This window comes from Abrus precatorius, unplaced genomic scaffold (assembly GCF_003935025.1).
Source record: "Abrus precatorius isolate BTA unplaced genomic scaffold, Abrus_2018 Scaffold10, whole genome shotgun sequence".
Lineage (NCBI taxonomy): Eukaryota > Viridiplantae > Streptophyta > Magnoliopsida > Fabales > Fabaceae > Abrus > Abrus precatorius.
Genome location: NW_020874292.1, coordinates 9,155,744 through 9,225,815, shown reverse-complemented (window position 1 = coordinate 9,225,815; position 70,072 = coordinate 9,155,744). Strand labels below are relative to the sequence as shown.

Here is a 70,072-nt window from a genome sequence, read left to right as displayed (position 1 = left end):
GTGGCAAACATTAAGCCTCCTGTAATCTCTAATGGACTTGATTCAATATTGTGGAATTTAACAAATAATGGTATATTTTTTTCTAAAATCTGCCTATTTGTTGTTATCTATTTCTGCTGGTTACCAAAATTTGTTTAATGTTATTTGGAAATCAGAAGATCTGCCCAAAATTAGACTTTTTCTATGAAAACTTGCTCACTATAAACTTCTTACCAATTTGGAAAGTTGTCATTGAGGTATGTCTTCTTCTTCACTCTCTGTGCTAGAGGTAATGAGGATGAGGAATCTGTCATGTATGTGGTAAGAGATTGCTTTTATGCTAAAGATGTTTGAAAATTTTTTGTCTTTATGATCAACGGGTTGATTTTTTTAGTAGAGGAATCTATTACTAGATAGTACTTAATCTGTCTAATAAAAAGTTTAGTCCGTTCTATAAGTGAGAAAGTTTATTTGGCATTATTATTTGGCACTTGTAGAAAGAAAGGAATAACTTTATTTTTAATAGTTATTCTATCCAGCCACAGATTCTTATTCAAACATTTTTGCTGATTTTTAGGCTTTTGTTGGCAACCAGAGTAACCTAGCTGGTACCTTTTTAAGCAGGTCACTCATCAACCTAGAGTAAAATGGTCTCCTCCCCTACTCATCAATGGAAGCTTAATGTTGATAGTGCTGTTTCCAAGATTAATAGAGCTGCTGCTTGTGGAGACGTAATAAGAGATGATAAAAAAAAAAAAGGTTCACAAAATTACTACCAAACAAGTGATCAACTTGTTATTTAGAGTTAGTTTTAGTTTAACCTATAATTTTAAGTTCAAATATCAGTAAATATAATTATTTTAAATATTTAGAAGAATCTCATTTTTAATAATTTATTAAATTTAAATTAAATATAACAACGACATATATTATCAATTACCGTAAGAAAGTTTAGGCTTTAGGTCTTACAGCAGCATCACCATCATATTTGTTCTTTTCTCCAAAAATAAATTTTCATTTTAATTATTTTCAAAAATTAACAAAAGAATAAGTTGATAATTTTTATATAATTATGTAGAATTAGACATTGCATAATAACAAAAAAACTTTCTAGCAGTCTAAACTTTCATACGTCCATTTAGAGTGTACAATTATGACTTATTTGAGCAAAAGTAATTTTATAAAACAAAATTTAAAAGGTGTGCCTAATCATAAAAAAAATAATTAATATTATTATGATAAAATAGTTTAATATTAATAATTTCTGTTTCTGTATAGTTGATTTCAGATTTTGGAATTTCGTTTTCATCGATTGATTAATTAATTGTATTTTATAACATTTGGATTGATGTTTATAAAAAATATTACAATATTTAATAATACATAAATTCAAAATAATTTTTTAATTTAAAAATATAAGACCTTAATTATATCATCACTGCACACACAGACTCTCGCACGAGGTACGGATTATATCTTATATGAATTGCACATATGTCTCTATGTCTCATATAAAATACACGAACATATAACATAATATTCAACCATAAATACTAAGTAACGTCTTAAACTTCGTTTAGGAATTATAGATAAGAAGTCAAGATAATAAAATCATTTTTGAAAGTGGCTTGTAGTAAAATTTTTAGGAAGATCAATTGTATATATGAATTGAATTAATGAAATTTTAACATGTATTATTAATTTTATTTAGAGTTATAATGAGTTAGAGTATCTTTTGTATTCTAAATTTATCTTTAATAAAATATTGATGTTTAATAAAATAATAATAATAATAATAATAAAATTTTCAAAAATGGTATCAATACTGTAATTAATCATATTTTTAATTGTGTACTCTTTTTTACCAGTACATGGCTAGAATCCATTCTCTAGATAGCCTCATGATATTTATCGCAACCAAAACGAGTGAGGAATTTGAAAAGAATTTGGCCGTAAAATAAAAGAGAAAGAAAAGAATTTACAAACTAAACATAGAGAATAAAGTAACTTCAGTTTTTTAATTATGCGCCATATAATTGTACTTCTCCATTCAAGAAAACTTCTTAAATAAGGAGAGTTTGCTATAAAAAATTTCATGTGTTAATTATGTTAAAACTTAAAAAATTTAAAAAACTATCCGTCCTAAAAGACACTATGGATTATTCTGAGCATTTTTAATAGTCATTCCTTAAGAATCGCTTATTTACTATACGCTTTTCCAAAATAAAATAAAATCATGTCAATCATTGGCCATACAACTTGAAAGAACCATGAATCTAAATTTTTGGACGAATCTACTGTATACTTTGTTGACAATATCAAAAGCTAGGGAATTAGATACAACTTTTGAAAGTTGAGAATAAAGAACAGCATACACATATCTATTTGCCTACACATATATATCCCAGGCACCTACCCATTTCAATCTTGTGTTTGTGCCATTACCTGTGAGTTTACCCAACAGAGAGAGCAATGTCAACATACCCCAATGATCATCTTGACTTCAACAAGAAGGTTGTTTATGAGAAAGAAGAGATTGAGGGACCCCACCTCCACCACCTCCACCACCTCTTTCACAAGCATCACCACCCAGAGACTCGTGAAAGTGTTAAAGTTGTAGAGTATGAGCAAATACCTGAGAGTCATGTTGGTGAAGTTGTCTACCAAGAGGAGGTGGATGTTGAAACCAATCAATACTACCCAAGGAACAGGCCAGGGTGCCCTTGAATTGCATAAATGGAACATCTACAAGGGCTGGACTTGTTATCATGTGCCTATTTTGCTAGCCTCGCTATCTATTAATCTATCAAATAACCATGCACGTACTGTGCTTGTATTAAATAAGTTCCAGCTTGGCTAGCCATTATGTTATAAATCATATATCATTTACTACTAAAACTACGTTAATATATATAATGCGTGTGTATAAAATAGCATGTTGTACATTATTGTTTATTCAAACTTTGAGTTTATTAAAAATCACCATATGTATGGCTTTAATTATGAGTATTATAGAATACAATTATTTTTAATGATATGGTGATCGATTATCAGATGAAATTTTTGTATCTCAATTAAATTATATTACTTTACCTGTTGTGTGGCGCAGAGGATCTTGATCCTCGTGGATCCTACAAATTAAATATAATAGAAATTCAAGTAGTGTCACCTAAACTCTTCTCCCCGCATGAAATTGCAATGAATTTTCAAAACTTGAAGTTTGGAAACTTGCAAATATTTAGTAGTCCTACTAGTTAAAAACACATCTCAATGAAAACTAGAAACAGATTTCTAAAAACTTGTCATTCAAATTTTGAATAACATCCTGAATGCAAGAGTATTAGAGTATTATAAAAGTTAAATTTGAGATTAAGAATTTGAATGAAAGTTATTTCTTCCCATGATAACTAAAGATAAGAACAATCCTAAAGACGTACAAATCGAATCGACATAATTAAAGGTAGACTTAAACAAAATAATTGATGTAGAAGTGACTTTAGTTACCTTAAAAAGCAGCCTTGCCACATATATACCCATCAATATCAAAATTTCATATCTACGGAGACAAATGAGAGCGATAGAGGGTGGAGAGAACAAAGGTGAATGAGGGGAACCGCACAGTGATAGGGACTCAGGACTAAGAAACAGGGTTAGCAATGAGGTGAGTTGTTTCCAAATTATTTGAGGATAATTCGTTAAATGGTGGATTAAGGTTATTTATTTAGTTAATTAAATAAATTTAAATTTAATTTTAATTATTTAAATAAAATAAATTCAAATTTTGTAAGCTTAACATTAATAATTTGTAAATAGTTTATATATATTTTTATTATATTTACTTAAAATTTATAACTTTGATTCTTATAATCTTTTATGCACACATAATTTACTTAATTTTAATTTTTAAGAGTTATAATGTAAATAAATTATCACAATTTTTTAAAAATAAATATACCATTTTCACAATAAAAACTTTATTTTTGACTTTAGAACATGTTCTTATGATAAAATTATATCTTATTACTATTGTATTTTACTTTTTATCGTAAAAATATATTAAATACTAAATTTTAAAATATTTTTTTGAATAAATAAATTAACGAGTTAAGTTTAAATTTAAAAAAAAAATTCATAACTCAAGCTTAAACTCTTCATACTCAATTAAACTTGACTTATTTATTCTTTATTAAGGACCAGAAGAATAGCCCATCTTGTACTTCTAATTCATCTAATTATAAATTCCAAACCTTTTATTTCTACAAATTTGTTACAAAATTGAAGTTTGACACACCATATCAAATTAAAATTTAATTCACATAATTTAGTTTTACCACTAATTATTCAATTTCGTATGTCTCATTTTCTTCAATCTATTCTTATATAGTAAAATCAAATATTCATTTTTTAATAACGAGTACATCTCTTACTATTCTATTCTTCTTTACATGTTTGAGAATCTAAATATATTTCCATTCTATATTTTTTAAATCTATATTGTAAAATGTTGTCTCAATTTGAAAATACTTATATATGAGAAATTTATTAGTATATATTAAAAAAAAAAAATCTGGTCCTCCCTTGTTGGAATATATATGACAAGGCAATATGAAGCAATATAAATATAAATATATATATATATATATATATATATATATACACACACACAATAAATAAAAATAACTTAGCTATTTTTAAACCTTAAATTTAAATTTTAATGTACATATCAACCTTGATAATGTATTTCGAATATATCATTTCTATTATAAATATCATGTTCTAAGTAACAATACGTGAATAATATGGTGATGATAGTCAATGGAATTATCATTTTTTTTTATAATTGCATCATGTAAGAGAATAAGATATTTCATTAATTTTCATAATAACACACGGTTTAAGTAATAAAGGTCTCTATGCCTCATGTAAAATACATAAATATGCAACATAGTATTGAACTATAAAATGTTAAGTGACGTCTTAAACTTTGTCTGGGAATCATAGATGTGAACTCAACTTCATGAACTCTTTGTAAAGGTATCAATCGTACGCGGAGTCATATTTTTGGTGGTGAAATCTGGCGTTCATGACTACATTTCCTGACGCGTAGCTAGAATTTTATACTCTAGAAGGCTTTATGATATTTGTTTTTTCATGTAAGAAGGCATCGTGTAATTATCCAATATGCACGACGAATTTGAAAAGAATTTGTAAACTGAACTTTAGAGAATAAAGTAATTATATTGAGTTATGCACATATTCTCAAGTTTTAATTGTGTTAAAAACTTAAAAATATATTTATCACTAAAAATTCTTAATATATCAATTATTATTTTGTGCATTTTTAATAGTCGTTCCTCAAGAATCACCTCTTCATTATATTTTATTGGGAAAAACAACCATATAATATTTTGATTTGTCAAAATCAAAGTTGGGGAATTAGATTCAACTCTTATCTATTTGCCTATATATATGTATCTCACCTACCAATTTCAGTTGTGCTTGTGCCATTACCTGTGAGTTTATCCAACACAAAGAGCAATGTCGACATACCCTTACGACCCCAACATTTCAGAAGTTCGAAGGGAGAGTATTGAATACTCCAATGCTCAACTTGAGGAACCCCACCACCACCACCACCTTCACAAGCATCACCACCCAGAGACTCGTGAAAGGGTTGAAGTTGTAGAGTATGATCAAGCACCTGAGAATCGTTTTGGTGTTGTCTACAAAGAGGACATGGATGTTGAAACCAATCAATACTACACTCGAAGGAACAGGCCAGGGTGGCCTTGAATTGCATAAATTGGACTTGTTATCATGTGGCTATTTTGCTAGGCAGGCTACCTAGTATATTAATAACCAGTGTGCTTGTATTAAATAAATTCCTGCTTAGCTAACCATATATTATGTTATAAAATCAGATATCATTTGTTAATAAAACTATGTTGGTATATTTTTAGTGTGCATATGTGTGTGTAAAATAGCATGTGATAGTTTATTGTTTATTCCAACTTTACTTCTTGTGTGTAACTTAGGATCATATATATTCACCCTAACCGTTCACGGATAATTAATTACGCCATAATATAATATTATAATTATTAATAATAAAATAAAAAATAATTTTGTTAAACTTCTAGGCTTAAAAAAATACATAGTCTTTAAAAATATACTTTTTTAAAAAAGAAATTAGTCCTTATAATTTTTTTTTGGTTGAATTTAGTTTTATAATTTAATTTTATAAATAGAATCGTCAAGTGATAACTAAATAAATTGTGTTTTACGTTATATCAAGGTTCATTCAATGGTGAAGGTGACGAGCGAGGAGCATAAAGAAACTAAAGATGATCAAAGAGAAATAAAGAAAGATACTAGATGAAATATTATTCATTGATCGTAAAGGAAAAAATACAAAATTATATATAACCTTAAGAAAATAATAGAACAGAAAAAAAAAAAAAAACTAATGTACACAAGCTAACAGCTAAACAGATTTAAAACTAACAGCTAACAAATAAGAAACTAATTAACAACTTAAATAAAAATAAAAAATAATAAAAATACAATGGTATATTGTAATAGCCCCTCTCAAGTTGGACGACAAATGTTTTTGAGAGCCAACTTGCTTGTTTGATCTTCAAACTTATGTCTTGGGAGAGCTTTTGTAAATATATCTACTATTTGTTGATGTATCTTTACATGGATAAGTCTTATGAAACCGGATTTAACGTGTTCTCTAACAAAATGGACATCAATGTCGATGTGTTTTGATCTTTGATGAGAAATAGGGTTAGTTGACAAATATATGACTGAAATATTGTCAGATAACACCATTACCATTTGAGGTTGATTCTGGAAGAATCTAAGAAGCTATTTAAGCCATAATAATTCTAAAGTGATAGAAGCAATTGCTCTATACTCAGCTTCTACTGAAAATCTAGATATAGTAGCTTGCCATTCTAATTTTTATGTTAGAATGTCTGCATCTACATATTCACTCAGATTTAACTTAGATTGCGAAGAGAAAAAAATACCTTGCCCAGGAGTTGCCTTTAAGTATCTCAAAACATGATGGACAACTTGAAGGTGTGGTGTCCAGGGTTGGCTCATGAATTGACTCAGCTTATTTACTGCAAAACAAACATCAAGTCTAGATATGCTTATGTACATGAGTCTTTCGAGCAACCTTCTATAAGCAGAAGGGTCTTGAAGTGGGTCACCATCAGTTGGGTTGAAATGCTGATTTGGATCTATTGGAACAACAAGTTTTGCATTGCTGAAACCTGTGTCTTCTAAGAGTTGAAGAGTATACTTCCTCTGGCATAAGTGAATGCCTTGATTTGACTTAGCAATTTCCAATTCAAGGAAGTATTTGAGATCTCCTACAATGTAAAGTTTAAATAAATTTTGAAGTAGGGTTTGACACTTGTGCAAAGAATCTGTATTTGTCCTGTAGTATGATGTCATCTACATATACTAGCAGGTAAACTATGTTGTTTCCACTACCAAAACTGAAGAGAGAGTAATCACTTATGCACTAAATAAAGCCATGAGATTTCAAGGATGTAAAGAATCTCTTAAACCACTGTCTTGAGGCTTGCTTTAGACCATATAAGGACTTATTCAGCTTGCACACAAGATTACCTTGATCCTGTTGATTTATTTTGTAACCTTATGGTATCATCATATAAACCTTTTCACTCAGATATCCATTCAAGAAATCATTTTGGACATCCACTTGAATGAAAGACCATTTCTTAATGGCTATTAACGATAAAAAGACTCTAACAATAGTTATAGTGGCCACAGGTGAGAAAGTGTCTTTTGGCTAGAGTGCCATCAACATTGTATTTTACCTTATAGATCCATTTACAACTTATAACCTTTTTTCCTTTCGGTAATGGTACAATATCCCATGTGTTGTTGACATTCATAGCTTCTAATTTCGTTGCCATCACTTCTCTCCATTCAGGGAATCTAACAGCCTAATAGTAGTAAGTTGGCTTATAGACATTGCTGATTTGCATAGTGAAATCTTTGTGTTAAGTTGACAAGGTGTCATAGGAAATGAAGTTTTGTATGGAGTGTGAGGACTTGAGGTTGGGAATGGAGACTTGGTAATCATTAAGATATGATGAAAGGTTGGTTTGTCTGGATGATCTTCTTGTAGTATTATGTGTCTATGGAGTTGGATTCGAAGTGTGGGCAGTTTGCTCAGTTTCATCTGGAAACTGTGTAGAAGCATCTTGATTTACATTGAAGTTTTGCTCATGAATTTCCTGCTTAGTAGGGTGATCTGCTACTAGTTTAGGAATGGCAGTGTGGCTAAAAAAATCTTGATTCTGATTGAGGGTTGATGGAGATGTATTCTGTTGAAGGACAAAAGGCATGATTTCTTTGTGGAAGAAAACATTCCGAGAAACTATAATCTTTTTAGTTTCAAGGGTGTAAATTTTTTATCCTTTTACTTTTGGAGGATAACCAATGAACACAATGGCTTTTGCTTTTGGATTGAACTTATGCCTTTCATGCTTCTGTGTGTTGGCATAACATAAAGAACCAAAGACTTTGAAATTGTTGTAGTTAGGTTGTTTGTTATAAAGGAATTGATAAGGGTTGTGCTTCTATAGAACAGGTGTAGAGATTCTATTTATGATGTATGTAGCAGTCAAAATACAATTTCCCTAAAACTCTATTGGAACTTTAGACTGAAACATCATGAATCTTGCCACATTTAAAATATGTTGATGTTTCCTTTCAGCTCTTGAATTTTGTTCTGGTGTGTAGGGACATGAAAACTGATGCAATGTTCCTTCATTAACTAAAAAATTAGTTAATAAAAATTCCTTAGTATTATCACTTCTCAAACATTTTATAGATTTATCAAACTAAGTTTTAACAAGTTTGAAAAATTTTTATATACAAACAGAAGTTTGATCTTTGGATTCCAAAAGAAAAATCCATGTAAATATGTTGTGATCATCAACAAGAGTGAGAAAGAACCTCTAATTGTCATGAGTGGTAGTATGAAAAAGTCCCCAAATATCACAATGAACTAAGTCAAAACAATTATCAGACAAGTTGTTATTGCTATGAAAAGGAAGACATTTTTGTTTAGCTAAAGGACATATACAACAATCTTTGCATGAAAAATTACTAGGCAAGTGCAAACTCTTATTAGCATAAATCATTCTAAGTACATCATTAGATAAATGGCCGAATCTGTAGTGCCATTTGGTTACAATAGTAGTCGTATCATTATTATTACTAACAGTTGCAACAGTAGGATATCAAGAAGGCAAGAAAAAACTAGAAGACTTATTGGTTAGACTTTTAAGAATGTTGAGGCCATTTAGGATGCTACCTTTGCCAATCACCCTTGAATTTTGGTGATCCTGTATGGTAAAAGAAGAATGATAAAAAAAGAATCATCTTCCTAGTAAACTGAGTTAGGGAATTTACAAATATAAAATTTACTTTAAAGTCAAGTATAAACAAGACTTTGTAAAGAATGACATTGTTACTCAATTTAACAGTGTCAATGGCTTTTACTTCAACAACACTTCTAGTGGGAAAGTTGATAGACGATTGTTGAGTCGCTATCAAAACAATTAAGTTTTTTAAAGATTTTGTAGTATAGAGTCAAACCTAGGTTGATTCATGGAGACACATTCTCAGTCAGATTCAATTTTAGGTTTTCTTTTAAAAAATGCAAATAAGGATTTTGGTGTTTTGAAAATTGCAATTAATCAAATTAAATTACAAACAGAATTAAAGTGAGTAAAAAAAATAAATTAAAAAACATCAATTCACAGAATACTAATTGTGTGTAACTCTGACTATCACAGTATCTAAAGATTTAAATTCACATTTGAACAATCACCAAATTCAATTATTAATTCAATCGAACAACCTAATTAAATAGAGTTACGAATTAAATCAAATAATCATTTAGCCTAATTTGTATTAATTAGCAAATTAGAGCATTAATCGAGTCCTAATTTGAAATCTAACAACAAAAAAGTCAATAACGATCGCAATAAACAATTCTGAGATTAGAGAGAAAAAGAAAACAAACTCGGAGCAATTAGTACATAACTTAAGTCAGAATTACAATGTTTGGATTCTACAGATTGAACGAGAGGTTTAGTCTTCTATCAAAACGCTTAACCCACGCAAGAATGAGATAAGTACAAGAGAGTTCGAGAAAAAGTAAAAATAAGGATTCTTATTTCGGCCAAATCTCAAAAGCTCAAAGTGTCTAATCATCTCCTCTAATTCAAAACCTTATTAATCTATTTATAGGTTCTGATTAGGGTAAATTAAGTGGCCAAAATGTGGGCTTCAATAATATCTAAAAGCCCAAATACAATTATTAAATAACAAGGGTCTAAATGCAATCCCGCAACAATATTCAGCAAATCTATCTCAACTTAAAAAAATCATAAAAAATAAAAAAACAATTCCAAATCCAACGATCCATATATGCATTTTGAAGCCCTGGTGTGTAAAATCTAATGCAACTGAAATCAGGCAAAAATGATATCTATAAAAAAAAAGATGGTCAAAAGAGTAGTTAGAGGTCAAAATAATCGAAAATACAAAATTAAAGCATTTATTTGTAATAGGCTCAATTTATTCAAATAAGTAGAAAATGGTAAAAACTATAAAAATAAAGCATATAAAAGTGTTTATTAATCAACATAAAACATTAAATATAAACATAAAATATGTTACATCAAAGGTAAACAAATTAATTTTCTAAATTGCTATAGCAGACAAAATTATCTATAGAACATGTAATATGTGTAGTAGCCCCAAAGTCTACTATCCAGATTGAAGAATTTCCTTTGTTTGGATATGTAGTGAAGGCCAAGTTCTTGAAAAAAGAAAAACTCAACTCACCATTTTTTGGTGAGTTTCAAGAGTTATACTACTGTGATGTTCTAACAGGTGCTACCTGACTTTGAAGAAGGTTTAGGAGTTGATCATATTGAGCCTTTATCAACTAGATTAGGCTATCTCCTGTGTTGGAGTTGACCATATTACTTGTGTTGGAAGCATTTGAATCAGTGACTTGATTTACATTGGGAGTGGATTTCTTGTAACCCGTAGGGTATCCATGCTTCTTATAGCATTTATTTTTTGTATGGCCAAGCATTTTACAGTAACTGCATTTAGGTCTTTCCTTCTTGTTTGAACCAGATTGTTGAGACTTGGAGTTGGATGGAGGAACAGCAAAAGCAATTTGTGATGATTGCTGTGTGGGAATGTCAACTTCCTATCTTTTTTCTTCTTGAACCACAAGGAAAAAAAACTTGACTTATTGAAGGAATAAGATCCATTAGCAAGATCTGGCCACTAATCTAAGAATAGTTTTCATTGAGACCTATTAATACCATATCAAGGTTCCTTCAATGGTGAAGGTGATAAACAAGGAGTAGAAAGAAAGTAAAGATGATTAAGGAGAAATAGAGAAAGATACTGAATGAAATATTACTCATGGATCGTAAAGGAAAAAAATACAAAGCTATACATAACCTAAGGAAAATAACAAAACAAAAAAAAAACTAATGTACATAGGCTAACGACTAAACAGATTTAAAACTAACAAATAACAAATAAGAAACTAATTAACAGTTTAAATAAAAATAAAAAATAATAAAAAGACAATGGTATATTGTAATATGTCATGCTTGTTACGTGAGATACTAGCTTCAAATGTGGCAAAATATTTGACAAGTTAGTATTATCTTAGGTCAAAATACATTTTTTTAGTGTCATCTTTCTTTTAAGAATATTCGACGAGTTAATGTTATCTAAAATCAAAATATTATTTTTTAAAGAGAATTTTGAAGATGGTAGAAGAAGTTGAATTGTATGAGGTAGAAACACTTACTTTATTATTCCTTTGAACCTATATTTCTATTTTTCATCACCATTATGTATGAGGTAGAAATACTTACTCTAATCATGCTTAGTTTTACCTTTAATAATAAGAATATAAACTCTTTTCTCGTAACAATAAAAGTAAAAGAATTAAAAAATTGAAAACTTTGTACGTTAATTAATTCTAATTTTTTAATTTTTCATCATTACATCTAAGACTGAAGTATTTTACTACTTGACCTCAAATAACACTAGCTCGTTGAAAATTCTTAAGAGAAAGATAAGTGCAAGATGTTATCTAAATCAAGAATATTAACTTAAGAGATAATAATAAAGTTTATTTTCAAAAATTTAAAAATTTATGGGACTAAAAATAAAACAAAAATTTGATAAGAACTAATTATTTATTTAAGTTTTGTCACATTTGAAGTTATCATCTAATATGACATGATTGGTATAATGTAGAACATTATTTGCTTTGTCATCACTTAATGACTCTCAATTAATGATAAGAACTATTTAAAAATAATTTTTTGGTAAGATTAAATTCAACAAAAAAAATTTATAAGGACTAATTTTAGAAAAAGGATATATTTTTAGGGACTGTTTATTTATTTAAGCCAAATTCTTATGATAATGTTTAACTTGTTTTAAAGTTTGAAAACAATTAGCACATGTGGGTTATTACTAATAAAAAAAATATTAGCTATTTGGATAAAATAAATACAATATATAATTTCATTGAATTATTTTTCGTTCATGTTGATATTAACTAAAAAAAAGGAAGTTCTTTTGTTATAAACTTGATTTCAATTTTGAAAATCTCAACATGCTTAAACGATTGACCTTAACTTTTGTTAATGGTCATTGCAAAAGAAAAACAATTAAAAATTGTCTTCTTTGAAACTTAAAAGGTATCCTATTATTTGAAGGAATCAAAGATAATTTTGGTACAAATACTATTTGATTAGCATTATTTTGGAAACTAATCTTTGGTTAAAGGATATAAGCTCCTATATGAGTACTTATTAATATGGTTCCATTGCACATTCCAGAAGATTGATTTATGTTTCTTAATATCATAATAGGAACACCAATCTTCAACTTCAACTTATGATTTAGAAGACCAGATGATTTAATAGTATTGGAGATTTTTTTAGTATGAATATTATTAGGCCTGTCAAAATCAGGATCACTCTTATATGTGGAATCAAAACTGAGATATTTTTTTTTTTTTGGTTTTGATGGCATTAACAACAACATGTAATCATTTATCATGTTAACAATCTCATTACTTGGTGCTAGTATAGTACGATCCAAAAAAAATTGAAGGATGTATCATGTTTTTAAAAAAAAAATGGATATGTTGATTGCACAATAGAAGTAATTGAATCACCAGTTTCCTTTATAAGTAGATCATTTGAAAATTTTAAAATAATTAGCAACCTCTGAATCATAACATCCAATTTGAAATCTTATGTTTTTTGAGTTTTGACACTTCACAATATTGCGACATATAAGAACTAATACAAACATATATTATGTCTTGTCTCTTTCTTTTTGGGATTACTGGTAAAATTTGACTAAAATCTCCATTATATACACTAATTTTCTCCCAAATGACTTGTTTAGTATGTCATGATTAGAGAATCTTAAAATATTTATAAATTTTTATATATAGACTTAAGAATATTTACGACACATTGCAACTTTGTCCCATATTATCAAATTTGATCTAATGATCAACTCTGCTAAGTAACTTCTCTGTTGATGTTGCACATGGAGTCCTCATTCGCATTGATGAGAATGACAAATTTTAAATGAGCAATTTTGGCTCCAAGTATTAATGAAGCAACAATTCTAACAATTCTACTCGATGCAACATGAGAACAATTTCTCCTTTAGATTGAATGGCTACAAATATGATTTTCCAAATAAAAGTGTTAGCAATACCACCATAACCATAAAGGAAAAAAAAACTCCTCCAACTTTTTTAGAAATAACTAATATAATTTTGTCATAAATACTTCTTTGTTCATATGTAAATTTAGACAATATATGAATTTATTCAATAGTCAATGCATCCCTATCTTAATTTATTTCATTAAGAATAAGTCTATTTTGTATTTTTAAAATAATTGTCATGTCCAGTTAGGGCATGGTTGTGAAGTTACCCAAACTCATATTATTACTTTATAGCAAGTTATCAATTTCCCTAAGTGTAAAATTCTTCACCTGTTCTTCTGTGAGGACTAAATCTACAACATTAAAATAGAAAAAATAAATTGAATGAAACTCTTGTTGCAAAAGTTCTTTATAATAGAAAAAAAATTAATGTCTTAAATTTAAAAATTAATAACAACTTTCACGCAAAGAGGTACTCTCTGTCTGTGTAGTATATCATCACTTAGATATAGTCAGGTTTTGTCCCAAAAAAATTTTGGAATGGTAAGCTCGTGTAATAACTGATAAGTCTATATTTTAGGGGTTTATATCTTTTATTTTTGTATGTTTGACCCTTATTTAATAAAGATATTGCACTGATTTATTTATTATTTGTTATAATTAAGCATAAAGAAGTTATCAGTGTGTTATTAATGTTTTTTTTTTTTTTTGCAGTTGAATAAAATTAGATAGAAAGTAAAGTTACATTCAACAAGAAACATAACCTTACTTCACAGCCAACTTGAGAGTGCTTTGTGACCATGCATAGTTGTGCTAGAAGGTATGCATGGTTGTGTTTAGCTTTTAGTGCAACTAATAATTAAGTGATTTTTAAGGGCCTATTAGAGTGAATATGAAATTGAATTGAGTTTCAAATTCAAAATTTGGATTTTGAATATTGAATTTGAATCTAAAATTTAAATTTGATAATAGAAAATTATATCTTTCTCTATTAATAAGCCATCTTTGTTAGAGATAAAACATGTTTTTAGGAGACCAAATCATGATCTTTTGTGAATTTTTTACTCTATATAAAGAGGCTTCATACACTTGAAAAAGACACATTTTCTTTCAGACTTTTTGCTTGGCCAACTTGTAATGACTTTGAGAGTCATTTAGGAGTAAAAATCATTGGTAAAGACATATAATATCTTTCCATGATCTGAGCAAGTGATTGAGTGCACATCTTGAAGACAAGAATTCTTCTCATCTCTTTCTCCTTAGGATTCGTTTAGTTTGTGTTTTCTTTTTAAATGACTAAGAGTTTCTTTACAATTTTTTCTTTTATTTATTTCATTATAAGTAGCTAAATTCCTAGTTAGGATTATGGTGGATCCTTTGCTCACCTTATGAGATTTTAATGTTTAATGACAATTACAATTTTCTTTTCTTGATTGATTTTTATCCTAGTAAGTTTACATTTGTGTGTTAAGAATTGACCACTCTTAATATATCATAATTGATTATTTTGTAGGTGATCATACTACATTTAGTTAATAGATCTATAAGATAAAATAAGATAAAAAATTAAGTGAATCAAACTTAATTTTTCTCTTTCAATCGTTATTAAATTACAAAAAAAAAACTCAAATTCTTTATGATTTCTTGTTCTTTTTGCCTTGCATGACCATTGGAGATAATAACTTAGTATCACACCCAAGTGGTCGCAACGGTACGATGAAAACGTGTTTAAGAAAAATATTTTTTAAGAATAAAAAATATTTTCTAAAAAATCAGAGGAGTTACTATAAAAGTTTATTTCAGAAAATCTTAGAAAAACTTTTAAAATAATATGATCTTTGAAATAAAAAAAATGAGTTCAACAGTCATTTACATATAAAAAAGGTATTAACACCTTATAACATCCATTTAAATAACGATTAACTTAAATTATTTGTGTAAATTTATTTTAATTTTAAAAAGTATTTATTTAACTCCTAAACAATAATTATTATTATTTTTTAAAGAAGATAAAATATTTATTGAAATGTTAATTGATATCTTAAAAAATTAAAAATTATTTTGAAAGTCATTTTAACTTGACGAGTCCAGTTCCCGCTCCTACTATCCCCAAATACAATAGAGAACTTAAAGTCACATAGTTTTATTATAAAAATTTTAAAGTTAGTTGATTAAAAATAAAATTTAGTAAAAGAAAGTTTATTTTAAAATTAAAATTATTTTTATAAGATTATAATGTTTAGGATACAAGATAACGCAGTTATACATGTATTCTACAAGAAACAATACGGAGAGTGAAGAAAGATCACACAACTATATTACAAATCTTTAAAAAATATTTTTATTTGTAAATAAAATATTTGAATGTATATTTAAATGATAATTCATGTTAAAAGAGAATTTTAAGATAGCGTAAGCCATACATAAATTTCTTATAATTTATTGTACAATCAAAGGTAATGTAAATCACATATTGATGTTGCAAGAATTTGTATAATAAAAATAAAGAAAGGATTAGCTATTTAATTTATCAAAATTAGAAATATAACTTAAGAAAAATTAAAATATGAAATTAATTTTATTTAATACAAGAAATAAATATATTTAAATTAATTAAAGAAAATAGTTATTTAATAAAAAGATTAAAACTTCATTTGATAAATTTGTATTGTATAAGACTTAAGGTAATGTTGGTACACGAATGTCTTAATGATATAAAGTGTATAAAGTAGAGCGTTATACAATAATATTATAAATTGTTGCATTAATATGATGAAAATATTCTAAATAATAGATTTTAATAAAAAAAATATAATTGATTAATTTTAGAAATCAAATAAAATTTTTAATATATTGATAGTGTATAAAACCTAAGGTATCATTTGTAACGTCCCGAATTTTGTAATATTAATTATTGATAATTATATAAATCTAAATGTATATTCACGTGTGTATTTTTAGATATATGTTGTGAATATGTATATATATGTAGATGGGTGTATGCATGACTGGTTGGACTGAAATAGGCTATGTGTCTAAGTGCAGAGCGTGATACTGGGCTGTTCTCGCTATAGCGAGAGGGCCCTGGGAGGAAGGATCAGACTTGTCGCCTTTTCGCTACGGCAAGAGACGTCTCGCTGTAGCAAGAAAGCGACAGTTTATGGTGCATTTCTAGGTGTAGTCTTGCTGTAGTGAGAGGATCTCGCTGTAGCCTAAAGGATTTAATTGCCTTCGAAATTCCTTTGATCCTCTCGTTCCTAAAGCCCTATTCCACTGATTAATTGCCTTCAAAGTCGTTTGAGAGCTTGATTGAAGGTTGAATCCATGTGGGGAACGCTTGAAGGTGAGTTTTAATGGTTAACGTTCCGTTTCTCATCCCTATTTCTTTATTTCTTGGTTTCTTGGAGTTCTTCCATGTGTTTAAGGCCAAAATCCATGAGGGAGAACATTTCTTGGTGGATTTAGTGTGTAGGTCTTCAATTCAAGGTAAGGGGAGACTCTACCCTATCTCAATGTATTGTAATTCTTGTATATTTCAATGAAAATAATGCAATATAGCTGAAATAGAGAGTAGGTATTGTGTGTTTGATAGAAATTGGTATGCAATGTGATGTGTGCTGGAATAGTTAGGCCCGTGAGGGTGATTGTGTGTGATAGAATGTCATTGATTGGTGGATTAATGATATTGTGAATGAATGAAGGTTATGTGCCATATATTGTGGATAAAATGTGGGCTATGTGTCGTGTAATATGAATTGAATATAGGTTGTGTGCCATGTGCAAGCATGAATATGCGTGTGTCAATGAAATGTATGTGAATGGGGTGTGTAGCGCCGTTGTAATGTGTTGTGGATGGTTCAGCGATACACTGGGGGTGTGGGAGATGAGGACAGTAGAAATACCTTGGGGAAGAGGGAGTGGTGGTGACACCGACTGTGGAACGGGTGCATCACAGGCCACACACTCTCTTCCTGACTAGACCTCTGACCACTATCCTTGCTGAGTGACTCGTGACTGCCCACGTGGTATCCGTGAGGCAGGGGTAACCGACGACCATTCATGGTGTAAATCTGTGATCACAGTGCTATAGTGAATGTGGCTGTTGTGCGTATGCACGAGTTTGTGTGTTGTGCTTGTGAATGTGAAATGTTGCTTGTGATTGTGTTTGTTTAATGTATTGGAAATATTCTAGTGGTGAGACTCTACGTTTATTGTGTGTTTTTGGGTAGTGTAGAGTACTCGCCCTTACATTTATTTTTCAGGTAATCAAGACGATCAGCACCTTATTCAGTGAAGGGATGGATGGATTGCTATAGGACTTAGTTTTTATTTTAAAAATTTGTTGTAACTAAACTAGTCTTGTAGCAGTCATTTGATATTAATTTGTAACACTTCTCTTATTTTGAAGTATTTTATGAAAATTGGTTATTTGAATTTGTGAAATTCTTATTAAATTGAAATTAAATTTAAGATGTTACATCATTAGTACACATAGGTTTTGACAATTTATAGCGCATAAAAATAGAATTGTTACACATTAGCATTATAAATTGTTACAATAATTAAATAATTTCAATTTAAATTGATCAATTAATAAGTTAGTATTTAGAAGAGGAACACATCTTGATTAATTATTAAAATAATTATCTAATTAATTAAAGACAACATATAATAAATTAATATTGTATAAGTCAAGGTAATATAAGTATATCAATATATAATACATGACAATAGAGAAATTATATGTTAACATTATAAATTAATGCAATTATCATTTATTCATTGATCATAAAATAAATTAAAAATATAGTTTATCCACATAACAAATAGAAACAAAACATGAGTATAAAATCAAATTACATTCTAAATTTATATAAAATAGCAAAGAAAAATAATGCTAAAAGAACAAACATCCAAAAATAATAATGAAATAGATACAAGTAAAAATCTAAGAATTATAAAACAATAAAAAAATTATTTTATTTTATTTATTTTCTATTTGATTTTGATTAAAAGAAACATATAATTTATAAGTGAAAATAGAAATTAAATAAAATATAAAAATAAATATTAATATTACAAAAATAAAATAAATAAAGTAAAGTAAATTTAAAAATATAAAAAGAAAAATAATAAAAGATGAGATAATTTCATTAAAATAAATTAAAGATAGCTAAATAAAATAATAAATAAAATTGGAAAGAAAAAGAAAATAAAACAATTTGAAATTTATTTATTATTAAAAAACTTTTGAACCTAAAATGTTTTGTTTTAAAAAATGAGCTATCTGAGCCTAAGACCTAAAATAAAAAAAAATTAATAATAATAAGAAGAAATCTATCTAATATATAATATAATAATGATAAAAAAAAAAGAAAAAAAAAGAGAAAGGCGCCGAAAGTAAAATTTGGAATTGAATGTCGAGGTACAGGTATTCAGGCCTCTCGATACGACTGTGGTCACTTCAATTCTTTATTTTAATAATAATAATAATATATTACTTAAAAAAAAGATATTAAAAAATATGAAATTTTATGAAGCAGTTCCGTTGGTAACTCTAGATTTATATTACTTAGTCTCTATTTAACTGTTCATTTTACAAGAGTTGACCAAGTTTCAGAATATAATTAGGGCAAAATGAGTTTCATATGCAAAGTAATTTATTTAGATATTGTAATAATATTGATTAAATTTTTATTTAAAATTAATCATAATATGTAATTATTTTAAATATTAATTTTGAAACTTATATATCTTAAAAAATTATACTGTAGATAATGATTCAAAATATATGTACAACTTTTAGTAATTATTATTTATATCAAATTTAGCTTTACTCTAAGTATAAATTTTAAATTTGTTCATTTTTATTGGTTCAGATTATGTACATAAAGAAAAAAAATTTTAAAATTATTTATATCTTTCACTTGTTTTAGACAAATTGTATTATATTGTATATTTGAATTATGAAATTATCTAAAATTAGTTAAGATGTTGCACCATTTGTAGCAATTATATTATCAAATTCAGCATTAGTATTTTGTGATTTATCAATGTTTTCCAATCTTACATTTGCTTATGAAGTTTTAATATCCTCAATTTTAATAAAAATAAAAGGGATAAAAACTCATTTTATGTCTATCATGTTACGGAGAAAAAATTTCAATATAAAAAATAATAACTTTTTGATACTTAATAGTTTACTAACTTTAACCATTATCTATAGACAGTAAAAAATTGAAATATGATAAAAGAAATACGAAAAGAATGACATTGCTATTCACAACCAAATTTGATTTTAGTAAGTTATTATAATTCTTTTGGTAAAAATATTTTCCAAGTTTAATTTTTATTTGTGGATGAATTAAAATAATTTACCTATTATCAAAATTGTTGATTTCAATTCAGTCAATAATAGTGCTATGACTTCCTCTAAACTCATTTGTTGACACATAAATTTTGCTAAGTGACAGTTATAATAATTTAGAAATTAAAATAGTAAGAGTATTCACATAAATTACTTATAGAAATATTAGGCAAAGTACTAGGCTCGTTATTTTAAAAAAGTTGTTGATCATCTTTTAATGCATAATGTTCTGCATATTATTATAAATGATTAAGTTCGTGTTAAAAATAGACATGTTAACGCATATATGCTTATTTATAACATGATACCTTCAGAAGATATATTGTATGCATTTTTTTTCCTATGATAGCATAATTATTTGCTGTTGAGTTGAGTTATACTATTATGTTTTGCGACATTTATGGTCTCACTAACATTATTCTTTGTTATTAAATGTTTTTTTGTCATTTCCTTTCTTTACTGTAAGAGAACCTCTATTCCTTCTTTTAGATAAGGACTCAACAGCATATATAAACATGAAGTGTGTAAAAATATAACTTGTAATAACACAATTTTCTCAGTTGAATCCCCGAGTCGCAGTTCTGTGCCATAGTTTATCAAATTATTCATGAAACCATTAATTAAATATCTATTATCTTGCTGACCAATGGTGTTTCCAGAGATGGATCATAAGTCATCCGCCATTCCCTTTTCGTTACTGTTAGCCGCACCCAACAACAAACAAACTGAAACAAGTCGCAGTGCTTCAGCCTTCACAGAAAAGGGGGCACGCACCAATAATCCTCTTGTACAACAACATAGATACTTTGTTTTACCAATAATCATTACAGGAACACGAACCCTCTTGGAAATGATGGAAACGGTTCCGATCCCTAACTATAATTTTTCTATTATACACCTTGGATATTATCTTTGTGGCGTTGTGGCAGTCAATACAAATTCTAAGGTTTTTTGATATCCTAATGGTAACCCCAGGTTGAGTTTTGATAAGACCAAACGCAATAGCCAGCTTCTCACTATGGTGAGATACAGAAATTACTTTATCTTCCTCCTCTGCATCTATTCTTGCCACTGCAGTGTCTGGTTCATACCCAGCTAACTTAATTCTCTTAATCATCTCTTCAGTTGCTCTATATATCTCTTCTGCGTGAGAATGCTCATCATCCTCAGAAAAGAACTCATGAACCACCCCTCCCAATTCAATCAAGCTACAACCAGGTGACTTCTTAATCCCCATTTCTCTCATCTTACACCTCACTCTCAAAGCATCCTTGTTTCTCCCCACCAAGGCATAAATGTTGGAAAGTAAAATGTAGTCTCCACTGTGAGCTGGCTCCAGTTGAATTATCCGTCTAAATGATTCTTCACCAACCACAACATTCTTATGTGCCCTACAAGAACCCAACAGTGTTCTCCAAATCACTACATTTGGCTCAATAGGCATGTTCTTAACAAACTGAAGCGCTTCATCGATCAACCCAGCTCGACCAAGAACATCAACCATACAACCATAGTGCGGCATCTCGGGTTCAATTCCAAAATCCCTGCTCATACTGAGGAAAAGAGCCCGTCCTTCCTCAACCAAACCCACATGACTACAAGCTGAAAGCGCAGCAACAAAAGTAACATCATTCGGTTCAACGTTCGCCTCCTTCATCAAACGAAAGAACTCCAGAGCCCTTGCTCCCCGTCCATTACTAGCAAGCCCGTGAATCATCGCAGTCCAAGAATACACATTTTTCATCGGCAATTTCTCAAACACCTCAACCGCACTCTCTATAGACCCACATTTAGCATAGAAATCAATAAGTGCAGTCCCAAGAGTAACAGTAAGCCTCAGCTTCTTCCTCTTCACAAAAAAATGAACCCATTTTCCCATTTCCACAGCTCCAAGAACCCCACAACAATAAAGCACGCTAACCAACGTAGCTTCAGTAGGATCCACCTTAGCCCTTTGCATCTCACTAAACAAACCAAGAGCCTCACTGCACCTATTCGCTTGACTATACCCAGATATCATAGCACTCCAAGCAACAACATCTCTACATTCCAATTCATCAAACAACACCTTAGCCTTATCAACTTGACCACACTTGGCAAACATGTCAATCATCGAAGTCATCAAAGTAAGGTTCCCTTTTAACCCATTAGCTTCAACATATTCCCCAATCCACTTTCCCAGCTCCAAATTGGCCAACCTACCACACGCCGTCAAAACCGTAACCAGAGTAACCTCGTCAAACCCCACGTCATCACGGTCAACACACGGTTCTCGCATCCTAACAAACAACTCAACAACCTCGTCCCAGTAACCGTTTTTGGCGTAACCAGCCATCATGGAGTTCCAAGCAAAGCGGTCTTTGACGGCGATTTGGTCAAAGACGCGGCGCGCGAGGTCGAGGGAGGAACAGGCGGCGTACATGTAGAGGAGGGTGTTAAGGACGAAAGGGGTGGAGAGGAAACCGCGCTTGACGGCGTGAGCGTGGAGCTGCTGGCCTTGGGAAAGCGAGGTTAGTTTGGAACAGGCTTTGAAGAGTGCGGAGAAGGTGAATGGGTCGGGGGGTACGAGGTTGTTGGACATGTGTTGGAAGAAGAGAAGGGCTTGGCGAGGGGAGTGGTGAAGAGTGAGGGCTCTGATGATGACGTTGTAAGCAGAGGAGTGTGGGTGAGGGGTGGAGTGGAAGATTGAGAGGGCGTAGTCGATGGCGTTGGGAATGATGATTGCGGCGGATTCCAGGAGGTTTTCGGTGATGGAGGGCTTTAGGATGAGGCCCGTTTTTATGAGGTGGGCGTGGATTTGTTTAAGGTCCTTTCGGCTCTTGCATTGTTCCAGAATCACTCTTTTCGGCTTTTCTCCCAACTGGGGAATGCTTGTTGTTTGGGAGGGAACCGCAGTTCCCCACGCCATCGCCGCTGCTCCCATTGCGTTTCCTCACTGCCTCTGTTTTCCCATTGTGTCCTGTGACGTAATGGGACTATATTACCGTCTCTGGGAATTTCATCTTACCCAAACTTTAATACGCCATCGTTGCTATCCATTTTTCCAGGGGATTCAAGGAACTTATTTTAGTTATTTAAATTAGTCTTTTGCTAACTTCTTCTTTAGAGCTCATTTTAAACATTTATAAAAATAATTTTAAATTATAAGGACTTATCATTTTAGTTTTTATTTTAAAATTTTAATTTTAATTTCTAAGTTTCTAAAATAATATATATTTTATTTTAAAAAATCACTTTATTAGGTTTCATTATTTTAAAGTTTCACCAAAATAGTTTTCAAATTAATCCACCATAAATACAAACTATCAGTCACATTAGCATCTAGAAAAGTCAACTATAGTTTCAGTAAAGAAAACATTAATATGAAATATTAAGTGGTAAGTGAAATGCACACATGGTCTTAATGTTGAGTCATGTAGCTAGAGGATCATCTCGGAACCCCGACATCTCTTTGGCAAATCGCGTCCTTTTTACCGGAGAACATCTTTGCTTTGGTGCAACTAAAAGGAGGGAAGGGAGGGTTTGGGCTGTTGCTGCATGGGGCAGGGACAAAGGCAAGGAAAAAGAAGACAGACAATTTTTATGCATGTAGAGGTTGGAGGAGTGAAGGCTTGAGTAGACGATACAAGAGTTTCTGAACAAGCAAATGAAGAAGGATGTTTGTGATGGCAATACTCACAAATACGTTGCTATAATATTGGGATGAATTTGAATGTTGTAACAGGCGAAGCCGGCGCGGGAAAGGAGAATGAAGAATCAGAATTAGTTAGTTATAGCAGTTGGACACGTGGCACCATATCCGAAAAAAGTGGAGTTAAGGAGAACCAATAAGCAGAGAAAGAAAAATGTGTATTTAACTAATTTTGTGTCATGAGAAGGGAGTTGGTTAAAGATTGATGTATCCTCTCTCTGCTATTCTTTCTTCCCTGCACTTTTCTTGAGGTTCAGATTCTATTTTGTATTTAGTTTGTTCTTGAATTGATAATTGACTGATTTCGTGTAATTGTTCATTGAGAATTCATTATCATTCAAGTTGTTCCTTGTAATTGTGTTGTTTCTATTCAAATACATAAATTCAGAATTCAATTGTTTCAGATGTTGAGTTGTTAACTTATTCGTTAAGGAGGCCAAGTGGAGGAAGAAGCAGAGGGGAATCAAGATTAGACTTAAAACACCCTTGTCATGTTACAAAATCATTGTTAAGGGTTGCCACATGAAACACCCTAGTCACCTTATACAAAATCATTAGCTGCAGGGTCATACACACTACTTACACAACATGTGTCAAGGGCCTGTCAGCTGTCCAGCCTATAAACCATGGTTACAGAAATTTCATAAATAAAATTTAAAGTTCAGATCCAGAAGAACATGGTTATAAATAATCAATAGGTATATTGTTACGGAACCAAATGAAGGTGATGTGCCAGAAGTATTTTTATGATGTCTAGACTTTTGCGCTCTTTCTCTTGCATTTCTTTCTGTTCTGGCTCTAGTTCATCTTCCTCCTCTCCTACCAAAACCAATCTTTTTAATGATCAGGAGAAACATCCTCATAAAATCACACCCAAATATAACCTCTTCAACGAAGAATATCGATTCAAAGAGATCAACCAGAGTATGGATGACTGGACCATCCCAGTCATTCCTCAAGATACATTATATGTTCCTGAAGATCAATCTAAAAAAAATAGTTCTGATTACATTATCAAGACTGTTGAGAATAATATCCTTTTAAGTAAAGGTATAGGAGAAGAATTTCATCTCCTATCTAAATTCTCTCTCAATGATCACAAAAGAAAATACAAATACCTTCACATAGGATGTGTTCAGGTAGCAATCAAACCTCTGATAGACATAGGCATCGATGTTGTTGTCTTAATATGTTTTAGAGATATCCGTCACAATAAGTTTGATGATTCTCTTATAAGAACAGTTGAAACTAGTCTCAATCAAGGTCCGATCTATTTTAATTGTTTTCCTAATAAGACGGTGAGTCTTATGGATGAACACATCCTAGACTCTTTGTTTCTCAACATTTGCTTTCATGGGCTAGATATGAAAGAGGGATCTATTCCCGCAACTCTTATTTATAGGATTCAGTATAAGGTCATGAACTCTTGTGCTTCTAGAGTCCTTGTTAAACCACAAAGAGGTGAGACTACTTTGTTTATCACTGATATGACGAAAGCCAACGTCTCTCTTCCTAGAATCATCAAGTGGGATGAGGTTACTCTCCCAGAAAAATGGGTTATGGATAAAGCCTCACCCAGTATTCCCCGACCTGCTCCTCAAATACAAGATATTTCGCAGGATAATTCTGGAAAGGTTGAAATAACCTTCGATAGGAGAAACTCTTTCTCCTCAAAGATTGATGCTTACAACAATCGATCTGATTTTGTTTCTGCTAGAAGATCTTTTTCTTCTAGATCCTATGTTAGATCTGATATCCCCAGGTCCATTAATCATGACCCTTCCATAAATCTTCAGGGTTTAGATACTTCTTCTAGGATTCCTAGAAATGTCTACCAGACCTCTGAAAAGGAAGAAGAAAACCAGAGTATCCAATCTCCAACTTACTCCTCCCTTAATGAGTCTTATGATGTTATTTCATAAATTCATTATAGATAAGGAAACCCTTAGGAAATATTTCTACTCTGAGGAATGGAAACCTCAAAGAGAGTGGTTCTTTCAGAAGTATAGGGGAAAAGACAGGTCTGATATTCAAGAGAAATTCTATCAATTTCTCAAAAAAGTAAAACAAAATATCCCTTTCTTTGAATGGTATCATGCTTATACCATTCATAATAATATTGATTATCCCTGGCAAGAAGATGTTATCAGCACTTCGTCTGCTAATGTCATATCCTGGCAGATCAAAGATGGACAAATAGTTCAGAGTGAACTATCACCTAGTACTCAATATCAGTTACCCAACCTGAAAGATAAAAGCGGTAATCATGTTACTGCTACTCCTTTCAAAACCAAAAATCCTGATGAGTCTATCACTCCCAACGATATCCAAGGCCTCATGGAATAGGCCAATTACACAAACAAATACCTTCAGGTTTTAGGAGAAAAAATCCCTGTTAATCCCGTTAAATCTAAAGTCGAAGATATAACTTCTTCTTCTTCCCAACCTCAATTAGAAAAACCTTTGTTCAAACTTTTTAAGATTAGCGCCAAAGCTAAACAGAAAATCTTTGAACTTAGACAGAAAGAAAAGACCAAAGCCATAGATGACAATCAGAATGAGCTACTCAGTAAGATTACTAATCTGCTCACTACTGTTCCTGATACTCCTCAAGCCTCTGAAGAGTCTAGCGCTAAACCAAGGACTAGATCTCTTGCCAAAACTGTTAATGTCATTTCTAAAGCTGAGTCAGAACAAAATTCCGAAACAGATTCCATTCTAGCCATCAATCCAGTAAATAACTAGAAAAACCCTTCCAAACTCTATTACAATAGAGCCACTACTCCTGATCTCATTCTTGAGGATAGACATGATTTTATCCAAAGTTTTAATTCTAATGATATTTATATTTGGAATATCGATGGATTATCTGAATATAATATCATTGACAAACTCCAAAATATATCTATTGTCGCTATGAGATATTTTACCAATCAAAATATGCCTGAAGACACAATTGTTTATATTCTAGTTGCAGGTTTCACTGGCCAACTCAAAGGGTGGTGGGATAATTATCTCACTAAGGCCGATAGAGAAAATATCCTCTCTGGAGTAAAAATTGACGACAAAGGTAAAACCATTGTCAGCGATAATGAACACCTCCCTGATGCTGTATATACCTTGTTATACACCATCTCCCAACACTTCCTTGGTGACCCTTCTTTATGGAGAGAAAGGTCGGGTGAGCTTCTTTCCAACCTGAGGTGTAAATCCTTAGAACATTTTAAGTGGTATAAAGATACCTTTATGTCTAGGGTCTTAACTAGAGAAGACTGTAACCAAGCCTATTGGAAAGAAAAATATCTGGATGGGCTTCCAAAATCTTTCGGAGATCTTATTAGGAGTAAACTCCGAAGTAATTCCCCTAGTGGAGAGATCAATTATGACAGTTATGACTATGGTCAACTTACTACCATTATCATCCATAATGCCATTAAAGTTTGTCAAAAGGATAAACTTCAGAAACAGCTTGCCAAAGAGAGAGCCTTGAATAAGAAGGATTTAGGATCCTTCTGCGAGCAATTTGGTCTTCCATCTTGCTCCACCAAAAAGAAGAAACAAGCTCCTAAGAAAGAGACTGTTGAAACCTACAAGAAGAAGCACAATAGAAAACCCCCTTCCAAGAAACAAGGGGAAAGTGTTATCCCCATCAATATTCCCAAAAAATCCAGAACAGGCGTAACCTGTTACAACTGTGGTAAATCCGGTCATATCAGTAAGTACTGTAGGTTGAAAAAGAAAATTAGCAGTCTCAACCTTGAGCCTTCTATAGAAGACTAGATCAACAATCTCCTTATTGAATCTTCAGAGGAAGATTCTGCCAAAGAATCTGACGAAAATGTCAACCAAATCCAAAACGATGATCAAATTTCTTCTTCTAATAGTGATGATACTCCAGAAGTCAATGTTTTGACAAAAGAACAAGATCTTCTTATTGAAGCAATAAGCTCCATTTCTGATCTTCAAGAAAGAAAAGAATTTTTAAATAAATTCAAAGAGGTTTTAGAATCTAGACCTAAACCCAAAGAGTATTTTATCATGAATAAATTTGATATTACAAATATTTTCAAAAGATTAGAAAAGAATTCTAATATTAAACCAACCACTATCCAGGATCTCCAGATTGAGATTAATAATCTCAAGAAAGAGATCAAGATATTAAAGAGCAACAACAAATTCACCAAGTTATTCTTTCCCAAATAGGTGATGAATCTGATATTGAGAAGGAAGAACCTCTGGAAAATAATGATTCTGTAAAGGTCGATTCTGGTAATCTAGAAGAAACCTTTATGTGTTTGATCAACAAGGTCAAAATTCAAAAATTTTACATTAATATTAGAATCATTATTGATTATTTTGTTCTTGATAATTTAGCCCTCTTTGATACAGGTGTTGATTCAAACTGTATTTTAGAAGGTTTAATCCCTACAAAATATTTTGAAAAAACTTCTGAAAAACTCAGCACTGCTAGTGGTTCGAAACTTAAAATTAATTATAAGCTTTCTAAAGCTGTGATTGAAAATCAAAGACTTAAGATTGAAACAAACTTTCTCCTTGTAAAAAATCTAAAAAATGAAGTTATTTTGGGAACACCTTTTATAAAAGCTCTCTTCCCGCTTCAAATTTTGAAAGATGGAATTTCTACTTACCATTTAGGGAAGCAAATAACTTTCAAATTTTCTAATAAACCATTTACTAAAAACATTAATTCCATTCAAAACAAAATCAATCAAATTAATTTTCTGAAAAAAGAAGTTTCTTTTGCCAACATTGAAAAATAATTACAAAATCCTTCACTTCAGAAGAAAATCCAATCTCTTTTAGATAACATCCAATCTTCCATATGTTCTGACTTGCCCAATGGATTCTGGAATAGGAAGAAACACATTGTTAGTCTTCCTTATGAGTCAGGTTTTAAGGATAGCCAAATACCCACCAAGGCTAGTTCTATCCAAATGAATGAAGAACTCCTCCATTATTGTCAGAAAGAGATCAAAGATCTCTTAGACAAAAACCTTATCAGAAAGAGTAAGAGTCCTTGGTCATGTTCTGCTTTTTATGTTAATAAACCCGCAGAAATAGAAAGAGGTACTCCTAGGTTAATTATCAACTATAAACCTCTTAACCAAGCTCTCCAGTGGATTAGACATCCTATCCCCAATAAGAAAGATCTTCTTAATAGATTAAACTCTGCTAAGATCTTTTCAAAATTTGATATGAAATCTGGTTTTTGGCATATCCAAGTTTGTGAAAGTGATAGGTACAAGACTATCTTCACTGTCCCCTTCGGGCATTACGAATGGAATGTTATGCCCTTTGGTCTAAAAAATGCCCCTTCTGAGTTTCAGAAGATCATGAATGACATTTTCAATCCTTATTCAAAATTTTTCATTGTCTATATCGATGATGTCTTAATCTTTTCTCATTCCATTGATCAACATTTTAAGCATATAAATGTTTTTATCAATGTTATCAAACAGAATGGACTTGCTGTTTCCAAGTCTAAAATAAATCTTTTTCAAACCAATATTAGATTCCTTGATCATAATATTTATCAAGGAACTATCATTCCTATCAGCAGATCCATTGAGTTTACTGATAAATTTCCTGATAGAATCCTAGATAAAACTCAGCTACAAAGGTTCTTAGGATGTCTCAATTATGTAGGTGACTTTATTCCACACCTTAACAATATTATTAAGCCTTTACATGATAGGCTTAAAAAGAATCCTCCTTCTTGGACTGATGTTCATACCAATGTCGTCAAAGAAATTAAAAATAGAGTTAGGAAGATAAATTGTCTTTATCTCCCTATTCCTCAAGCTTTCAAAATTGTTGAAACTGATGCCTCTGACATAGGTTATGGTGACATTCTCAAACAAAGAATCGAGTCGCATGAGCATATTATTGCATATACTTCAAAACATTAGAATTCTGCACAACAGAACTATTCAACTGTTAAAAAAGAAGTTTTAGCAATCGTTTTATGCATATCAAAATTTCAATCTGATTTACTAAATCAAAAATTTCTTATTAGAGTAGACTGCAAGTCTGCCAAGGAAATTTTACAAAAAGATGTTAAAAATCTTGCCTCAAAACAAATTTTTGCAAGATGGCAAGCAATTTTAAGTGTTTTTTATTTTGACATAGAATATCTCAAAGGCACTTTCAATTCCCTTCCTGATTATCTTACCCGTGAATATTTACAGGACAAATAAAATGCCTAGAAAGGCAATAACCCATCTAGGGGTGGAACATCACGAGGAGGAAGAGTAAGGCTTACCCTTACTTTAAACAAAACAAAATCACAATCTGCTTCGACAGGGTCAAAATCCAGTTCTTCTGGGTCATCTACCCCTATTGAGTCATCAACTCAAAAGGCAATCCAAATTGTTGAGTCATCAACTCAGCAGTCTGGAGCTCCAAAAGAATCTTCCAAAAAGATTGATTCTTCTGTAAAAACTACCAAACAAACCAAAGCAAATTATGCTCTGCCAATCAGCACACTCCTAGCTGTCCAACAAGGAAGCTTGAGTAGCTTACCAAAGAAATCATGGGCAGACATTGCCAATCCAGAAAAAACAGAAGGTACACTTAACCTCCATAAAGAGAAGCAAAAGCCTTCAAACCCAAACCATTATATGGCAAAAGGAAAATTTTCCTCAGTCATACAAATGGAACCTGAATTCTGGGATAAAAATTCCTACAAAGCTATTCCCAAAGTTTTCCCACCTGGATTCCATTTTAGACCTTATGCGGTAAACAAAACCAGACAATTTTATGAATTTATTTTAGTGGATTCAGACTCTGTTACCATTAAACACTACAAAGATCAAAAAGATCCTACCATCATAACTCACTCTACAATTCAGATCTTGAAAGTCTTAACTCCAAAGGCTTTTGGGAAAAATTTAAATGCTTATAAAAAGTTTTTCCAACCATTCGACCCAGTAGGATATAATTACTGGGATTATATTGATGTTTGGACAAGAAGCTTCTAGTTCCAGAACAAACTTAATCGACATTCTTGGTTAATTTATTTCAAGAAAAACCAGAGCTATGACTTTCCAAACTAATTTCTCCAATGGTGGGACTATTTTGGGCCAATCGAAGAAATCCTTCCTACACCTGTCAAAGAAGGATACAGAATTTATAGGGGCAGGTATCTGAAAGAATCAAGAATTCCGGAAGATCTTAAGTACTTCTCTGACTTTGCCTTGGCATGGGTATTCTCATGGCAGTATCGATACGGTAAAACAGAAAACGAAGAGACTCTCTCATTGCTTCACAGGTGTTCCTTCGTAAAATGGTGGAATCAATTCAATGCTGATCATGCTGGTCTAGCAGGTGTTGCTCAATACTTTGGCAAAAATCCAAAGTTATTGAATTTAGCAGATCTAGCAATATTCCAATTTCTAAACCAGAAATCTAAGATTGCAGCCTTTTTATCAAGCTGTGATTCGAAAGAGAAAATGAAGAAAAATTTGCAAGATGTTCTTCTTCTCTTACAAAGCCAAGAAGAAGGAGAATCCTCCACAAAACAAGATGCCAATATAGAAGACGAGTATCAAAATGAAGATGACTGCTTCAGGATTGACATCCAAGAACTTTAAAACCTGTACTGTAGAAAATAATTCCAGTCAGCAACCGGAACTGTAGAAATAGTACTCAAATTTTTCTTTAAAAGGAGTCCTCGACCATGTTGTGAGGTACTCTTTTCATTAAGCAACATGAGAAAGAGAAACTAGAGAGAAGTGCTCTAAGAATATTTCTTGTAAGCTTTTCTCCAAGTTCTTAATAAAAGTTTGCTGTTTCTTGTTATTTTTCTCTCTTCTCCCTTTTAGCCGGTTCTGTTCGGACTACCGTCGTCCGGCTTTCTTCTCTTCTCCCTCTACTAGATCTGTGCCGGTTCTACCGCCGTTCTAGTTTCTTATGTTTTAAACTTACTATTTTAAATTTCTGCACTTTACATTCTGCATTTCATTTAGTAGTCCTGCTACTGCCTACTTTCCTTTCAGTCTACTTTATTATCCTTTGATCCACTTCAGGTTATCTGGTATCATATATATATATATGGATAGGAGCTAATCATACCATGTGTAAATCTAAAAGAGGTAACTTTTTAACCATTAGATTATTTAATTTATACAGTTAGAATTTTGTGTAAGTATTTTAGACTTTGATAGACGATTATCGAGTCGCTATCAAAACAACTAAGTTTTCTAAAAATTTTTGTAGCATAGAGTCAAATCTAGGTCGATTCACAGAGACACATTCTCAGTCAAATTCAATTTTAGGTTTTCTTTTTAAAAAAATACAAATAAAATTTTTGGGGTTTTAAAAATTGTAATTAATCAAATTAAATTACGAACAAAATTAAAGTGAATGAAAAATGAATTAAGAAATATCAATCCACAGAATACCAATTGTGTGTAACTCTAACTATCACAGTATTTAAAGATTTAAATCTACGTTTGAACAATCACTCAATTCAATTATTAATTCAATCGAATAACCTAATTGAATAGAGCTATGAATTAAATCAAATAATCATTTAACCTAATTCATATTAATTATCAAATTAGAGCATCAATCGAGTCTTAATTTGAAATCTAACAACATAAAAGTTAATTACAATTGCAATAAATAATTCTGATATTAGAGAGAAAAAGAGAACAAACTCGAAACAATTAGCACAAAACTCAAGTCAGAATTACAGCGTTTTGATTCCACGGATTAAACGAGAGGTTAGTCTTCCATCGAAACGTTTAACCCATGCAAGAATGAGAAAAGAACGAGAGAATTTGAGAGAAAATAAAAATAAGAATTCTTATTTCAGCCAAGTCTCAAAAGCTCAAAGTGTCTAATCCTCTCTCCTAATTCAGAACTTTATTAGTCTGTTTATAGGTTCTGATTAGGGTAAATTAAGTGGCCAAAATGCGAGCCTCAATAATATCTAAAAGCTCAAATACAATTATTAAATAACAAGGGTCTAAATGCAATCCCGCAACAATATTCAGTAAATCTGCCTCAACTTCAAAAAATCATAAAAAATAAAAAAAATTTCAAATCCAGCGATCCATGTATGCATTTTAAAGCCCTGAATATGTAGAATTCAATACAACTGGAATCAATCAAAAATGATATCTGTAGAAAAAGTTATGGCCAAAAGAGTAGTCAAAAGTCAGAATACTAAAAATTTAAAATTAAAGCATTTATTTGTAATATGCTCAATTTATTCAAATAAGTAAAAAATGGTAAAAATTATAAAAATAAAGCATATATGAAAAGTATTTATTAATCAAAATAAAACATTAAATATAAATATAAAATATATTACATCAGACTTACACCTGGTATCAATAGATATATATATATATATATATATATATATATTTACTAAATAATTTTTTAAATAGCATTTTATTTTAAAATTGAGTCCCACAACACAAATCATTAGACTTTATTTTTCTTTGTGCCTTCTCTTTTTCATTATTTATAAAACTAAAGTTAAATAATTTATAAACTAATAATCTTTTCACATAGATATTGTTAAATTTTTAAGATAAATAATTAAAATATATATTATATAACTTTTTAAAAGTTAATAAACTTTATAAATTAAAAATAAATATATAACATAAAAAACAACTATTTGACATAATAAAAAAAATAGTGCCTAAAATACTTCCATTTAAGATTATTTATTTCCATTGAATGATTTTTCTAAAAACATTCTTGTTCAAAAATTACCTTATGCACGTTCATTATTTTTATACCTTATATTAAGGTATTTATATGATCTCCCTTCATTATTTTGAGTATTTATATACATGTTCTGTTGTGAGTTCATTTTAAGGATGACTTGTCCTGATCTCTTAATGAAGTTTTGGGTTACTAGTGAGAGTGACTAGTGAAAAATGAGCATGAGACTGAAGCAAATAGAGATGTCCGAAAAAGTGATGGAGAGAAAAAAGGTGGAAGGGATATTGGAAATGGTTGAGACAACACTAGAGGAGGTTTATTTTGGGTATTCATCATTCTCACACTACTGCGAGTGTCGGCGAGTAAATTGTAGTGTCAAGTCCTTATTAGCAACAATAAAAACTTGACTTTTATTTGATGCCTTATTTTGAATGATTGTACTTCTAGCTACTTTGAACAAATACCTTTTTATTTTATTGGTTAAACTTATGCCCACTCATTAAACTTATTTCATAGGATCTATTTGCATTTATTTTATGATATGATGATTTGTGTTTTGTCCTAAATATTAGGTTATGTTTTTATCAATTCCATACCACACAATATACGTCATGTTTAAATCATCATTTCTCTTTTATTACTAAATTAAATTTTCATACAAATGATGACTAAATAATTGAAGAAATTTTCATTTAAAAAAAAAAATTGACCCTTTCTATCAATTACTTAAACAAGTTTCACAAATAATCTCAAAAAAAAAAAATTAAAGTTGTGGAGTATGATTGAGAGAATTGGATCTTAGCACGTCATGTTCTTCTTTACTTGAAAAATCAGTCTCACCTTCACTTTTATTGGTTGCTCTTCTTTTTCTATTATTACATTCTCTTCAATTTTGTCTTCCTTGCACCTTTAAACCTCCTCTTATTTTTTTTATCTATTTTATCTCACATATCTTTAACAATATATTCAACCTTTCAAATTATTATTATATGACTTGACATAGGGGTTAGCTTCTTCCCCAGAACTTGTCATTCTACACTAGAATGTTAATTGAAATAAAAGGACCTCATAACAATTTTGTATATGTACACACACAAATAATGATCACACACACTCTTATTTCACACCTATATTGACTTTTTTTTATTAATCATCACTGTAGCCTTTAATTATTTTTTTTTTTCTCTCTTTGGTTCTTAAAGGAAAAAAAAAACACCGTCAAGGAAATCTTCAAAATATATTGACAAATAAATTGAAAGGATGGAACTCTATAGGCTCAATACAAAGATACACCATAAGAGTTTCAAAAAGAGGGAAAAATTAAGAAAGAAATCGATATGACCGAAAATTAAAATAACACAATTGGAATTGGTTGAACACTTTATTTTTGTGCTTTCCTTTTTAAATTTTTTTTCACTGTCATTTCTTTTCTTGTATTTTTTTTAGAAAAACTGATATCCTTTTTTTGTTTTCTAATTCTTTCAAAACAATTTTTTTCTTGTTTTGGGATGCTACTTTTTAATTGAATAAAATTATGGAATCATAATATAGATAAAACGGGAAAAAATAAGAAAAAAAATTACACAACAACAATAAAATAAAATAAAAATATTAATAAGGTAAAAATAATAATCAAGTTTGCATAGAGACAAACTCTAATTTTAAATTGATGTAAATATTTGAGAAAGAAAATCTTAAGATACAATAACAAATTTGAAACTTTATCTAATTTAGCTGTATGACAGGGTTGAAGCCATAAAACTTAGATTCGTTAATTATACATAACTAAGAACCTAAGTTATAAGAGATAAATTTCACAACGAAGAGATTTTTTTACAAGTTTGAGAAAGTTCTTAGAAAAAACTTGTAAAAAATTAATACAAAACTATTATTTCTTCTATGCCTTTAAATACAATGAGACTAGATATGTAGACATCGTTAGCTTAGAAAAAAAGTATTAATTAACTTTTCTAATTATCCTAAATAATATATTAAAAAATACAAATACAAAATCATAAAATATATTGAAATACCTTGATTAATCAAATCCTTAAAAAATTGACATACAAACAAGTTCATTTAAAATAGTTCATGCTCCCAGTTTCTCTTTTAATAAGTTCATCTTTTGTTAAGACGAAATTAAGAACATGGTTAGATTGAAATTTTATATGGAAATAATTTTCCATTTTCAAATTGTGTTGAACAAATCTATTTGAAGTTTCTTCAATTTTATTTTTTTACTCCTACTCTTTACTCTTGTAATAGATTAATTTTGAATTTACAAAGGATCTCTTAGTGAATTTGAATTGGCTTGTTCCAATCTATGTCTTACATCAATAGTGTTGGAACACGCAATATATTTGTTCCAATCCAAATTCTTCGGCAAGGTTCGTTTCAATGATAAATATGGAGCAGCATTTTACAACTTTAATTTCTATTTCAATTCTGTAATAACAGAATTTTATCAGAAAAGAATCTAATTTTTCAGTAAAGACATAGAATAAGAATTTTAAATAGAATTTGGATTCAATTATAGTAGATACCAATTGGTGGAAGATGCCAACAGTGACAGCCATTAAAGGTAACTAGTGGTAATTGTGATTGGAGGACAATGGTGATGATTGGGACTATAAGACACCAACAGTGGATGGATGATACCAACGACTACAAGCACAGTACGTTGATAAATTAAATTAAAAGTGTTTGACAAAATTAGTATTATTAAATTAGTTAATAATCATAAAACGATAGATAAAAGAATTATTAATCATAAAATTAAAATATGAAATGTGATAGTCATTTTTTCAAATAATTATAATTTATTATTTTAATAATAAATATTTGATTTTATTTTTATTTTTTAATATTTTATTAAATAAGTGAATGAAACAAATAAATTTATATTTTACGAAAAGCTAATTAAAATAATATTGAACAATGTTAATAAGTACTTATTTCAATAACCTTGTGAAAGCTAAAAAAATAACTTGAAATAATATTATACTGACTGATCTATTATATACACTGAATGGTATAATTTATAGATTTTAAAGCAAATAATTAAATATAATATAATTTATTTTTCTAAATACATTTAACAAATTAGGCTTTCTCGCAGCAATACGCTTCAGCAACTCGGGAAGAATTTCTAAATTGACATAGAATAACGTAATTAACTTCAATTTTTCAGTTATGCGTTCAAATAACTACCATTTATGAGGAAAAAAATTATAAAATTAATTAATATTACAATTTATTGCCGTCTTCGTCATTGTCTTCTTTTTCATATATTAGATTGATTTAGTTAAAAGTAGTTAGCAATTAAAAATAATAATTTATTTGATTAACTTTTGAATGTTATAAATCAAAAATAAAATAAAAATTTTAAAAGTATATTAAAATAAAAGATAAAATTAGAGGATTAAATAAAATAAAAAAATATTAGAAGAGTAAATTGAAATAAAAAAACTAAAGTTAAAATATTAAAGTGGTAATTAATTTTGCCTTAATAAAATTAATTATTGAACTAGTTGATCAATATCAAAGGATAGATAAGGATATCATTAATTACTGCACTAAATATTGAAATTTGACAACTATATATTTTAAATTATTATAAATATATATTTTAATTCATTTAAAATTATTTTTTATATTACAAATTAATATAGTAAATTTTTTATTTTATTCTTATTTACAAATATTTGTTTGAAATAAAATTAGACAATAATATAAATAAATTCATTTTATTATTTTGATAATTTTATGTTATAAAGAATAAAATTTAATTATTTGTTAAATTATTTATGTTATTTTGAACATGATGAAGGTTTATGGTTTCAGAAATTGAATAGATAAGAGAGAAAATATTAAAAAATAATAGGAATAAAATATAAAAACTTTCGGATAATATATAGTTTAAAACTAGCATTTTAGAAGATGGCGGTTACAATAACATTAAAAAAAGTGACAGTATGTATCTATTCCAGTTACTTACTAAACGATATTTTTTTCCTTAAACAAATTTTTGGTTAATAAGATAAGCTTTTAGGTAGTTAAAAAGGTTTTTAAAACACATTCTATTGCTTGGTTCCATTAATAAAACTAAGTAAAATCTTATATCTTATAACTGGCTAATTAAATTATAGTCATTTGATAAAATTACAACTTGTTAAAATGTATTAAATGATTAAGAAAATCTAGTATTGTGATATAATATTAGGATGTAATATCACACATCTTATTTATTTATTATCACACCAAATTATTTACTAACTTAATGACAAAAATAAACTGTAAATTTATGATACTAAATAAACTCAAAATAAAATATCTTTACGTATCAAATTTTTTTTTGGGCATTTTTATAGCCGCTCAATAAGAATCACTTTTGTTACTTTTTCTTTTTTAATTTCAGATGTCAATTATTGGCCATATAACCTGAAAGAACGATGAATCAAAGTTGTTAGACGAATCTACTATTCTAATTTGACAGTATAAAAAGCTGAGGAATTAGATTCAACTTTTATCAATTTGATTGATGTTGAGAATAAAGAACAACGTACGTATCGTTTTGCCTATATAAATATCTGACCTAGCAATACCATTTATCAAAGTTGTGTTTGGGGCATTATTTGAGTGTATCAAACAGAAAGAACAATGTCATTCAACGACTACCACACCAACTATTCAGGGTCAGGGGTTGGATACCCCAATGATCATCTTGGCATCAACAAGAGGGTTGTTTATGAAGAAGATTTGATTGAGGAACCCCACCGCCACCAGCACCACCGTAGGCCTCATTACCCAACTGAGACTCATGAGAGAGTTAAAGTGGTTGAGTATGAGGAAGTTCCTGAGACTCGCTACGGTGGAGTCATCTACCAAGAGAATATGGAAACTGATAAATACTACCCTCGAAACAATAGGACTGTGTGGCCTTGAGCTTCTTAATTATCATGTCCCTATTGTGCTATGCAGGGTACCTAATATAAGCATCACTAGTGTGTTTGCATTAAATAATCTCCTGCTTAGCTAGTCGTTATGTTATAAACCATGTATCACTTCTCAATAAATATGTTAGTTTATCTATAGTGTGTGTATTAGCATGCGATGATTCTTACTTTACCTAATATATATTATTATATAACATAATCTAGATCAAGTAGTGGAATATATCTCTCCCCCTCAACTATGACTGATTTCTTAAAACGTGTAGTTTGGACACGAGCAAATGAACAGTCCTATCCTACAATACAAGACCTGTATTAGGAACACACAAAAAATTCGATAATCTTGTCATTCAATTTTTGAAGACCATCCTAAATGCAAGAGTATATATGATTACGAATATGTTGTTATAACAGTAAATTTTGAGATTAAGTAGTTGAAGACAGTAACTTTTTTCCTACGACCAAAAGATACAGCTATCCAAAACAAGGATAGATTGCATTACAATTATTGATCAGATAGACCCAGAAAATAGTTAACGTTAAAGTGGCTTTGCTTTATTGAGTTCTAACAAATTTCCATTAGCCTTTTCTTCTTGCGAAAATAATGTTAGTCACTAGTGTTTTATTTGGTGCAAATCTTCATATGACTTATTAGAGAATTGTAAATAGCACGGGTTCTAATCTAGAAGTTGTTCCATTTAAATGAAGGGCTCATTATTGCCATGGCTGTAATATATATATATCCCTCCAAAATAACAGATAAAAAAATGAATTGTGTATATGTGTAATATGCATGCACATGTTAAGTAGGCCATGTTAAAGGAACAATGAAATTTAAATTGTAGGAACAATCTGCTGTTTTGAATTGACAGATTAAAGGTATGGGAATTACATTCAACTTTTATCAAAAAATAAAATAAAATTTGGTAATGGAACCTGTTTTTTGTTTTTCTTTGTAACGTTCAACTTTTATCAATTTGGAAATTGAGAATAAAGAATAACACACACAAACGTATAATATAAGAATGTCTAATGTTTTGTAGATATTTTTTCTGCTTAAAGAAACGTTTGTAAGTAATTTTACGTTTTCTTTTTTACGGTCAGTACAATCAATGTCGATTCCTTCTACATCCCAATATGTTTCTTCTTTGCAGTGTCTTCTCCTTTAGAGTGAGGAAACTTACTACTTGATATACAGATATGAGGTAATCTATTACTTCTATTGTTACGTTTTGCGCAACATTTAAGATTTTGTGATTAAATTGTAAAAAACTGTATATACTTTTTAGTAATACTATTTTAACACTTAATTTAGGTATCTAAATTAGATATCCTACACAAATATAGTATACTTAATTTTTTAATCTGTATAAAGTATCTGATGGAAATAATTAAACCGAGTATTAAAATAGTATTACTCTATATAAAAATTGTCTGAATACAAAACAAAAAAAAAAGTTATAAAATAAACATAAAATTATAAAGAACAATTGAGATAAACTAGCGATAACAAAACTAGAGAAGAAAAGAGGATCTCAATTTTATTTCACACATTCTCGATACAAATGAGATACTTATTTATAAACTTAAATATACAACCAAAGTATCTTATCTCTTTAAATATGAATTAAACAAATCAGTTATGATTTCATAAGTTACAAAGAATATGAGCAGTTATGAATATGGACATTTACTCACAATAATTCATACACTCCACATTGAATGTTCATTATTTGAGAATATGTTTCATAACATATAACATGGAAAAATCCTATCGGATAAAAATCTAGTGAAAGAAAAAAGTATATTATTCTTTAATATGCTATTAGATACTGCCTCATTAAAACTTTGCCAAGAAAATTCAATAGAAAAAACCATGTCTAAGAAAAAAAGAGTGTAGAGCATATTTCATTCTCTACCACATGTGGACAATCATTTATAAGTCTTGTGAACTAGTTGTTCAAAAATTTTACTTAAAAGTGACTTTGTGAAAATATCTTCTAGATTCTTACATGAGCAAACTTGTTGAATATTTATATCACTATTCTTTTGAAGATCATGGATAAAAAAAAATTTTGAAAAATATATTTTGTTTTATCTTCTTTAATGTACCCTTCTTTCAATTGAGTCATACACACAACATTATCTTCATATATGATCGTTAGGGTCATTTTTTTGGAAGATAAATCACAAGTTTCTTACACATGTTGAATCATAGATTTCAACCAAACGTATTATCGACTTGCCTCATATAATGCTAAAATTTTTGCATGATTAGATAATGTAGCCGTTATAGTTTGTTTCGTAGATCGCCATGAAATGGCTATATCACCATATGTAAACAAATAACCTGTTTGTGATCTACCATTATGTGGGTTGAACAAAAAACCTGCATCTACATAACTAATCAATTCAGACTTAAATTTATTTAAATAAAATAAATTCATACATGTTGTACCTTTAAGGTTATGAAATATATGTTTAATTTCATTCCAATGTTTTCTTGTAGGTGAAGAACTATACTTTGCTAATAAGTTAATAGCGAATGATATATCAGTTGTGTATCACAAACAAGATACATTAGTGAATTGCACTAAGATAAGGTACTTCAAAACTAAGTAGTTCTTCATCCTTCTTTAGAGGTTTGAAAGGATCTTTATTTACATCTGGTGACCTTACAACTAATAATTTTTTGGCAAGTGCACCAAATTGTTGAAGTAACAAATTAGATTATCATCCACAAAAATTAATGCTAAGTACCAACCCACAAGAATAATACTAGTTGGATCACCAAAAATAGAGTTTAAATAGAACAAAAATTAAATGAATACAAAATTATAAAAACTGAATTAAAAGTGCTGGAATTGAATTTGATAAATGAGCAGCAATTGAGAGACTAAAATGTGGAATAATAATCAAAATAATTGCAGAATGTAAATGCCTAATTTACTGGAAGTGAGTTTAAAAATAATTAAAAAGTAGGGTAAGTTCGGAATCCCTTATACTTTTCCCTTTGCATACAAATATAAAATATAGCTTCATCTAATGGTCAAATTTTCTAAAATATCCAATCCCAATTCCTTGGTTAATTGGTTCTAAAACGAATTTAGCTTTCTAATTCCTTAGATAAAACAAAAAATGTTCAGCATTAAGATTTAAACCCATTGACCACATCATCATAAATTTCTATTCCTAAATAATTTATAACAAGCAAATTAATCCTAATCCAAGAAAGATCACAACTTTCTAGCAATAAAACTCATTTTCATCAACCTCATTCACGTAGAATAGAGAAACATTAAGTTCAGAATCAAAATGTTAGATTAAAGCTTGTATTTTGAGTTATTTTCAATGTTTACTTCATTGCAAATGGTAAAAGAATAGGTTCATCCTCACTCAACTCCAAGATATTTAGCTAGACATAATGAAAGTAAATAAACTAAAAATAAAATATATTGTTGAAAAAGAAATCATGTTCATAGAAATAGCTTACAGCAGATAAGTGAAATGAGAGAAGTTATTATTCCATTACAAAAACCAGAGAAAAAGGGAATGTAACCCAAGTTCACATAAGAATCCTCTAGAAAGGATTTAAGAAAATTTCCCTAGTTACCATTCCTACGTAAAATATACGAAAATCTAAATTTTTGCGCCTCTAGAATGTAGTAAAAATGAAAGATAAAAAGTTTCATCTTTTCAGAAACTTCTACTTTTATATGCTCTGTCAACATCGTGTCCCTACAATTGTTTCCTGCAGCACTCAACTTCTGCTCTTTAGTCCAATTGTCAAATTCCTTCAAATCCCTTCACACTTATAAATTGTCAAATTCCTTCAAATCCCTTCATACAATTTATAAAAGCAAACGGCTTCTCACTTTTCTTCCATGCTACTGTACTTGCTTTTCAGTTTGTACCTAGGCTCTATGCTCTTTTTGTCTCTATTATATGGAATCCTTTGCCTTGTAGTGAGGCTGTGGGTTGGGTCAAGCCTTGGTTTTCTAGCCCGGATAAATCTTGTGCTATCATCCTAAACAATTGCCCCATGTGCCTATGGATTAATTTTCGTAAGTGCCTCACCTATTAAAGCGTATTTTTTCAAAATTTATCCCATTGGCACATAGTATTTTATTGGATGCTCTAGTCTTCTCATTAAATGTCAAGACAAAATTTCATTCAAAGTTTTTTCTAACTTTTCTTATTTTTACATATACAGTCTTCTTTGAACAATAATCCTCGTTAGGTATAAGGTGAAACATTTATTGGCTATATTAAATCTCCCTTTTAAGATGTGTGTGTATGTATATAGTTTCTGATCTTATTTCTTTACTTTTGTGGACCTATGGCTTCTTCTTGCGACTTGGAGTGCTCCTTAAGTGAGGCGCATCCTTAGGAACAAGTTCTGATGAGTTATTTATCAATCCTAATCTAGTCACTTTTTTAGCGTTTTCTACCATCTTTCATCTCCTCGGTCTGACCTATCAAATGCTTCAGGATGTTGGGTGTTAGATGTGCCTTTTCAAGAATATGATTTTATCCTCCTTCATCTCTTAGTGACGGCTTCTTCTCTACAGGTCCATTAGGTACTCATGCATCAAATTCTTAGGTTCGCGTTTGTTATGGCTTAGCAAAATCACCCTCTTCCGCCATAGGTCCCTCTTTATTCTGTTCACACTTGCTTCATCAAGAGTTTCCTTGGGCTCTTCTGTGTTTTGTTTCCTATGCATATCTTACAAGAGGTTTGGTTGATTGAGTTGAGCACATATTCCTAAACGATCTTCCTTTTGTTGCCATTATAAAAATAGGGATTACGGTAGTTGTTCGACAGTTTCCTGGTCTCTTAGTTGTGTGCCGCTTTAATGATTTTGAGCTATTGCTTCGGCGGTGGAATGCCTCAACTCATACCTTTATTACCGCTTGGGGTGAGTTTACTCCCACACTTGAAAACGTCCTTGTTCTGTTGAAGCTTCCTAACTTTGGTACCTTAGATCTCTCTAACGCCCTGGTACCTAGTCATATCGTTGATCTGACTTTAGAGGTGAAGGGCCATACAAGTAAGAGCGCCCATTATTATAGATTTTTTTTTCGTTGTCATACTCATTCTAAGGGTTCCAAAAAGGTCAAAGGGATCAATAACATTCTTTCCCAACCCAAGAAGTGAAGTTCTGTGAAATACACCTATGCAACTTGGGTGCATTACTTTCATGGAGATAATGACTCTACTGGTAAGTTTGAATTTGGTCATTTGTTTCCTCTTCGTCTCAAATGTGCAACTTTTGTCGCTTTTTGGTTAAGTCGGTATGTTTTCTTAGGTCCTCCTTAGGAGTCCATAAGTCCTTCTATATTTATTTTGGCGTGCCTCTTCTCAAAAGGCGTTTATCATATGGCCATTTTTAATGTTTCTGTTGATTTTGTCTTTCTGCAAATATTTCTTTTCAATTGTTTCCCTCTTTACCCCTCAATTTGCAATACATTCGTAATGGACAATGCTCGTCTACAATATTGTCCCCATTCTTAGTGCTAGTCAAGGGGTCATTCTCGTCATCCCTTATTGTTTGTTATTGATGATGAGTCTTCCTTTGTTTTTTGACCTTGTAACTCTTGCTACGAAAATGTTGATAGCTTGCACCGCATATACAAGGATCCTTTGCTTACTCTCGACTGCACTCGGGTTCAGGTTGATGGTTTTTCTTCACGTTCTAAGGCTTCTTTATCCACCCTCCGCGTTGGTCATTTGAGCAACTAAAGGCCCACCCTTCTTTTACTGCAACACATTATCCTTCTTCGACACCCTTTGACACTAAGTGTGCAAAAGGCCTACCCTTCTTGGTATTTTATTTGTTTTGTCTTTCTTCTTTTTTTTCCTTCTTCGTGTTTTATATATATATATATATATATATATATATATATATAATATTTTATTTTTTTATAATTATTAATGGTGCTCAAGAGTCTACTTCATTGGATCTTTTAGTGGTACGATGTGTTTTTCCTATTAATTGTTCTTCATATTCTCTAGGTAAGCGTTTCTCCCTCTCTCTCTCTCTCTTTTATGGAGCATCATAGAATGTGTGATATTCTTTCTAGGTCATTTTGCTACATCTCTTTCTTCAAAGGACATTAAAATGATATGATTTTGTTGCGAGTTATGAAGGCTTTCTTCTTCTTGACAATGACTTTCCTATAGAGTTCAGAGACCATGCCTATTAGTGCTTTTTGAATTTTCTAAAAAAATATACCGAGTTAACCAAAAAGTGACAAAAGTTACACATTTGAGATGAAGAAGTGGGGGACCAAATTCAAACTTGCCAGCGGCGTCATAATCTCCACGAAAGTAACGCACCCAAGTCGCAAAGGTATATTTCAATGAACTTCACTTCCTAGGCTAGGAAAGAATATTATTGATCCTTTTGACCTTTTTGGAACCTCAGAACAAACACGACACTTAGCAAAAAAAAAAAAAAACACTCTAGAATAATAGGCATTCTTACTTGTATGGTTCCACTCCATAGCCAGATATGTTATATGACTAGATATTGGGGGCGTTAGAGAGATCCAAGGTACCAAAGTTAGGAAGCTTCAGTAGAACAAGGATGTCTTTAAGTGTGGGAGTAAACTCACCCCAAGTGGTAGTATAGGTATGAGTTGAGGCATTCCACTGCTAAAGCAATAGCTCAAAATTATTATAGCAACGTACAATTAAGAGACCAAGCGACTCTCAAACAGCTTCTGCAATCCCTATTTTTATAATGGCAACAAAAGAGAGATCGTTTAGGAATATGTGCTTAACCTAACCTTCTGTAAGAGATGCATGAGAAACAAAACACACAGAAGCCCAAGGAAACTCTTGACTAAGCAAGCATGAACAGAGTAAAGATGGACCCATGGCGAAAAAGGGTGATTCTGCCAAACCATAACAAATACGAACCAAAGAATTTGATGCATGAGTACTTAATAGACCCATAAAGAAGAAGATGTCATTAAGAGATGGAGGAGGATCAAAATCACATTCTAAAAAAGGCGCGTCTAGCACCCAGTGTCCTGAAGCATTTGATAGGTCAGATTGATGAGAGGGAAGATGGGAGGAAACGCTAAAAATGACCAAATTAGGATTGGTAGATAACTCATCAAAACCCGTTTCTGAGGAAGCCTCACTTATGAGCACTTTAAGTTGCAAGAAGAAGAAGAAGAAGAAGAAGCCATAAAAGAGCAGAGAAATAATTTTAAAAGGGATTTGAAAGGAAGAGGAAAGAAGCCTGGAGGAAAACATTTTAAAAGGGATTTAATATAGCCAGTAAATGTGTTGCCTTATACCTAACGAGGAGTACTATCCAAAGAAGACTATATATGTACAATAAGAAAAGTTAGAAAAAACTTTGAATGAAATTTTGTCCTTGCATTTAATGAGAAGACCAGAGCGTCTAGTAAAATACTGTGTGCCCAAGGGAAAAATTTTGAAAAAACAGACTCGGATAAGTTGGGCACTTGTGAAAATTAATCCAACGACACATAGGGGCAATTGTTTAGAATGACGGCGCAAGATTTATCTAAGCCAGAAAACTGAGGCTTGGCCCAACCCATAGTCTCACTACAAGACAAAGGATTCTAGATAATAGTGATAAAAAAAAGCATAGAGCCTAGGTACAAACTGAACAGCAAGTACAGTAGCATGGAAGAAAAGTGAGAAGGCGTCCGCTTCCAACCATTAAAAGAATAAAAGTGTGCAGCTTTTTGATGAGATCAGAGCATCATTTCCAAAAAAATGAAGCAAAACATATATTTAGATACCCGAGAAAGAATATGTGTTTCATTTTGCAGAATATATGTTTTAGTAAAACTCGAAAAGTGCCCTACTCATCGAACTAAAAGTGTGCTTATTTTGTATTTACTAAATAAATGTAGGATTTGTCCATCTCCACAGTTTGTAACTATAAAAGAGATAATGTATGAACGAAGGAATCAAGCAAGAAATACACAACTCTTAGATATAATATTACTTGTTCATTTAAGCTTATTCAAATTCTATCTTCTTTTATACTTCCCAAGCTTACCAATCCCCTCTTTAAATTTTATTGCAAAACAACTGCACATCTATAAATTCTAAGATGAGAAATATTTAGTTGTTAACCAAAAATTAATTGCAAAAGGGATAATGTATGATAGCTTGTTGGCCTGATGCGAATAAGTGTTTCTGCACACAAGATTGCATGTTCCCAAGTAGAAATTGGAAGTTTTGATCTCATTAGTAATGATCTTGTAATTAATTTTAGATGTTTGATTAATGATTCAACAAGTCCATTTTAAGTATGTACATGTGCTGTAAGATGCTCAATATTAATTCCAATAGACATACAATAATCATTAAAAGCTTGAGATGTAAATTCATCAGCATTATATATGCGTATTTTCAATTATTGTTTGCATCATGATTAATCCAGGATGACCTAACCATTAATGTCAAATAAAAAATTATTATGATTTGTAAACTTCTGGTTTACAATAATGTGTGTTTAAATTATATTTATATTTATGTAATATAAACTAGAAGGAAAAAAAGGTAATTTTTCTAACATGCATTTTTTATTTGAGATAATTTTTTGATATAAATGTATTCTTCGTTTCCTTCACTACTACAACTGTAAGTTTGCCCTTAATTACAATAATCATGAGTTGATACATTCACTTTTGGGAATGAAGCGATGTCAGTTGAACAAGATTCATGATTTTTCATTAAAAACTCGTTATTTTTCATCTAAATATTATAATGATCAAAAGAAAAATTATATATGTGTGTGTGTGTAAAAAGAAAATTAAACATTTAATTGATAAATAAAACAATAATTATTTTTTAATTAGCCAGACAAATTTATAAATACAATCATTTTAATTAAAATAAATAAATAATAATATAATTCCATAAGAAAAATAAAATTGAACAAAATATTATACCTTTGTTTGAGAACGCTCCTTTCTTGCAAAAGTGCGTAATAGAATCTCATGCCGATAACATGTGATAAAATAAATGTAAAATTATAAGGAGCAACTGAAAAAATAGAGAGAGTAATACTAGAAAGGGAAAGAAAATTTCAATTTTATTTCAAATATTCTCAGTACAAAAGAAATACTTATTTATAGGTTTAAATCTATAACCAAAGTCTTATCACTTTAAATGTGAATTAAACAAAATAGTTACGATTTTTTAAGTTATAAAGAATATGAAAAGTTATAAATATGGACATTCACTCACAAATTCATAACAGAAAAGAAATAAATTAGATGATTTCTTCATTTTCTAGAATTTATTTACCATAACTGTGCGATGGACAACTTTTTGCAAAAAAACAAATACCTTTACTTATTAAAATTTATGTATTAGCGTGTCAATGTAACATCCTTATTTTATTTAATATGATAAGAAAATAGTTTCAGAGTTTAGAAAGGAATATTTAGGTTAAACTCATTGCATGTCAAATACAACATGTAAAAATTTTGAAACTTTAGTAATACTTTAATCAACTCGTAAATTTTTTTTAAAAAGCAAGTAACGGGAATAGTCAAATTAAAATGAAAACGTGAAATATCATTAACATATATATTGTTCTAAAGAGTTTATGAGAGGTTGACTTTAGCAAAATATACATTAAATAATATTAGGACTCATTTACAACATTTACAAGATACAAAATGTAACAAGTCTTAATGAGCAATCTATCCACCAAAAGATTGAAAAAGATACTAGTTGTCCCCATGCCATCTATCTATCGCCACAAGGTCTTTAGAATCGAGATCATCATCTGATCTGAGATAACGATTGCTTGAATCCGTAGTGGCCTACTTGCTAGTAATTCGCTCAAAAGTCCATCAAGTTAGTCTTCCGAGGTGATAACGATCATGATATATGAACAGGTAAGTCAAAAGGTACATACACATGGTATGGTAGATTCTATTGTTTACAAGGAAATCAAAAGGTACACTATAGGATAGTTCCATTTCTACCACAGTAATGTCACGAGGTACATTATCAACATGTAAGGCCAACTTAAAATAGCAAAATATATGATACTTATTAAATACATAATTTAACCTACACTGTACAAAGCTATTTATGAGCCTAATGCTCTCTCTAGGTGTTGTTATCATGGTTCCCTAAAAGGTTTATGTAAGGATGAGTCTCTATTCTTATTACCAAGCATACATTCACAACTACATCAAACAATACAAGCAAAGGCAATACACAATCAATCCTACTACGAAGTCATATTCATACACATGCAAAAGTCATTAATTATCCAGCTTATTACATTTTCTATCTATTAACACTCAATGTTCTCATTCCACAAGATACATGGATATACACTCAAAACAAGGATCATACACGTCATCAATACCATAAAACATGCTTTAAACATAACAAAAACATGTTCTCATCCACAATATACTTAAAACCATGCATTTCATCATAACATTTTCACGAATACAAATATACTAATTCTTAGTAACAAGATAGAGCTTTCCTTACTTTGAAATGAGAGTTTAGTGAAGGGTTTTTGAGATATCTTGCTCAAAAAGTTGGGCTCTTCCTAAATATCATAAGAGATTCTATTTAAAAGGAGGACAAACAAAAAATAACTACAAGAACAGAGAACCAAGCTTCAAGATCTTACCAAATAGCAAGGAGAGTGGACTTCCAAGCTTGGATTGACGAAAGATTAGAGCTTTTCAAGAATTTTCTAAGAAACTAAGGAGAGAAGTGAAAGAGAATGGAGAGGATTGTAACTTCGATTATAATCCAAGTTTTTCAACTTTGAAACTCTTAAATACCCCTCAACTCGTGACATTCTCTTTCAGACACTCTTAAATCAGACACTCTTTCCCCTTTGCTGTCTTGGTAAAAAGAAAGGGTTTAATGACTGAAAAATAAGATTATTAAAGAATATTCTTTGAATACTAAAATTACATATTGAATTTTTGGATTCTTGTATCCATAATTCAAAATTTTTTTGTGATTATTGCCGAAGAACTGAAATAAAAGATACGGTAGAGCTATGGCAGTTATTGTATGAGGTCTACCCAATATTAGAGCTTCTCGCAGCAAGAGCATCCTCGCTATAGCAAGAGAACGTCAGAGAGCCTGATTCCAGATGCTTATTTCTTGCTACAGTGAGACATATCTCGCTACAGTGAGAAATCTTGCAATTTACATACTTAAAACTCTCCTAATTTCAAGCAACATGCATCAATAATTATTATACAAAACAAAATCAATAAACAAAAAAAATAGAGTGTTACAGTCAACGTCAAGAAAATTTAAAAATATAAAAGTTTTTATCTTTTCTTTTCCCTTAGAACACTTTTTTAATTTAACACCTTATCCTCTTTATTTTCTTTTTAAATTAAGACTTTTATAATTTTGATTTAATTCTTTTGATCTCTTTTGAAGTTTCATATTTTATTTTCTTCATTTATTTAAATGCCTCTTTTGTTTTACAAGATTTTGTACATATAACTCATCTCTTGTCTTCTTTTTATCTTTTTGTTTTGAATTTTTAATTTGATTAATTTTTGTTTCATATTTTTTTAGGAAAACTTTTACATAATTTTTCTTTCTTTGGGTTTTGACTTTTATTAAATTTTTTAAAATACTAATTTCTTTTTATCTTTTCAATATGGCAGGAGATACATCTATTATCAATAACAGAAGTAGATCTTCAAGTTTTAATTGCATTAGTTTAACTAATCTTTAGATAATTTCTTGTAAAGAAAAAAACAAATATGAATATTAAATATAATTTTCTTTATAAGTTGAAAATATCTTATACTTCTCAAGATTTAAAGAAGTTAAATTTTAAGAAAAGTGAAGAAGTATACGTTAATTTTAACTTATAAAAAGAGTTTGATATATGTTACTATTTAATGCTTAACTCCTATAAATATTTATTGAAAAATCTATCCAATAAACAATTGTGCTAATTCAACATGCATGTATTTGTCTTTTGTAATAATGCTCATAAGTTGGAATTTAATTGTAGCATGTAGCGGAGGCATAATAAAAAATGTAAGGAGATTGCAAGCATATTTATACTTTTCCTTAAGTCTATAAATGAATAACACACAATATTTGTCAATGTTGTACTAAATTAAATGGGTTAATAAAGGCAAAAACATAAAATAAAGCTTAATATGTTCGTAACAAAGTAACTCAAATAAGATTAATGTTTGTTAATGATGTACCCAAAAATATTTAAAGAAACTCAAGAATGCAAGTAAGGGTTCATCATCTCCAAACTTTGGTTAGGGATTGTTTATCATGTTTCACTGCTCCCTCTAAAATCTTACTTTAATTATTTTTTTTTATATCGATTATGGAAGAATTGATAAAAAAAAATGACTTTATATATTGGTTCAGAAATCAATTAATATAAAAAATACTTTCTATATTGGTTTAAATTTGGACTGATTTAAAAAGTACTTTCAACGTTGATTGTTTAACAACCAATCTTAAAATTTTTGTTATTTTCAAAATTGTCACCACTCTTTTTATTAGATTAATTAGTTATTAATCAGTGTAGAAAGTCATTGTATAGTTAGTTTTTCAACATTAGTGAGTGTGAAAAATGTTAACTCCTAAAGATGACCTTAGTGCAAAGAGTGTCTTGAATTGTTAAGGATTTAATGTGAAAAACACTTGTAACATCCTTTATTTATATATATAAAAAAAATCTCCTTTAAGTATAGAAATATTAATATGATGTGATTAAAATAAGTGAAAGATAAATAAATATAAGAAAATTTTTCGTGTATGTAAAATCTGGATCACCAAAATGGGCAAGATTTAAAATTTTATACATATAAATTTCATTCGTAATAGCATTGAAGATATAATTTTGGATTTATAAATTCACAATTAAAGAAAAGCTAAAATTTTTATATTAATGATTAATTACTAAATATTACACTTGCACTTTGAATCATTATTTAAAATGATTAAATCTTATAATCTCACCTATCAGTGTATTACAACGCATTGATCATAATGGCACCAATCAGTGTATTTGTAACACATGTATTAGTGTCCCTTTCTCTTTTCTCTACACATATTCATCACTTTTCAATTTTCACAATTCCTTTTCTCTTATAATCAATTATATACTTTCTCAGAGATTCTTAAACATTCAGACTTAACCCAACTCACACATATAGGATATGATACCTTTTATATCACTATCATACAACAACAAACTTCTCAATTACGTATATAATCACAAGGTAGACACATATCATCACACAATTCCATACAATATGTCAAGGTCAGACACTTTCAGACTCAACCCAAATCGTGCAAGCTAGAATATATTTGTCGAAGATGATATTCTCTTGGTCTTAATAGAATTTTCTAGCCTAAAGTGCAACATATTTCACCTTTTCACTATTCAACACATACATTAAAAAAATAGTAACTTATCCATAAGATTGTTTAACTTATTCTTAATCGTAACTATTTATGATAAACTATGTCTCAAGTGATTTTAAACAGATCAAAAACCTCTTTTATACCAAAAATTCATTTCAAACTTATTTAGTTTCAAAAAAACTTTATGGATTTACTTTTTAAAATAAGATAACCCTCTTCTTTAAAGATTAATAAACATATTTAGGTAGAACTTAAGGTTCATGAGTAACTCCCTTTACCTGGAAATGGATCTCAAGAATTAAGTTCTTCGTGTACTCTAGAGAGAAACTTCATGTCTCGACCAAAAATACTACCCAAGGACTAGATTTCTTCCTAACATCACAAGGTAGATTTCTATTATAAAAAAGAGAAAAGAGAAATAGGAACGAGATTCAAGGGATGAGCTCTAGAAACTTACTTAGATTTGAGTGGAATGAACTTTGAGCTCAGATCCGAGGGAGATCCAGAGTTATTAGAGGTTTTCTTTGGGAAAAGAGAGGGAGAGAACGAAGAGGATGGAGAGGAAAAGATTATTTGGTTGAAAATGAAAGTTTTAGGATGAAAGTTCTTTAAATATCTCTCAAATTTGCGACTTTCTCGCTACAGCGAGCAACTCTTGCTACAACGGAAAAAACTAGAAAGTTTTCTTTTTTTTGCTATCTGTCATTTTAGCTACAGCGAGAGATACTTGCTACAGCAAGAGGACTCTAGAGAACCTGATTCTGGATAACTTATCTCACTATAACTAGATATCCTACAGTTTACATCAATTAAACACTCCTAATTTCAAATAACATGCACAAATAACTAACATAAATTGTAGTAATAACAAAATGAGGGTGTTACACCCCATAAATTGTAGTAATAATAAATAACAAAATGAGGGTGTTACAACACTAACTCTTGAAGACAATGTCAACATGAAGAGTGCTTTAACTTTAAGGATTTAGCATAAAGAGCATTAAGTTCCAAAGATAACCTTGGAGGAAAATGTACCTTGAGCATTGACCAGAAGGTTAAGAGTAAAGCATATGTTGCTACAATTGTCTCATAAAAACCCACTTAAAACTAACTACTATCACCTTGACACTGTTGCTTAAGTGATCGTGTCAAGATGGGGGATAGTTGGTCTAATGTCAAAACTTAACTTCCACATAAAGTGTAGTGTGTGAAAATCGAAGAAGTATAAGCTAACTTTGCATACAAGCTTCTCATCTTTGGACAATGGATGCTTATTTAGCAATATGAAATTCATGATCATCGATGTTATAAATTGATGGTCATAAGAGAAATTGCAAAAGGCTTTCTAATTCAACCATTGCAAGTACATGAGTAATAAAATATCTTCTAATTTTAAGAATAACAAACCTAATAAGAAATTCTTGTATAAGTGATCAATTGTGTTTCAATCAATCATTGTAAGTTTATAATATGTCTCGTTGAATATGAATTGAGTTTAATTCTATGATTTAAATGATGTTTTGTGATGTTAGGCTTCAATTGACTAATATGAATTTCTTGCTTAATTCTTAGATTTTTTTTCTATATGTTGAGCTTTCCTTCTTTTGCAGGCAATATTTAAAGTTGTAGGCATCAGATTTAGACAATCTTGGTGACACTGAAAAGCTAAGACAGAGACCTACAATTTCTTATGAAATACTTGTTGGCTAATTTGATCGAATCAAGGATAAAAAATGGGCTCAAAGTAAAAACATTGTGTAAATGGACAATATGACCTCTTCTCATTTAATTGGGCATATCTCACTCAATTTAAATCCAAATAAAACAAATAATTTTCAAATTGGTTTGGTCAATTTATATTTAACAATATATATATATATATATATAAATGGGGCAGAATTATTTTATACCAGTGTAAGTCTAAAAATTTTTACACTCAATCTGAGCCATTTATTTAACTTAAATTTAACGGGTTATAATTTATTACTTCACTGACCATTAGATTTAAGTTAAATGAAAGACTCATGGTGTAAGAATTTTTAGACTTACACTAGTATAAGAAAATCCTTTCTTTATATATATAAAATAAAACTGCATTAGTATATTTTACACTGACTCTTATACTATTAATTATTTAATATAAAAAATAATTTTTATCAATTTATTCATTTAATTATATTATATATTATATAAATTATTTGTATTGAATTATTTCAAAATTTAACATGTATAAAATTGTTATCAAAATGTTCTTATTTTTATAAATTTTAAAAGTAAATATTACGTTAATTTTAATATATATGAACAAGATATTAAATAATTTTAAATTAATATTAAATTATATATATATAATCTATGTGATTAGAATTTTTGGTCTAATAGTTAGTTTTAAGATTAAATTATCTAACAAAAAATTATTAAGTAAGTATAACTTACACCTATGCTTAAAATTACATTAATATAAGTTATATTTATTTTTATACTGTTGGATTAAAAGTTTCAATCACATAAATTATATACATACAAAAATTTAAATTAATATAAAATCATTTGATATCTTATTCATATATATTAAATTAACGTAATATATACATTTAAAATTATTGAATAATAGATTAACTCACAAAAAAATATTCTACCTTAATTTGTAGTCTCAAAGTTAAGTTTGAAATTATTTTTATAGCTATTTACTTCAAAAAAAATTAACACATATAATTAAGATAATATATAATTATAATTTAACAATTACATCAACACAAATTATATTTATATAAATAGTATAAGAATAATTGAAATTTATTTATTTATTTATTTATGTTAATAGGTAATATGATATGACTATGCTATAGGGAAAAATATTAAAATTTTTATCAAACTAAAACCTACTTTATTTAATTGTAGGCTCCGCTGTTTAAAATTAATAAAATCAACGTCATTTTCGTTTTAATATAGAAATCTGACGATACTTATCAACATAAAATAATAAAAATCCTTTTGAAAGTAGCAGTGGCATTGATATAGGAATTTTGCCGCCCATTTTGAAAGAAAACCCTGGCTGGTAATCGAAAAATCAGTAGCAGTAGCAGGCAACAAAATGAGTTCTCCCATGGAGGCAGAGCTCACGACAGATGAAAATGGCACAGATTCGGAACTCCACTTACTTCATTCTTCTACGCTTCCCGAGGACAAAGTTCTTCTCCCTGGTTCGCTCACTCTCGCTCTTACTCTACTCTGCACATTCTCTTTTTCTAAACCAATCTAATTAATTTTGCTTCCAGTTGAGGTATGCCTCAAACCTTCCAGCACAGCTAAAATCCAAGATGTTCGTTCTGCTGTTGAGGGGTAATTTGCGAATTAACTTGTTTTTTTTTTTTTTGTGATATTACCTAATTGAACTTCAAATTTTTTTTGCTGGCGTATTTATGCCCAACACACTTGTTTTTTAGAATGCTTGAAAAGAGGAGTTTGAGCTATATTGATGGACCCATTCCTGTGCCTCTTGATGAACTGTTTCTCGCTGATAACGTCCAAAGAATTTGCGTTTGTGATACTGGTATGCTATTTGTTTGTTTAGGGTTTTACAGTGGCAGGAAATGAAATGAAGATTGATTTGATTACTTTTACTATTTGTTTTTTTAATCTGACCATCAAGATTTTTGGTCTCTTAGAAAGTTGAATTGGGTGTTTTAGCATTTAGCATAGCAAAATGGAAGATTGGTGTTGAAAGGACAATAATAACTAAATTTTCCTCTTCACATTTCGAAGCAATAATTCAATCTCGAGAGAGAGATCTGTTTCTGCTTCTCTGATTCTGATGTTGGTAATGTTTATTTCTTTTGCAGATGAAGGGATGCACAACGATAATGTTCTTTTGTTCTGGCAAGTCAAGCCTGTTGTACATGTCTTTCAGGTGACACGGATGCTTTGATATTTTTGCCTATGTATCGCAGTCCCAGTTTTCCTTGGTTCCCATATCCTTGCCTGTGCAATATATTCACTGCATATATGGCCTTGTAGCTTCTTCTGTTCTATTTATTTTATTATATTTTATTTTTTCTCATTGTAAATTGGTCATATGATCTTCACATATATTAGTTAAAGAACCATTCAAGTTCTTGACTATGCAATGTTTCACTATATACCAATATCACGTTCCCTCAGTTTGTAATTGTAACTTTAGTTTAGAATCTCTTTTTGATGTTTTTATTTTCTGTTCAAGTGAACCTTAGAATTTCATGAATATTGTCTGACTTTTGCTTTGTCAGCTTAGCGAGGAAGGACCATGTGAGGATATAAGCTCTGATGGCCAGTCCTCTAGCTTCAATGAATGGATACTTCCTGCAAAAGAATTTGATGGCATGTGGGAAAGGTAATTACTTCTTACTTCTTAGTAGTTTATTATGCTTTTTCTCTACTAATTCAATACTGTATTATTTTTCCTATAATTGATTATATAATTCTAAATTGTTTACCCTGCACTATCAACTATTGTTTTTGCAGCTTAATATATGAATCTGGTCTAAAGCAACGGTTGTTACGTTATGCAGCAAGTGCGTTGCTCTTTACTGAGAAGGGTGTTGATCCATTCCTTGTTTCGTGGAACCGGTAAGCAGTGCAAATTTGGTTTTTGACCAAGCTCAATGGCATTGTGCAATTCATTTAGCCGACCTTACTTAGTGAGATAATGCTTAATTGTTGTTGTTGTTGGCTTTAATTTTCTGTGTATGGTCTTCAATTCTGAAGCTCTATTTTATGACTGCATGGTGATCTGATGTTGATGTCCCTGATGTTGATATTTGCAGCATAATTCTGTTGCATGGACCTCCTGGGACAGGAAAGACGTCTTTGTGTAAAGCATTAGCTCAGAAACTATCAATTCGATTCAATTCAAGGTGCACTGATCTATTATCAATACTTTTTTAATACTCTTAACCATATTTTCCAATGGAAACAAGTAAATTAAAGGAACAAATTCAACTTAACCGTTTTTTTTTTTTTGCCACTCAGATACCCACAGTGCCAACTTATTGAAGTGAATGCACATTCTTTGTTCAGCAAATGGTTCTCTGAAAGTGGCAAGCTGGTATGCATGTGTGCCTTTATTTTTGGTTTCTGCCTCTTTCTGTCTTTAATAGATTTGCATATGGATTATGGACTTCTCTATAATTCATGCTTCTATTGCACATCCTGTAAAGTAACATACTCCAGGCATAGAATTTCCTTTAGTTATCATTGCCACCTTCAAGTTGATATCAAATGAGATCAAAGGATTGCTTGACTCAAGCTAGGAACACCCACTGTTAGGTAGTGTAGAATTGCATCCAGGAGATGTGAAGAAATTTCTTCATTTATCGGTTAGGGAAGAGTCCAGACATTTGTGTGTTTGGGCAGTGTTTCCAGCTAGATCTTTTCCTATATCACCAGAGACAAAGTTGTTTGTATACCATTCTACCTCCATAGTGCATATGATGGATATGACTGTCTACTTGACTGATACATTCATGAGAGCAACATTATACTGGGAAGTAAATTTAATTTGAAGTATCTTTTTCTTATTGTTCTCCTGGACTAACAGAATGTATTCAACAACAAAATTTGAAAAAAGAAAAAAAGTGTTCCCTATGGTTGCCCATACAGATACATAGTAGTACCACAACCATTTATAAGTAGTTGTGACATAGTTGATGGGTCTCCAATTCTCCATTCTTTATAGATATAGAAGCTAGGCAACTTTGTTGCAATATTAGCCTCTTTGGCTGTCTGTTTCCGTACTGTTTGAGACCAGTTCATTCTATTAGAGTCATAAACTGAATAAGTTCTCAATTAATTTTAATCCGAAAGTCCCACATAGCATTGAGTATCATTTCACTATATCCATATTCCAATTTATGGATTTCCGAACCTTAACGATGCACTATACATGAACTGTTTTTTGTATGGTTTTGTTACATTCAATCCGTAATTGTGTTTCCTTGTTTTCTAGGTAGCAAAACTTTTCCAAAAGATTCAAGAAATGGTAGAGGAAGAAAGCAATTTAATATTTGTATTGATTGGTGAGGGCCGTGAGGCATGACAGGATAAAATTTAACTTAATGCTCATGTCTGCTTTAGTATATATGCTTATGATCCTGCACTCCCGCTGCAGATGAAGTTGAAAGCCTTGCTGCTGCAAGAAAAGCTGCTTTATCTGGTTCTGAACCTTCAGATTCTATTCGGGTAAAACCCTCCTTCCGGTCATGTCATTCTTGCAGGAATAAGCTCCCTTCCTCCGCACTATTTATGAAGATGTTTAGATTGTTGCAAAAACATGTAAAATTGTAATTTAGAAATTCAGAGGCCTTGGCTATTATTTTTGGGTGTTTGTGCATTAATACAAGTTCAATCTGAATATGCATCTCAGGTTGTCAATGCATTGCTAACTCAGATGGACAAGTTAAAATCATCTCCAAATGTGATAATTCTAACCACATCCAACATAACTGCTGCTATCGGTAAGCTTTACTTTCTCATTCATTCAAGTAAAATTTGTGGCTTTTTCCCTTTTAAGTCATGCCCTTCCGTCTCCCATAAATTTGAATAGTTAGATCTGCTTAATTTAGAGTACATTAGCCTACTTTACAAGTGAAGAACTGTAGATGTGCCTTCCCGATATGTGCAGGGAGTGAATTTCTGTATTTTATGATTTTATCATGATTTCCGCGTAGTTATAAATAATGGGCTACACTAGCGCTTTTGCAGAGCAACCAGAGTCTTTTACAAAATTTGAATAGCGGAGCATTTATGGTGGTGGTAGAGTAAATTTTTTCAAAAGACTCATTTTTTCCCTCAAATAAGCATTGTTTTGGAGTTTTTTTAGGGGTAACATTGATATTTCTCTTTCCCATATCAGAATTTAAAAATTTCTAATTGGATATAGTTTCCCATGCCTCTATCGACCACCCACCCAGCCACCCTGCAGCTAGCAATATTGTTTTGTTTTTTTTATTTTTTTTTATTTTATTGTTTTTTACTCGAATGTTGCTTAAGACTTATATGACCTTTCATTTTTAATTATGAATGTCATGAATTTTGAGTATATTTTTAATTTTTAAGCATTTATATATAGTATAAAATATTTGATTTGTATATAAAAATTTAAATAGCTGTCATCCTGCCATGCTATTATGCTATAGGATCTTTTGCGGTGGAAGTAGGAAGCCAGCACCCCGTACAACGGTTTTTCCACACCCACTGCTTACCTGTTTAGGGAAAAGTCAAGTTGAAAATAAAGCACTAACCTCTGTTGATAGCATATGCATTATAACAACACTATGCACAGATTTGAGATCAAAATTACCCAATATAAAACACATCACAACAAAAGTCGTTTTCCAATAGGTGGAAACATCACTCCTCTCATGTCTTGCTAAATATTTTATTCAATATCCATCACTAAAAATTTCATTTGAAACGCATGATTTAACATGTTGTAGATCATACAAATTGACCAATTTTATTGCAGATATTGCTTTTGTTGATCGAGCTGATATCAAAGCATATGTTGGTCCGCCAACTCTTCAAGCTCGGTATGAAATATTAAGGTCGTGCTTGCAGGAATTGATGCGTACAGGGATCTTGACCAAGGTGCAGAGAGTCCTTAACTTCGTCCAACAAATATAATTGAAAACAAGAAAAGTATCAATATTTTAATCTTTATTTAGGTTCCAACATTTTGGCTTGTTAGTCTTATGGCTAATTATTATGAATTGATTAGAATTGTAAAAACGTCATGCTTCCAAATTATGCTAATGCAAAGGAGAGGTTGAACACGCCAGATTTTCAAGATGGTGCCATATTCATGCAACTGAGCAAGCAACTACTTGAAACTGCGGAGGCTTGTGAGGTAGGAAAAATAATTCTTGTGGATCTTGAACCTCAATCTTTTGGTTGTCCTTTAATCTTAACAGATGTGTTTGATCTGTTTACAGGGAATGAGTGGAAGGTCTTTGAGAAAGCTTCCATTTTTGGCACATGCAGCGCTTGCAAATCCTTATGATTGCAACCCTATTAAGTTCTTATGTACAATGATAGAAACAGCAAAGAGGGAGCGTTCTGAGCTTCCTGACTAAAATATCTAGTTTTAAATTTTAAAATGTGTAAATCAAAAGTGTAACGCTTGCGCCTACTACATTTTAGTCCGATAAATGTTGATGCAGCAGTGCTGTTTATTTATTAGAATGCACTAGTCAGAGACATAGCCCTTTCGAAAAATCATTGAACTACTTGAAAATCACGATTGAGGGAAGAAAATAATTGCAGGGAAAAAATGATGTTTGGTTGTTTCAAACCAAATTTTCTTTTCTTCCTAAAATTGACTAAAAATATGCAGGAGTAAATTTTGCATGGGGTTTAAAACATTAACCAAAATCGAAATGAAAAACTAGTTTACTATAATTAAGATAAAATTTTTAAAATATGGATATAATCATTTCAAATTTTTTTTATAATTAAATAGTATCCTTAATTCGTTTAGGCTCACAGGATCGATATTTGGTAAACTTGAGGGTTCTTTTCATGAGTTAGTTGATAGGTAATGGGACCTGCATGTTTTATAAGAGGACCCATCGTGCTGAGTTTTGCTTGCAGTCAATCTAATACTGCGGTATTTTCAATGGAGCACTTGACGATGCGAGCGTGTGGAAAACAGTACATAAAACATACCATGATAACAAATATGGTATCGTGGATCTTTCTGGGCCTTATTCAATATTGGACACTGGTAAGTGACAACCCTCAACTTTGCTTAATATTTTTGTGAAGTTTGTCTCAAAAATCAGTTAAACTCAATTGCAGTGCTACGTTTATTTTGAGTGAGTTTGTACGTAAGTTTTTACAACAGAAGATAAATAATATGAAATTTTAATAAATTTTTTATAAGTTAAAAATAACTTATTCAAATTTTAGAGAAGTTAAATAAAAAATAAAGAAACATAAGCTGATTTTAATTTATCAAAGGAGTTTGATTATTTTACTACTTAATTAACTCTCATAATTACTTATTGAGAAGTTTAGCTTAAGTATTATGATGCACAGATTAGGGTTGTAATTACCATTCAGCAATGTTTTGGTGCAAATAATTAGTCATCCTAGGTGTGTTTTAGTAGAAATTATAGATTGCTACCTCTAACCGGTACTTTTAGTTGCAATTAAGGGTATTTTATAAGTCATCCTAACTAGGTTACTAACTATTTGGCTAGTAAATTTATTTAATGGAAGTAATGATATTTAATAAAAAAAACTATTTCGTTAATTTATATTATTTTTTGGTTTTAATTATAAAAATAAATATTTAATTTAGTAAAATCAACAAAAAGTAATCATACATCAATTTCAAAAATATCTATAAAATACTAAACGGTCAAATAGGTGTCCTGTTAAATGAATAAAGATAATAACTTGTATAAGTAAATAGTGAATATTTTATTAACATAAATCTTACAATAAATAATGATATAAAAGAATTTAGTAATTAATATAACTGAAAATATGTCTTTGTTTTGAATAATTAAGACAAAAAAATGTATTAAAGGTTGGATTTATGTTAATTATTTTATTTATTGTATTCTTTAATATTATATTATTTATGTTAATTGTTAAATAAATGATACTATTTATTATTATTCTTTTAATATTACATTTTATCTTTGTAAAAAATAATGAGCTTAAAAATAAGAAATAAAATTTAAAATTTTAATTATCTAAAATATATTTTTTCTATTGTGAAATTAGTGTAATTATATGTTACTATTCCTTTTGAATTGTGTTGCATATACCTAAGTGTATGAATTTTCATATGTCGGAATGTATATATATAAAGGTTGTATGTTTGCTGAATTAGAAGGAGTGTGATTGTTGTGCCGTGTGATCATGTTGAATACAAAATACAGTGTGAGTTGAAGAATGATTATTAAGTGTGCTGTATGTAGAATAATTTAGAAAATATGGTTAAGAGTTAGTATTATTTCTCTCAGGAGAGAAATTTAGAATCTGGGTGTAGGGTATCTCGCTCAAGTTAGATCAATCTCGCTTAAGTGAGAACAGATAGGATTGCCTCAGCTGTAACCTTGCCTAGACGAGAAGGAATCTTGCTCAATTAAGAAGTGTGCTCGCTTAAGTGAGGTGTCACAAGAGTAATAGATAGCTCATACACGCAATCTCACCTAAGCGAGAATGTTGTTCGCTCAGGCAAGATATAGCTCATTCAAGCGATGTGTTGTTCGCTCAAGCAAGAATATAAAAAATTTGAGAGGTTTCACTGTTTGATTTTTTCGCCCAGGCGAGAGCAGATCGCTTAAACGAGAAATATCTCACTTAAGTGAGAGCGTGCAGGCTGGAGAGGTATTTAAGAGGACTCAGCATCCAGAAACTTCATTTTCTCACCAGACAACTTTTTTCTCTCTATTCTCTCTCTTATTACTTTTAAAGAAAACTTTCCTAAAGCCAAATTTCTCTCTGATCAAAGCGAGATCTTCTATTTCATTGAGATCTAAGTGAGTTCTTGAAACTTTATTTTCTATCTTTACTTTGTTTGTTATCCCTCTTTCTTAAGTGACTTATACCCTATCGTTTTGAGTAGATCTGAGCCGTTTGAATGGTATTTCATATTCAAACGCTTGATCTATCCCTTCAAGACTTACTAGAAGTTGATTTGAAAAAAACTCATTCTAAGTAAGGGGAGCTTACTCTAGTTAGCTTGATTTAATAAGCTAATATCGAAAGGTATAAATACACACACACACATATATATATAGGATAAAACCTAGGGTAAATATGATTGAGTTGTTTGATTATTGTTGATGAGTGAGATAAACCAGATTTGTTTTGTGATGGAGTTTTCTACTGTATTATTCAATGGTATAATATTTATAAGGTTGAGAAAACTGTCAAGAAGATGTTGTATATCATGTTGAGATCGATTGACAAATGTTATGAATAATATGTTTTGATGTTGATTATGTGATGTTGATAAAATTGTATGGAAATAGTGGTAGGTATATGTACTAGATAGTAGGCCAATGTGCTGAGTGGTAAGCAAAAGTGTCAAATAGTAGGTTCCTTCTGGATTCACTAGTGATGTGATATCAAATAGAACTGAGTTGTTGTCATTATGATTATTGTAATGGTTTATTAATATTATTTTTATCATCGTAATTTGTTGGCATTCAAAAAGTTAATATAAAGAAGTGGTATTGCAGAGTAAACGTTGAGGAATTATTGAATGATGAACTATATGAATAATTAGATTTATTTATTTCTCTATAATATTGTTTGTTATTATGTAAGCTCACCCTTGATATTTTGTGTGTGATAGGTGTGTCTGACAATGATCGTACTGTGGTACGTGAGCAAATGTGACAGGTTTTGCGGCTATTTCTCATGCTAGAAGGTTCAGCTGAGAAAAGCATGAAGTCTAGAGTTTTGTGGAGATTGTAAATTTTATTTTATTAGTCTAGGTCTGTTTAGAGGCTTTAGACTATTTAATTACAGTATTCGATAATGTAAATGTAATTATTATTATTCAAAAACATGTTTTTTAGCTCCTTGTAGAGCAATCTTGGTGTATATATATATATATATATATATATATATATATATATATATATATACATATTTATGTAAATTATTGTGTTTTATAAAAATGCATTGGAGCATTGTTATTTTGTTGAATGAGATATTGAAATACGAGTTAAAAATAATAATAATTTTTTACCCTAATCTATGAGTATATTATTCTATAAATAAATAATGAAATCAGAAACAGTAAAGTGAAATGTCATTGATCCTTTATAATAAAAAATTAGGTAATGACATCTATAAAATAAAATATATAAATAACATAAATATATTCTTTGTGTCTTTTTTATAATTATTATCCATTTCAATAATTAATTATATATAAAAAATGCCCTTCTATTTTTTTCTAAACACAACCTAAGTTGGGAAAAGGGCAAGGGAAAGAATTTTGAACCAAATTACTCACTGAAACAAGCGTTGAGGAAGCACTAGTATTTATTAAGACATTTTAGATCATATCAGTTAAGCATAGTTTTTGAAAAAAAAAAGTCTAGAAAATTATAATTGAGGAAGCACTAGTATTTATTAAGACATTTCAGATCAGATCAGTTAAGCATAGTTTTTTAATCTAGAAAATTATAATTTAAAAACTGTCAAATACTTGTAAAGGTATATATAGTTTATTAAAAATACTATTTTAAATTTTTAAAAAAATATTCTAACACTTTTGAGTGTTAATATACTTCACTTTTTTTATTATTTTAAGAATGACCATTTTAATTTAAGTAATAAATCAGATTTATTAAAATGATTAAAAAAAAATACTACTTAATATACTTGTTTTGAATAAACAAGAGTTTATTAGTACCCCCTTGAACAAATGCAATTACCTTATTACTCATTATTTTATTTTTTTGAGAGATGAGCTTGAAATTTTGAATAGAAAAAGGTGCAAAAGAATTTTCTTACACAATTAACTTCGCAAAACATGATCATGTTTTTTGTGCTTCTTTATGTGGAAGATGCTTTGAAAAAATGTTCATGGATTATATATTGAATTTCTTCATTTCTGACTTCATGTTATTTTCTTTTCAAATATACTTTTTAGTTATGCATTCTTTCTTATAATTTATTGGGTTCTATACCAATTTCCATAATATTTTTCTTTCAGTTACACTTTTCTAATTTACTATTGTTTGTAAGTTAATTATTAGTTTTAAATTAGCTAAAAAAATATGATATCTTATTCTTCTTTATTTTATCACTTTTATATTTTGTAATAAAAATACATTGTAACGAAGAATGAGCATAACCGATAAAAAGATGACAAAATGTCAACAAAATTCGTCACAATTAATATGTATGAGAAATTTCTTTGTTGAGATTTTGGGAAAGTAACACTTTAATTATATCTACATGTCAAAAGACGTTAGTCTTCAATTGTCAGAGATATCCTTAACCCGTACTTAAAAGAAAAGAAAAGAAAAATAAAGAAAAGATGATAAAATATATATCCTTAGAAAACTTACAGAATAAATTATTATAAAACAAACAAGTTAATATGTCGATTGAAAAATGTTGGTTGGATGATAAAAATAAAATAGAAAAATCACTTCAAATTAAATTGAGTGGGATCATATTAGAATCGAAAAATCAAACTAATTGTATGGTGAAATAAGAAAACCAAAACTTTCTTCTTCATGGACAATTTAATTCTATTTGCTTATCCCTGTCATGGCAGTGAGCAATGAAAACATTTCATGGAAGCTCCGTGATCTATTATCATTAGTTAACATTTGGTGAATAATTCAGTTTTATATATTAAGTTCGAGTCTACTCAATTTCTTTGTGTACTCTTTCTTTAATATATAACATTTGTCATTTTTTTAATCCTTTTACTAATTTTAATTTAATCTCCTAGAATTAATTAAGCATGTTTTTAAACATTGTTTTTATATATTTTACCCAAATTAAAAAAATATGTTCAATATACATGATATTTTTCTTTTTTAAAAACGTGCATGGATGATGTACATAGAAATGGCGGTGGATCATCCGAAAGGAAAAGTGGAAGCGCATCTTAATGTGTGGTTGGTGACGCCGTGGCTTCTGTTGCGTTTCAATTTGGAGTTTGAATCTCCACAATGAAAATTGTCTTTCACGCTAAGTTTTGACATCATAGCCCCTTCCCGTGAAAAGGACAACGACTAGTGTTAACCCTAGATTTAGTTCCGAAATCAATTAAAGCTAAATATAATGAAACTTTTCTTTTTTGTTAGAAAAAAGCAGCAGCAGCAGCAGAAGAAGAAGTAGGGAAAATGGAAATTATTCTTCGTTCTCAATCTTAGGTATATTACAGACTCAGCAAGTATTACTCATATAACCTAAATGAAGAATTAATGGTAAAGGGATATAAAATCTAAGCTTTATGAGAGACGTTGAGTAGGTTTCTTCTGCCCTAAAATGAGAATACTATTACTTTAAAAATTAGAAGAAAAACTTTTGTTAATTATATGATCTAACTAATTAACATAAAGTAGTTGGATACTGCTGTTTCAATAATGGTGGTTTTAGACTCTTCCAAAAAAATGGAAATATTTTTTGTACAATTTTAAAAGACAATTAAGAGATGTTAAATGTTTTATTTTTTGGATATATTTTTGGGACATGTATATACAAAAGAATATAAAATATAAGTAAAAAAAATACAAAAATCTACATAATATTTCATATAATGTTAATTTTATATTGTTTAAATAACAAAAATGAGAAAAGAAAAAACCTGCATAGCGAGCAATTTTGTAAAGAAACAGGTAAAGTTGATACAGCAGGGAGCTAGCGCACCCTTTATTTGAATCTTTAATAATAAATATGTCATCATATGTAACCTGGATTGATAAAAGCTAATAATCAGATTGTGAAGTATTCATTATGGCACATGAAGATTGAAGATCCATGTTGATCGAGATTCCCTTTCCATATATGCTTTCACTTTTTTTTCACACTGCTATTTCCGTTTTCATTCTTAATTCAAAAAGAACATTCTTTGCTAATTCGATGCACCAATTTAATTTTCTGGATGCATTAATAAATGAAAATTGGGCCACTCCTATAGTAATTAATTCTTCAATACTTAAACTACAATTTATTAACCCTTATATTGTATTTAAAAAATGTTGCTGGTTAGTGATAATTCACTTCCTCCATGTGCAAGGACGTGCTTTTTTTCACCCTTTGTGGGTTTTTTAACAAGTGCATAAGAGGGCTATCACTGACATGTGCAGAGACATCATTCTCCCCCACAAAGTATTCACCAGTTCCATATACACACAGCAGGTAGGTGAAGATCACTATGTGCAAAAATCTCTTGAAAAAGTTTTCAGACAAGCCCCACATGCTGCACCAAGCACTTATTATAAGCAAAGCGGTTCCAAAAAAAATTATAATAACTTTTTTGACACTGCCGACCAAAAGAAAAAGAAAAGAAAAGCCAAAAACTTGAAACACCATAGACAAAGACCCGTTTGGAGAGGGTAGCAGGCTTTGAGACAACTTGTTAACTTTGCCAACAAAAAGAATGCTTCAATCTTCAACACCCTTCACTGTCTATATTATATCCCTTTCTTCCTTTCCCTTTTTCTCTCTTGTGGAAACGTGCCACCACTGTACATTAAAGAGAAAACGTTTGCATGCGGGAATATAACCTTAGACTCCCTCTATACTCTATGCGTGCATCACAATGTTTCAGTACTCTGCTTCACACAGCCGCTTTTCTGCATCTTTTTATATATATACATACAAACATGGTCCAATTTATTTATTATTTATATGTTCTATGTTCACTCAAATCCAATCTGTCTCTCTATTCTATCATTTCTAGTTTTCTACAACATGTCTCTTTTTCTTGTCTCTCTCTTCCACCTTTTCGTTAACAAATTTGTTTTGTTAAAGTACAATAATGTCTTCTATATACTCTCTCAACATCCTTCTACTTGTCTTCACCTTCATCTCTGTGACATTTCACATAATATTCATAAGGAAGATAGTGGCAGTGCATGCCTAGCTAGCTTGACATGGGAAGGGTTTGCAGCAGACATTTCCTTAATCTAGAGGTGTCTTTTAGCTAACAGCAACCATGAATTTGAAGGCCTAAAATCCATCCATGGGGGAATTAAGCACTCTTGGTCCGAATCCTTTTCACTTCTTAGTAGATTGTTTCTTCTTTCACTTCTTTTTCTTTTTCTCTTTTGATGTGTGCAACCATGCATACAACTATGGAACTAGCGGTAGCTAGCTGCCATGTTGTCAAGTTCATTCTGATTTATCGTTGTACCTTTTACTATTAGGCTACAGCTTAATTTGTAGATGAGTGAATAGATGACTAGTACTGAAAAATCGTCGTGTTGAGTTGAAGTGTTACTATACCTTAGATTTGAGAATGTAAACGTTTCGCTTGCCACTGATTTTCATATAATAACATTTTCTAGATTTACTGTAGTTTCTTCTTGCTGTTAATCTTTCTTGTGTATTTGATTATTCTATAATATTTGCTAATATTTTGATGAGTTCTCGGTAAGTTAATTAATTATGACAACAGCCACTTACGGGAGTAATCACTTGATACTTTGATAACCCCAAATAAAATGATGCGGTTATGATTATCCTTACTTGGTATACATAGCTATGCATACGTACGTATTTGTCCATTATATATATAAACTCAATAACTGATGAAAATCTATGTAGATCGCATTTTGTGAAAACAAATTAAATAAAATCTATATGGTGCGCAGTGCAAGAAATTAAAATGGAAGCTTCAATTTAATTTGATGATATGTTGAGATGTGATTTTCGGACTTTAGATCATATCCAGAAGAATATGAATTCAACTAAAAGAACTGATTATTTTCCATCTTTTTTGGTGGTTAAATTTTAATTAATGAGGAGTTGCATGTCAAGAAAAAAACACATCTAGATTATTCTTCCAAACAAGTTAGTGGTATTATATGAGCTAATTAAGCTTTGGAAAGAAACCAAAGAAAAACATGTAGATTATTTCAACTAAAAGAACTGCTTATTTTTCATCAAGATTTTTCTTCCAAACAAGTTAATGGTACTGTATGAGCTAATTAAGCTTTGGAAAGAAACCAAAGAAAGAATATGTGTGAAAGCAGTTTTACATATAGAAGCTAGAAAATACATGTCAGGCTTCCAGCTGATTAATTTGCCTACTGTTCTAGCCTTGTAGGTATTGATCCCAGTAAACATCATGATCTATGAGTTGACTCTTGGGGTTCTAATCAACTTTACCATACACTTAATTTGAATGTATTTCAACTAAGACTGGCTTTTCAGTGTTGATCGGTATACAATTACAAATATGATGAGTTTAAAGGAACATAGACTTTCCTTTTGCTTTTCTTTAATCATGAAAAGGTTTGGTTGACTATGGTTATATGTTCCGAATGTGCCTACTGAATCCTGGGCAGGCTCCACCTACGAGATACATCCTATAATCAAAACATGATAAAGCTCATTTTTATCGTTGTAATCATTTGTGTCTTTAGTTTTTGTTTTTTGTTGTTTGATTTTTGCTTTTTCATTACCTTAATGATGATAGGCAACTGAAATGTCAATTTGAGCACGGCCTTCAAAATAAATAAGCAATCTGTCTCTATATTTGGCGCACCATTTTCATGTAGGATAAAATTATTATTAAGTATACAGATATTTAAGGGTGGATAATTCCTTACTTTCTCATTTTGTAAATAAAGTTACTTTAAAAAAATCTCCATTTATTGATATATATATATATATATATATATATTACTTACAAATGAGTTTTTATGTAACATTTATTTCATTAAAATTTTTCATTTATAATTGGACTCATCATTTCAAATAATAATTTTGACTCTATAATTGATAGCAAAAATAAAACATTGAAACTTATTTTCTTGCTATTGTGGGCATGTTCTGGACATTATGAAAATAGACCACAATTCACATTTCCTTCACTGTGCCTGGTCTATAATAATTTAATTAATATGATCTATTGCTAATTCGAGTGAATAAATATTTTCAGCTAAGATTTTTTTCTACAGTTGGAAGTGACATGCATGTAAAAAGGAATATCCAATCCATGATTTTAACTTTAAATGCATAGCTTAAGATTTTGGCTGTGTTATCTATTCAAAGAAAATAAGATTTTCTCACACTAATATAAGTTTAAAAATTTTTATATTTAATCTAAACTTTTCATTTAACTTATATCAAATTTTTAGATTTATAACAGTGTAAAAAAAATTTTCTCCATATATATATATATATATAAGGCATGTATAAACCTACAAATAATATGTTATATGGGATCAAATAAGTATTCATTTAATCTATGTATATTATTTTTTTATGAGATTTTAATTTTAGTTCTATAATTTTTTTTGTTTTAGTCTTTAAATTTAGTCTTTTTTTTTTAATCTTAAGTGATAATGCGATTGACTAAGAGGTAATAGAAACTAAAACTTAAAAAAATTAAACAACTAAAATTAAAACATCACAAAAATATAACTTATAAAATTCCTTTTAATTTTAAGTGCATAAGTACTGCTATTAGATCTGGC

At 30.1% G+C, this 70,072-nt stretch overlaps 5 protein-coding genes across 5 annotated transcripts; 4 read left to right on the top strand and 1 right to left on the bottom strand.

Moving 5' to 3' along the window:
• The first annotated feature begins 5,482 nt into the window (after window positions 1-5,482).
• On the top strand, window positions 5,483-5,883 carry LOC113853096. The gene has a single exon (XM_027483548.1). The coding sequence runs from the start codon at window positions 5,518-5,520 to the stop codon at window positions 5,770-5,772; it is 255 nt and encodes an 84-aa protein (XP_027339349.1). The 5' UTR covers window positions 5,483-5,517; the 3' UTR covers window positions 5,773-5,883.
• A 15,068-nt stretch (window positions 5,884-20,951) lies between these two features.
• LOC113851050 (pentatricopeptide repeat-containing protein At2g29760, chloroplastic-like) lies at window positions 20,952-23,048 on the bottom strand. Its single transcript, XM_027481542.1, has one exon. The coding sequence runs from the start codon at window positions 23,046-23,048 to the stop codon at window positions 20,952-20,954; it is 2,097 nt and encodes a 698-aa protein (XP_027337343.1).
• A 3,699-nt stretch (window positions 23,049-26,747) lies between these two features.
• On the top strand, window positions 26,748-27,611 carry LOC113851039. The gene has a single exon (XM_027481532.1). The coding sequence runs from the start codon at window positions 26,748-26,750 to the stop codon at window positions 27,609-27,611; it is 864 nt and encodes a 287-aa protein (XP_027337333.1).
• A 10,540-nt stretch (window positions 27,612-38,151) lies between these two features.
• Window positions 38,152-38,875, top strand: LOC113852841. Its single transcript, XM_027483224.1, has one exon. It carries the CDS (start codon window positions 38,196-38,198, stop codon window positions 38,478-38,480), a length of 285 nt encoding a protein of 94 aa, XP_027339025.1. The 5' UTR covers window positions 38,152-38,195; the 3' UTR covers window positions 38,481-38,875.
• Window positions 38,876-55,002: 16,127 nt separating this feature from the next.
• LOC113851028 (pachytene checkpoint protein 2 homolog) lies at window positions 55,003-60,004 on the top strand. Its single transcript, XM_027481522.1, has 14 exons — window positions 55,003-55,099; window positions 55,175-55,238; window positions 55,343-55,449; window positions 55,739-55,806; window positions 56,162-56,265; window positions 56,397-56,501; window positions 56,699-56,788; window positions 56,904-56,979; window positions 57,880-57,949; window positions 58,042-58,112; window positions 58,297-58,387; window positions 59,398-59,528; window positions 59,650-59,778; window positions 59,864-60,004. The coding sequence occupies exons 1-14, from the start codon at window positions 55,003-55,005 to the stop codon at window positions 60,002-60,004; spliced, it is 1,344 nt and encodes a 447-aa protein (XP_027337323.1).
• The last annotated feature ends 10,068 nt before the right edge of the window (window positions 60,005-70,072 follow it).

Coding starts and splice junctions, on each gene's coding strand:
- LOC113853096 (XM_027483548.1), top strand. CDS start 5,518: ATGTCGACATACCCTTACGACCCCAACATTTCAGAAGTTCGAAGGGAG.
- LOC113851050 (XM_027481542.1), bottom strand. CDS start 23,048: ATGGCGTGGGGAACTGCGGTTCCCTCCCAAACAACAAGCATTCCCCAG.
- LOC113851039 (XM_027481532.1), top strand. CDS start 26,748: ATGAGATATTTTACCAATCAAAATATGCCTGAAGACACAATTGTTTAT.
- LOC113852841 (XM_027483224.1), top strand. CDS start 38,196: ATGTCATTCAACGACTACCACACCAACTATTCAGGGTCAGGGGTTGGA.
- LOC113851028 (XM_027481522.1), top strand. CDS start 55,003: ATGGAGGCAGAGCTCACGACAGATGAAAATGGCACAGATTCGGAACTC. Junction 55,100..55,174: donor GGACAAAGTTCTTCTCCCTG/GTTCGCTCACTC, acceptor TTTTGCTTCCAG/TTGAGGTATGCCTCAAACCT. Junction 58,113..58,296: donor AACCTTCAGATTCTATTCGG/GTAAAACCCTCC, acceptor TATGCATCTCAG/GTTGTCAATGCATTGCTAAC.